This window comes from Anas acuta, chromosome 14 (genome assembly GCF_963932015.1).
Source record: "Anas acuta chromosome 14, bAnaAcu1.1, whole genome shotgun sequence".
NCBI classification, from domain to species: domain Eukaryota; kingdom Metazoa; phylum Chordata; class Aves; order Anseriformes; family Anatidae; genus Anas; species Anas acuta.
In genome coordinates, this window is record NC_088992.1 from 19,338,950 (window position 1) to 19,410,276 (window position 71,327).

The following is a 71,327-nucleotide window of genomic DNA, read 5'->3' on the forward strand; positions in this document are numbered from 1 at the left end:
TAGTAGAAGTTGGATATTTTAATCTATGTGCCAAATGGCAAGGAAAAAATATTTAATGACATTGTCCCTTTGAATCACCTGATAATGTTATCAAATTACACCACATACTGCAGAAAGATTATTATTTCAGTTCTCCTTTTGTTGCAAAGAAGTTCTGATTTTTTTCAAAGAAAAAAAGAAGTCCTGATGACAGTGTGAATATACCATTTCAATTTACGGGGTATTGTTTACTTCAGTCTTTCACCGAACATAAGAAACTTTCTCAAACTTACATTCTATCATATTTTTATAGGAGATGTGCAAAGGCTTTTATGCTTTGCTTAGTGCTTTAAATGTTTCAGAAACTTTGAAGCAGGGCTGTGAAATAATGTGACCACTGTGTCTAACCTCCTATGTTAGCACCAGCTACACATTTCTCATCTCACACCTGAATGTAACTTGTTGTCTGATTGACACATTTCTGTACAGTTGTTACCTTTGCTGTAAAAAGATTTTAGTGTAATCACTTATGTATTGCTTTCTGCCTTGTTTTTGTTTTTGTTTTCCAAATGCAGGAACTCAGAAACAGAGATATCTAAATACGCATTAACTTTTTGCATGTCTTTTGAGACTGTAATGTCTCCATGTGAAGGTCAGAGTGGCAATAGTTCGGCCTGTGGGAAGGAGTGCCATTCCTAAAAGGAAGAATAAGATAGGTAACAATTCATTATAATTTCATATAATGAATGTATGTCTGTAGCTGTGGGAACCTTGAAATGTATGTACACAAGGAGGGAGCAGATTTGTCCCTGGCTAGATCGCCCAATGTTTCTCCTGGAAAACCGTTCCGGAGTTATCAGGGTGAAAATGTGTTTGCCCCATTGAGAGCTGCCCACTGACGCTATGAATAATGGAATGAAAAGGAAGAGGGAAAACAGCTTCTTAGGCCTCCACAGGAATGGTAGTAACAGTATTAGCAGACGGCAAGTTTAGAAAAGTCTGGATGATGAGACACTAAAACCTTATGCTGCTGTGATTATATAGCAATAAAGGCAATCTGTCATGGATATTCCTCTGTATTCCTGAACCATTTCTCCAGGCTCTAGCTTTGGGAATTTAAGGGCATGGTGGGATTCTTTAAGTCCCCTCATTTCAAAGTCTGATAAGCACTGAGCTGAAGCAAATCCATGTACTTTCCTTTTTCCTTGTATTTGTCATCACGTTACACCTTGAGCAACTGCAGCATAACTGAGCATAATGCAAAATTCTGCAGCTGTGGCCTGCACTTCCCTGGCATTTCTGATCTCTATCTGTTGAAAAATGCCATTTGGAAATGAAGCAGGCCACTGGAATTTGCTAATTCCTTTTTAAAGGCAACTATTTCTGAAGTGGCTGACAAAAAAAAAAAAAAAGTTTCAGCAAAACAGTAATAGCTGTCAGATGCCAGCACTGGAGTTATCATTTCTTGTAATTGCTATGCTGGAGTGGAGTAGATGCGAAATCCCAAACATAATGGTGATGGAAATGTCTACATCACCTTGATCTTTTGGGATGTGTGTTGCAGTACTCAGGCTTCACTACCTAGATGGAAGAAAACAAGTTGTTTCAGTAAATATATGTTGAAAAAATCCGCACTTCACAGATTCTTTCAGTGACAGCTCCATGTAAAAACATATATCAAATTCTAGAAAATATTCTGTTCTGGAGAAGGGATTTTATTCATTTTATTCATTTAGAAAGTGCTGGGACAGATATATTAGATATATTGCCAGGAGAATGCAATATTTTTAATGGATTTCCTACCATACAGAAAGTACCTGGTATAAAACATCAAAGTGCCATTAAGTTGCAAGATTCTTGTAAGCACCTGGCTGAGGTAAGAAAGCTGTTGTTTTACAGAATGCGTCTTTTTACTTCTTTTCTGCTGGGTCACAGCCTAACATTGATGGCAATTTCAGGCTCCTTTATGTTCTTACTGATCCAAAATTCTAAGTATTATGTTTGATTCTCCTACTTTTTCATTGCCAGCACTGAAACTCATGTCAAGAAAGCCATTGACTTGCTGTTTTGCTCAAGAATCCAGCTACAGAATATACCCTCACCTAACGGTTCCTTAATTTTGTGTGGATCGCGTTATGAATTTGTGATTTGTGAAGCTGTAGAAAAAGTTTTCCAGGGGAAGTTGTGGAAGACATACTACTTTTTATGCGTAAAGCTACCTCAATTAATCTCCTTTTACTTTTAGTAATATGCCTGAAACTATTGCATTTTTAATTTGTAATTTGAAATGAGTTTTAACCCACTTTGATGTATCACAGGTACAGAAATAATTTGGTGCTCTGGCAGGTTATGCGTAGCTCATATGCCGCTGTTATATAAGTCTTTGTGTATATATATTATGTGGTTAAAAACGTGTAGTACTGTGTGTATCTGAGCCACCACTTTACCATCCACTGTTCCAATCTCATTATCACAGTGGCAGCTGCTTTCCTGTTCAGCAGCTAATCTTTTCACAGATGACTACAGTTACTGCAAATACAGTGAAGTCATCTAAAATCAAGGAAGGGCTGAACGTCCTTCCAGTATGTGATACACAGCGAGTTCTGTTAAAAACTCCTTTCCCTTGCTTGTTCTGAAATTTACCTTCCCTTGCATCTTTCCAGTAATTCGTAGTTTCATCATTCCCTATTAGGTATTTTCTATTCCTAATATCCATCATTCCCTATTAGGTGTTTTCATCATTCCCTATAGGTATTATTCCCTATATAATGCCTAACATAGTATTAAGTCTGGATTCATTGAGTATTTGAAGTAATTAAGCCAGTGTTTCCAAGTTTTGATAGATGGCAATTAACCTTTCTCCTCTTATCTGGATCCTAAGGCACTGCTGAGCAAGCTGAACTCTTCATTGGTTTTCTGAGCAGCTAGTGATAGTGCATAAATCTTGCTTGTTTCTTGCTGCTAAAACAGTGCGCTTCAATTGTGTTAGTGAAATTCATTAGTCTACTTTTTCCCCTTCTGTGACTAAACTGCATACATCTTTTTAAATATGGTTTGTTTTTCAAAAGAAATCACATACTGCATACAGTAAAAAGAGGAAGAGGAAGCTGACAGCGAAAAGGACCCACCTATAATAAAGGTGTAAACCATTACAAAGTACGTGTTTGAGATGGCTTCATTTAGCCTTGCACAAATGTGTACAGATCTTCTCAATCTGCTTCAAACATGGTTGCTATCAAATGAAGTTTAAACCAATTCTTTAGTGAATTAATCTAAATGTCCATTGTCCAAGCTTAAATAAAAAAAATATGTTAGCCGCACAGCCTAGGTGAAGTAAGTTCAGTTCATGAGTTTTGTTTAGGGGAACTTTGAAGTTGCACAAGGTCAGTGTATTTGCTCTGTCATGTTTGCTGCCTCACCTTTATATGGCATCTTCTGGTTTACAAGTTCCTGCTTTTGAATTGGGATTTTATGGTGTTTAAAATTGAACATAATAACTTACACACCTGTGCTGCTGGAGCCTGAGTGTTCTGGACACTGGATTGCAATTGCAGTTGTGAATGTGTGAACAAGTCAGAAAACGTGTTCAACAATAGAATTAATATTAGGAGGCTGAGTTCCTTTATCTTATGACCCAATAAAACACCCGTTGTTTTGGTGTTGTTTGGCATTTTTTTCATTTAAATCAGATTTCTAAGGAGACTCTAGGAAACTGTTATGGAAATGTAAATGAGATTAAACTGATGTTGCAGATCTTTATTATCTGAGCTGCTGAGATTCAACACCTGAGCCGGTCCCTTTGTAAGTAAGTGTGAACAGAAAAAGCAATATAAGTCTGAGACTTTAGAAGAAAAATGCCCAAATAGATTTGGTGGCAGTTTATGACTGAAGAAAATGATATGGACTTTGTGGTAGAAAAGCCATTGTTCACACTGTTAAATTGGCTTTATCTATATTAGTTTGCAGTTATAAAAAAAAATAAAAAAATAGAGGTGGGCGCTTTTTTTTTTTTCTTCCCAGAGATAGAAATAGATTTTTCCTTACTGAAGAGTTTATTGTGTCTTATTCTATGCATTCTCTGTAGAAAGTGAGGAGTTCAAAGACTGAACATGTAATGGACTGAACAGTAGTACCATTTGCTGCTTTAAACCTCTGCTAGTAAGACACAAAGTGAATTTTCCACTAGAATGGAATTGGTTTTCAGTCATTGTCATGTATTTGTCTTTCAGACTGACATCCCTGCTGCAAATGGCTTTGTCTGTGGACTCAGCTTTGTACCGTTGGCAGCGACTAGGAGCCAGAAGTCTCTCCCAGACTGTACCAGAATCAACCCCACTGCTATTTTCTGCCAGAGACAGATCAAAAGTCAGCTTTAACAAGTGGAGGGTTGTGTTTCCCAACAACGGGAGACAGCAGAGAGACTGGGACCAAGCTTCCAGGTTTTATTCTGGAAACAAGATACAGACTACAAAATACACCTGGTTTACTTTTTTGCCCAAAAATCTTTTTGAGCAATTTCACAGGTAAAAAAAAAATTTAAAAAAATCATTCAAGGATGCATGGCATATAAGAGTTGTCTCTGAAACAGTGATATTTGAGCATGACAGAGAAGGGCTGCTTTTGTAGGTGCCTTGTTTTTAAAATTTAGGTGATGATTCTTTGGAAACAAATGTCACCTGATTTATACTGAAATGAAGATTTAAAGCAAACAAATGCTAGGTGCCCTAACCTGTGCTGTGGACAGATTTACTGCTTAAATACAGTAAATCTGTAAACATTTTTTCTGTAAACATTTCAAGTTTCATTTCAAGATAAATGTTAGTGTCATATCCATCTCTAATTTTTAAAATCTTTATATTAGATTTATACCTTCATAATTTGATCTTTCCATTTTCCACATGTGGAATCCTTCATGGATTCCTGATGCAGGCAGTTCCACAATTTTGAATGTGTTTTCTATACCCATCCTTTTACATTGTTGTTGGTGGGCTTTTTGTGTGTTTTTGTTTGTTTGTTTTTTGCTGTTGTTTTGTATTGTTGTGTTTTTATGTGGGGGGGTGGTGGTGGAGTTTTTTAATGATCTCTTTTTAACTAGCTTTTGAATATGTGTTTATTTTCAAAATAAACATTTCAAAATGTTTAAATATTTAAATATTTTGAAACACATTTTTGAAACGTGTTTCAAAATATTTAAAATTAAAGTGTTTATAATACATAGAAATTTGGATATATGTATAATATTATGAAAATATATAACAGCCTTTTCTAAAGAAAAAATAAGCATCTAAGTTAAATAACTGATTAATCCATTCTGGTAAAGGATGGGGAGGTTAGAGATGTGAAATGATTAATGTTCCTTTGACAAAAAATGGGGGAATTGCATCAAGAAAAATACAACTTCTCATTTCTGACCACTTTAATTTCTTTGGTATCTTTTCAGGCTAGCTAATCTTTATTTCCTCTTCCTATTGGTTGTAAACTGGTTCCCACAAACAGAAGTCTTCCACAGGGCGATTACTATGCTACCTCTGATTGTAGTGCTGCTTGCCAGTGTGATTAAGGATGCTATTGAAAACTATGGAAAATACCAATTTGATAAACTGATAAACTCCTCTAAAACGAAGGTCTATGACAAGTAAGTATACTACACCAACTATTTTCCTTGTTTTTGATGTGGTGGAAACTGCTCATCTTGATTTTGCAGCAGTTCCCTTACTGACTCTTCGGAGCACAGTAATTTTGGAAAAGGTGATACAGAAGTGTTTCTTTCTGCTTTTGAAATTGCCTCATTTAACTCAATAAGAGTCATCCTGATATCACTGAAGTTTTGTTTCATATCACAGTACTGTGTGCGATACACAGGTTTTCATTCCAAGTTTCCAAACCAGTCTGCCAACACACACAACATCCTCTCCAGGTTGCTGAAGGATCTGGAGGAAATATGATACATATCCAAGCCTGGAAAGGATCTCTGGGGCTGTTTAACACATTGAAAAAATGTCTTTCAGAAGTTTCCTGCTAAAATCATTAATACAAAAATTAATAATCAACTGCATTCAAGGTGAAGCATAACCAGGAACTGAAAAAAAATTATAGCATTTCCAGTAAACACAGGCGATCAATACAACACGTTTTCACTCTGGAGATGGTACAACACCCACTTGCAATAAAGTATGATGTTTGCCCAGTACTGACTCAGAAGGAAGAAATATTTTCATGCGCAATTCTTATTGCAACATTTTGATTTCATCAGAGTTTCTTGTCCAAGTAATAACTTCACATGAGACTGCCTAGCTTGCCACTACATATGCAATAGTGCTTTGCTTTAAAAGAAGTTTAAATATTTGTGTGTCTTCCTTTTTTCACTTAAGCTCAAACCATAGGAGAAAAATTACTATGGCTAGTACACATTTATTAGCTCTCTTGGAAATTAAATCTCATCTAGGCTGACCACTTAATGTGGCAGTGGCATAGAGTCCAATGGGGAAAAAGAAATGAGAGGCTGGAAGGGGTTACTGGGTGAGAAAGGGACTCTTGGGAGTCCAGAGGTGGGTCTGTAGGAGAAGGATAAGGCTGTGGGGCAATCTAGGTAAACTGCCCTTACATCGCTTATGTATACTTATAATTCTCACAAGTAGGTTTGATTGGTCGAGGGGGGGGAATGTGTTTGTTTTAATAATCCCTATTATGGGTGTGAAAACAAATAGTAGATAGAAGAGGTGGAAGAGGGGAATACTGTCTGTATAGAGGCTTATAGTTGGCTTCTGTTGACTTCTGAAGGCAGAGCTCTGCTCATTACCTTTGAACTTCCTGGCAGCTCACAGGCTTACAAAGTGATTCAGAAACACTTGGAGTGAACCGTGAAAATTGTATGTACAATTAGGCTCATCCCTGTTCTGTGTTAAAACAGAGACACTTCATGTGAGCAGACACATGATGCCAGGGAAATGCTCTGAATGGAGCCTCCAGGCATATTGTAACAGGAATAACAAAACATTCAGGATGCTTTTGTCATGTATGACGTGCAGGCTTCCCGGCAGGCTCTAGGACCCAGTGTAGCTGGGTCAGGATGATACCTGTCCCTGGGCAGGTGGAGGTTGGAGCTGAGTGAGAGGCAGCCCTGGGCTCCAGACAGCTTGACTCTTCTCTCTGCCATTTTGGACTTTATCTGGGCTATTGAACTCTTCTAACTTTGTTGGTATTTAACTTGAGGCTGCTTTTTGAGAGGAAAACAAGATGTCAAGGAAAAGTTTTCCAGGCTGCTTCTCTAGGATAATATGGAAAAAACACTTTTTCAAGGAAACATGCTGCCGATGTGCTGCTTCAGACACAGAAATCCAAAATGAAGGGCTGGAGAAGAGAGGAAAATTAAAGAAAAGAAAGAAGAAAAATGAAAATAAACGCGTGATCATCTCTAATTTGTCCTTTGGAAGTACGAAGTGGAAGGAAAATCCAAACAAATACTATAACTCCAATAAAATCAAGACAACAAAGTATACCATCTTGACTTTCTTCCCTAAAAATATCTATGAGCAGTTTCACCGCTTTGCCAATATTTATTTTGTGGTCATTGCGCTGCTGAATTTTGTGCCGGTGGTGAATGCTTTCCAACCAGAAGTTTCTGTGATCCCGATTTGTGTTATAATGGCCATTACAGCCATTAAAGATGCCTGGGAGGACTTTCGGCGGTATAAACTAGACAAAGAAATCAATCATATGGGCTGTTACATTTACAGCAGGTGAGTTTTATACAGCTTTTATTGTGAAAAACGTTGGCTTAAGATCTTTTATCAATAGTGATTTTTAAATGCCTGCTATAAAATCACAGTGATTAAGAAAATGGAGAAAAGTCTTAGTAACTAGATAACACCTGATATTTCATACAGGGAAAGATATTTCTGTTTTCTTTAAACTGGGTGTCCAGACTGGGAAGGAAAACTTGAATTTCATGGTATTGGAGTGGCTATTGGCCTCTTAGACATAGTGTGCAATGAAAACAGGTGCTTAAATAACTACCAAGCCCTGGATTTCTAAGAAATTTTCAAGAGGGCTTAATTCTATCAATATAACACAGAACAAGATCTGCACAATCAGTATAGCACAAAGCAAGATCAATGTAGCACACAACAGTAGCAAAGAACAAGATCTGTCATGCCAGTGTGTCCTTATTTGCATCCTTATATGCCAAGAAACTTTTGAAAACTGTAGCCCTTGAGCTACTTTGGATTTTATACTTCAAATTGTAGGCTTGCTTTCAGGTGTGTTTCATTTACTAGGTTGTATGAAAATAAAAATTGCGTATAAACACAGTTTAAAAACAGGAGATAGTAATATATGACTCTGGTCATCTCTAAAATAATTATCTTTAAGCATCTGTGCCTCCATCTTCAAAATGTTTCATGACCTCTTTCTTTTAGGACATTAAGGAGTTTGAAAAATATGTTTTAATGTATCAACTGTTCTCTCTGCAAAGTAGAAAATTACTTCTTCCTGTTAAAATATCACAACAGTTTTTCAGAAGAGCAAAACTCCATTTCCCTGAACATTGCTTGTCATCCCTCACGTTAATCATCAGCATTTTATATAATGTACATTCTTACAAGCAGTATCTTGCAGAACTCTGGCTTTATGTCACCTACTTCTGTCATTACTGTTTGTTTCTCTTGCATGTGTTTGCTAGGGTTTTTTTTGGTTTTATGCAGAATCACAGAATCACAGAATTTTCTAGGTTGGAAGAGAACTCAAGTTCATCCAGTCCAACCTCTGACCTAACACTAACAAGTCCTCCACTAAACCATATCGCTAAGTTCAACATCTAAACTTCTTTTAAAGATCTCCAGGGATGGTGACTCCACCACTTCCCTGGACAGACCATTCCAATGCATCACAACCCTCTCAGTAAAGAAGTTCTTCCTGATATCCAACCTAATACCCTTCTGGTTAAACAGGGAAATAATGGATTTGTTTGTTCAGTGGCTAAACTTATCCCCACATATAGATAATGATTTCACAGAATTTGTCAGAAACAAAGTCTCCCCTCTTTTTGCAAACTAGTCTGGAAAAGCAGACATTCTCCAAGTTTCTAAATATTGTTCATCTACGATTTCTTTTCTGTTCCACCATGAAAACTACCAACAATTCTTGCTCTTTGGGTGCTAAAATTACCTCTTTTTCCTATATTTCAGTTTGCTATTATCTGCAATTTTTAATCTTTCCAGTGTTTCATTAATTCATGAGGCAATGGCTTATTTGTTAACATTTTCTTATTAAGACCAGTATGACAGAGAATAGTAGGTGGTACAGTAGGTACTAATGAATGGATCTGCATGGGATTCTTATTGATTGTGCAGATATTGTTCTGTGTTATATTGATAGAATTAGGCCCTCTTGACATAAAGCAGCCATGTTCATTTATATCTAAAAGATTTTTACCATAGGAATGTGAGAAGTGGGGAATATGATAAAAAATATATTCATATAAGAGAAAAATGCCTATTATGAAATTACAATGTACATATAGATCCAGATTCAAGTTGTAGCCATGCATACTTTCATATGCAGAAACTTGAAATGGCCCACCTTAAAACTGATCATCTGATTCCATAAAAAGGACTTTGATCTGTGAAGAAATATTGTTTAGTATCTTGCATTTTAACCAGTTTTACAGTCAAAACCAGTGCTGTAAGGGAAAGGAAAATAAGGAGGGCTTCAGACTGTACCATTTATGCTGTCTGGAAAAATTGTGGATAATTGCAGTTGCCATCACATCTGTAGTTACAGCTTATTATATCATGAATAATTTTAATCAGGCTTCTATAGTGCTTTGGGAAGCTGATATTTCTTGTTCTTCTTGCTAGCTGAAAAGTCATGGAAAAGTGTGACGTCTTCTAATTTTCTTTCATGTGAATCATCTGCTGTAGGTAATTTTTTAACACAGGTGAAAGTCTGTTTCAGAGCACTGTGAATCTTGTTAATCTTGTGGCAGCTAAGAATTCTTTTTAATAAAACAACTAATCTCCCATCCTAAGATGGAAAATTAATTAGATTTGAAGTCTTGCAGAGTATATTTCAGTAACAAGCTCTGGTTCCTATTTCAAAAGAAATACAAACGGAGAGCTCTCTTTTCTGAAGACTGCATGTTCTCCAAAAATTTCTTGAAGACTGGGGGAAATGCAGTAACTTGGCTTCCTTCAGCACAGAGAAAAGAAAATTGAATTCAAGTAGACTGCCCCGTAAACACATTACTTCTCATTTTCTTTTCACAGAGATCAGCTGGAATGGGTAATCTAGCCTGCTAGTTAAATGAAGGAAAAGACATTTCAAGTAGCATACTGAAAGAATGTTTAATTAAAAAAAGTGGAGACAGTAATATTAAAGTGTCTTAGGGAGATGCAGTTACTTAGATCTAGTGTTTGATTGTTGACTTTCTGAATCAAAGGTTTTTGGAAGCATAATAATTGTGTACAAACTGTTGTGCTGCCAAAATAAATCACACAATACCAAAAGAAGAGAACTAAAAATACAATTGTGGATGGTACAGACTTACATTTAATTGTTTCCTTTCTTCTGGTATCCTTTAAAATATAGTTGGTCTACTTTTAAATTTTCCTAGCAATGAGGTTTCCACTGTTATGAAATGTGATGTCAAAGCATCTTCTATGATATTCTGCTTTGTTATTCCTCTTTAATTGCTTTAAAATTCCTTGAGTGACCTGGCTTCATGCAACCCTAATTATTCTTCATCCATAACAATTATAGTCTTAATATATGTGTAATTTTTAACATGTTCACTTTGTTACACCCAGACACTTTTTAGGTAAGATATGTATATAAATCACTCTTTTCATTTTGTAAGTCAGTCCCTCCAAACCTACTTTGGTTACTTTTCTCTGAACTCTCTCCAGTTTGTTATTAACTAACAGTGGGGACCAGCACTTAATGTAGTATACAAGTCTGTAAGTGACTAAAAGCCAACAGTTACTAAAAGCTATTATTTGATTCTTTCAAAGTTCTATAATGTTCAAGAATCTACTTGATATATAATTAACCTATGGTCTGGGGGTGATATACCTCTAGGATTAAGCCGTAATAATTTCCAAATTATCCATAGCATCCAGACAGGATTGTAAACTGATTTCACGCTTATGGAAAATTAAACAAAGTCAGAAAGGCCAACAACTGGAAAGCTGAAAATAACTTGAGCTAGATTCACCAGTTTTAAAGAGAGTTAAAATAATGCAATTTATTTAAGTTTTATAACTCAGTATGGTAATTTATAAGGCAACTGTTAGATTAATTGTATAGGAAGCCTCTGACAGCACTGAAGACCTGCTTGTCTACCAGTTACAATACATACAGTATACTTAATATTTTCTTAAACTTGGGGTAACTGAGTAGTAAAGAGGAAGGCTGCCTTCAACCTCCTTCATATGCTCTGATCAACCTGACCTGAAAGGAGCAGAGATTGCACCTTTCCTGGATGCTACCCATGTCGGGAAAGAAGCTGAGGTTGGCCAGGGAAGCAACAACACAGAGGTCTGCAAGCGTTAAGTATGGTCTGGGAGATAGCGGAGAATGGTAGGGAATGTGCTTGCAAACAGCAATAGACCTGTTGTCAAGTCCCAGAAGTGAAATAAAAAATGGCAACTTTTCTCTGGACCCAGGAAACATCATATGCAGCTCATTCAACCCAGGGTGAACCCAAAAGTTTTTTGAGAAGAAAGCATGATGAAAAGAAAACACCATCCTGCCAAGGGTACAGTAAGCAAAAAGAGGTTTTTTGCCAACACTTTCATTTAAAGTCTTGTTCAGCAACACTGAGTTTTCACTTGTTAAAGAACCTTTTCTTTCTGCTTTATTATTTTTGTTTTCTAACAAAGCATAACTTTAAAGACTAGCAGCCTGCTGGAGGCTTTAGTCAGTTCATTTTATACACCAAAAAAAGAGAGTCTCAAGCCTGTGGTCTGCTTGAAGTCCTATCACCTTCCCTCAGGCAAAATTTCAATTGATTTTCTTGGGCACAGCAACATCAAGGCTTCTATACCTCAGTGGTGCCTCCTCTGAATGTTGGATGAATATAATCAACTGGAAGCTGAAGATTTGACTTCATATCCCATCTTCCACATGGGTGAAGATGCATTCCTAAGACAGCAACACAGCAAGAACTTGATCAATTTAAACTTTTTTTTTTTTTCATATAAAAGTAGAAATATAAATAAGTTACAATAACAGCAGGATGACTATCTGCTATATTACTGCAACTAACATTCCTTCAGCGAAGATCCAATGCCATTCATTTGCTTAATGCCAAAAATGAGCATATCATTCTGGGGGGAGGAGGACCATCACTGGCAGCAGGCGCTCATTCTGTGTTCTGTCATTCGTATAGCTTCTATGTGTACTCCAAGTAGTATGGGATTTTTGTATCTAGTTTAACAGTGGATACCTGAATTAACAGTGGGTGTTACTGAAGGTAAAAACAGTGCCTTTTGTTTGTGCAGGCTGAGGCATTTCTCAGCTTCCAGTGACCTGAGAAACTGGTCTCAACTAAGAGGATACTCCAGTTTGTTATATGCCACCATGCAACTGCTTGAAAACAGTGGTACCAAAATTGTAAGAAATACTTAAAACATGAGTTTGTCTTATGGTGAGCATGGTGATTGTGTAGTGAAGAGATGTGCAATGTAACAAGCTGACAAAATGCAAAATAAAAATGTCTAGTTTCCAAGACTAAGATGAAAGTTTCCTCAGAAACTAATGCTAGTGATTAGCAGTCTTTAAGTAACTGGTCAAAGAGCAGTGAGCTAGTGGTTCTTATCAGTCACTGCATATCGCTACAGTGAGGATCCATGGGCTCTATGGAAGAAAATCCATAAATATATAACTAATGTTACCACAGGTTTGTATATTGCTTTATCAGAGCTTTTTTTGAGGTCAAGGCATTTAAAGGTGCTTCACAGAAAAGATGCTCAATGGTTTAACCAAAAGCAGCTGAAGGTAATTACTAAAGACAAAGCAGAAATAAACAAGAATCTGTTGTTTTGGCTCAGATACCTGCAGAACCATGAGATTGTAGCATTAAGTCTTATCTTACCTATCTTAATTTTTAAAACACAATTAAATCCTGGAGAGAAGCTGGCTCCCACCATGTGATTTAAAGATGCTACATGGTTATGTAAGGAGATGTCTATTGGAAAAGCTGATTTAGGCTATGGTTTCCAGAAACTTGGTAAAATAAAAGGAGTCCTCAGAAACCAATGCCAGTGATTACTGGTTTTTAAGTAATAGATCTTGGTTTTACCTATTCAATCCAGCTAGTGCCTGCAGAATTGTAGTAACAGCATTTTGCTGTAGGAAATGTTCAAAAAGAAAAAAAATAGATTTTCCTAAATACATTAATCAATAGAGTACTAAAAGAATGTAGTAGTCTAAGCAAATGTGTTCTCAAAATACTTTTGACTTCTACTTTATTGTATTTCTTCATTCAGTGTATGTCATTATAAAATCGAGATAGAGATGGAAAAAAAAGTAAGTTAAAAGAAAGCCAGAGCATTGCGTATGAGCATGTAATACATTTCTACGTTTCTGGCACTTAGTTCAGTTTGCTTTACTTTAGCATTCCATATAACTTGGAATGATTACAGAAGTTGAATTTTGACTTCTTTTATCATTGAGATAATAACATCCATAGTAGGATGCTATCAACAGCTTTAACATAAAAAAGTTAGTATCTGTTGCTAGCATATAGGAATTCGTAACACCAAACTGGTGTAATTAAAAAATGTATTTATTAGACTTTAGAAAAAATTAATTCCCATTATCTCTAAAAGATGCTCATTGCTATCTTACTGCATTACCGGAATCCTGAGGGAGTGTTGCACAGCTATGGAGGGGAAAGGTTATTACAGATTGCTAGGTCTTGTTACAGGACTGACTGCTGCTAAATGATGATTCATTGATGCTGCTAGGCTGATGTCCACGTCACAAAATCAGCCTTTCTATCTACCATAAATGATAGTAACATGGCAGAAGACAGTGATGAATCTGCATGGACAAAACAATACTTCTGCTCAGATATAGTATTCCTCAGCTGGAGTTATTAATTCAAGCTGTGCTGTACTCTGGCCTAAGGGCAGGTTTCAGAATCAGTTTCCCTCCAGTCTAGTGCCTTGCTCAAGTCCCAGATCTGCTCCTTTGTTGTCCTTTTTTCAAAGTTTTATGGCAGTAGCTCCTAGCCTTGAAATCATGGCCATAAAGTGGTGCTAGAAAGCATGTTGTGGGGATTTCCATATAAAAGCTGTTGAAATCTTTGATAGTGTGTTCAATTTCTATTTGTAAAAATAATCTGTAAAGTATAAATTTCTGTGTGATCCTGTTTACTGTGTAACATTGAGAACATGAGAGCATTAGCATTTTTTGATAAAATGATACTTGAGAATATAACATTCTAGAGAATTTACATGCAATAAATAGAATTCTAGAGAATTTACATACAATTGCAAACATACAATTGGCTTTGTCTATATATGACAGTAATTTTTTTTCCAGAGTGGCTGATGTTATAATCTAGTGGCAATTTACAGGGTGAAAGGTAGAGCAAACAATGTCTTTGCTTCAAACTGCAAAAGAAACTCACATGCAACTTTTAGGAGTTCAAGGAAATAAAACTTAATGAACTAATTCAATGATATGATAGTTATGCATAATAAAGCTTTCTGAAGATCTTTCTCTCAGACAATCTAGGACTCATAGACATCCTGTGGGATGCACATCAAAAAATACCTTTATTTAATCTCCTCTGCAGAGCAGAACCATATTTCTTTATTTCCTCCTATTCACCATCCCGCTTGACCCAGTTTTTGTTTGAAGTTCATTTTTATTGAATTCAAGAAGGTGAAATGATATTGTTGACACAAAGTCAATAATTTATTCATGTTCCCCCACAGTATCTAACTACATCAGACTTTCTTATATGATCCTTTCTTCCCAGAAATGCTTTCATAAAGTCCACTCAGTTCAGTCCTACTGGACATATGTGATGAGTCCGACACCAAATTCTGGCAGACTGCAGTGACTATTCAAGGCTTTCTCTTTTTGTCTGCATTAGCCTGTGAGGGATATTGTCATGCTACCCATTATACCAGGAAGCAAGGGAACCATTTTTAAGTGTGTGCTTGATAAATTGTCTGGTAAAGGAAAGAAGGTAATGAGAAACCTTCATCCTAGATCATAAATCTGACGTCCCACAGCCCTGATGCCACGTGCAATAAGATTCAGGCTTTCAGCTCTCCACCTATAGAAAATCACCACATTTTGTTTGGTTTATTGCTTAAATGTGTTTGTCTTTTATATGATTCTCGTCAGACCATCTTAGATTTATGAAGCTCTTCTGTTTATTTAGCAACTGAAGCATGTGCTATGAACTTTAATCAAAGAACAGAGAAATGGGCAGAGTTCCCAGTTACAGGAATTGCTGCAAGGAAACTGCTTCATTTGAAAAATCTTTCTAGGCAACTGGGCCAATGCTGCTGTGGGGTGTGAGAGATTCCTTGTGAAGTACTTTTTGTTCTTTTATTCATTGGTAATTCTTGGCAAAGTTTTAGAATACCTTTATAATGTAGGAAATTTACTCTCACAGCTCCAGCTAAATAGTTCTTTCAGGAAATATAGCTCTCTATAAAGAAACTGTGCTTCTTTACTGAATTTGATGTTCATTAGGAGAGAGGCGTGCTGTTCACCTGAATACAAGAATGGAATACTAGCAATTCCTGAACTCTAATCCCCGTGCTAAATAAAACTTCTTCTCTAATCTGAAAGAAGTCACTTGGCTTTTCTGACTCATTGTCTCCTCTGTAATTAGTGAATGGACAGAACCTGAAGCTGTGTGCATAATGTTAGGTTCATAGGGGATTATTGAAAAAATATTACAAATATATGATTTCTGTGGATTATTTTTATTAACCTGTTTTTTTGGTGGTTTTTTTTTTTTTTTTTTTTTTTTTTTTTTAGGTTGATGTAGAAGATAGTGAGCTAGGCAAGACCTTTCTATAGCAAAAAGCAGTGAGCAGAAAAAATCAAAAGCGTGTTCCATAAATATCAGAATTGTGCAAGAGTTGACGTAGAGAGTAGGATTGCCCTGCAGAAATTCTAGCAAACAGTATATGTAAACTGTACATGACATCCATATGTCTAGGGTAGCAAGGCAACCCATCTGCTTGTACTAAACTGCTCCTGTAATCTCAGAGTGTTTTATGTTTTAAACAAGCAAATTAAGTTCTCCTGGAAAATCATTTGATATGGAAAGGATTCCTAGTTGCTTAGTGGGTTTACTATATTAACATTATTGTCCACTTTGTAGAGCAATAAATATTCAACATGTACCTGCTTAAATATCTTTGAAATAGAAACTGGTCTGGAATTTTTATTTTTATTTTTTTTGAAAGAGCAGCAACATTAAATTAGCTTACAGCAGACTTCTGTTTCTCAGCGTGATCTTTTTATGTCTGTTGTTGAGCAAAAGAAACAATGACATGCATATAAATAAAGGCAGAAGAATGAACAATGCACAAATGAAAAAATAATGTAAAAAAGAAAAAGTATTTGTTACAATATTGCTTAGCAATATTTAAGTGCCTCTCACATCTACCACTAAATCAATTTATACAATTAGTTTGTTTTGTTTTTTTTTGTATGTTTGTTTTTTCCACCACTGGGAAATGCACAGAATTTAACTGTACGCATAACCTTTGCAGGAAGTTGTTATTTCATGTTGCTTTACAGATAAGGATGTCAGCCAACTGCAAGGGATTGCCTGACAGCATTAGGACTGGCTCCCCTTTACAGAAGACCTGGAAAGTAGGTTAGCAGGAAGTATTGGCCTGACTCTGAAGCAATGCTTGGATGTGTGCCTTTGAATTGGAGCAAAACATTTTATCTTCTGTATCAATGCTCATGAAACAAACACTTAATTGAAAGACAGTATTCTTCAGGCAATAAATGAGGATGATTCAAAACTTCAGTAAAAATGAGACTGAGTCCTTACAAAAAGCCTCTTACTGTGCATCTTGGGTATTTGTGTTATAAGCATTTTTGGTCTTACAGAGGGAAGACCTAAGATGATTCAATTATTTGTATTAAAAATAATATACTCTCAAAAGTTTAGAGTAACTGAGCTGTTGTTGCCTCTGCAGTTTACTCATTAACTAATTTTAAAGCTTATCGTGCAGTTAGTTTGCTTAGTTGATGAAGACCAGTTGAAAGATTAATTATTGAAAAGGTAATGTCAAAAAATGCTATATCCCAAACCATTGAACACTGGTTTGTTGATGTTGTTTGTTTCTTGCCCTTACATTTGCCATTAAACTTGAATTCTAGTTCTTTCGTTCGTTGTTTTTTTTTTTTTTTTCTCTTAATATTAAGGAGCATTTGCATGCTGTTCTACCTTTTACAGATTATTCTATCAAGACTTGAAATTAGCTTTTGAGAATTACAAATTGAAGAGACCTGAAGCAAATATAGCTGTGATACTGGATTATTTCTTTCAGGGTCTATATGTTGATGTTGGAAAATATCTGAGACATAGTCACAGTCAAAACCAATGAATACTGTTGGTGAAATGTCTGAATTTCTTGTATTAAGATACTTTAAAATACCTCTTAGTCTGAGCACCTTTCAAGTTTTACTGTGGAGAATGTAGGCCTAACACTAGAACAAGAAATTTTGTTGTCGTTTTTTTTTGTTGTTGTTATTATTATTATTTCAGGTAGATATTTTATTTTGAATGAGAGATATGGTAAAGTAGTACTATGAAACTGTCTAAAACAGTAATTTCTATTGTGTATTTTGTATATTGTGTAATTTCTAATTATTGTGTAATTGTGTTTTGCTGTCTCTTTTAAAAAATTACAAGTGTGCCACCACTGGCCTATTTTCTTTTATTGAAGCCCTGTTAACCAAGGGGCCTGCCTTCCTAACATAAGCATTTACCCATGATGTTTCTTTAATCCAACAGGAAGGACCGTGCCTATGTTGAGAAGTGTTGGAAAGATGTACAAGTGGGGGATTTTGTGCAGCTGCAGTGTAATGAGACCATCCCAGCTGATATTCTCTTGCTGTACTCCTCTGATCAAAATGGGATCTGCCATTTGGAAACAGCGAACCTTGATGGGGAGACAAACCTTAAACAACGACGAGTCGTGATGGGGTTCTCTGGCCAGGTAAGTCTACTAAAAATGCAGCACATGCAGACAAGGGTTGGTCTGAGCCCATCTGCACCACAGCTGCAGCCACAAAGTGCAGCAGTTCCGATGGGGTGGTTTCTTCAATACACCTGCAAAAATTTTTTGCTGTTACTGCTAATGCCCTGGGCAGAAGGCAGCAGTTTGTCCCAAAAGCTCTCTGTTATTCTTGGACAGGGATAGCTGTATAAAAAGGAAAATTATCTCAGACAGTAGTTGCCTGCAGGAAACTGCATCAATGGATTTTTAAGAGACAATACACAGTACTCAGGTTTGCTACTGAAGCAAGTCTTTCCTATGCATAAGCCATCCACACCCTGCAAGTAGTCAGAGCACATCCCATAGAAAAGCTGCTACTATTGAGTGAATTATTTCTGCATAGAAATTGGAAGACAGCTTGCACACCCCTTCCAGACTGGCTGTGTGCTTCTTTATGGATTTTGCTTCTCTGTTGCAGCTGATGTATTATTGCTCTTTCACCAGGCAGGTACGCTTACAGCTAGGAATTGTTCTGGCTGTTCAACAGGCTGATTGTTCAGCTGGCTACTGCACCAATCTCACGTGGGCATTCTTTACATATGAGGTTTTCCATTTTTTTCTTTTAGAGGCTGTGCTGTTACACAAAATACAAACTTTTGCCTGTCATTTATAATATGAAGAAGTCTTTCAAATCAGAAAACACCCATGTGCTGTATTCAGACCAACTCTTCATGTTTGGTTTTTATATTGTTTTTTTGTTTGTTTGTTTTTATGTTTTGGAGTCATTATTTAGATAAACTGTGTGCCCAGAAGGGTTTATACATATGAAGTCTTGTTACATAGGCAACGTGGAATGCATTTCTGACCATGGTGATATCCAGTGCTCAGGAAGGTCAGAGCTCAAATAATCATTTCTATTACCCTGTTATTTTAAATTATTAATATAAACAGTATGTTGACTAAAAAAAAAAAAAAAAAAAAAAAAACAGTGTGCTAAATAGCATATGAACTGGTTTTAGTGTTCCTGTCTACTACTACTTCCTTGTTCTTTGAGCTTTGTTTAATCTTGTCATTTAAGTGCTCCATAAAACTTCTCATATTTAATTACATCTATAGAGTGTGACTCTTTAAGGAGTAATGAAACATGTATGAACTGAGGTTAGTTCTTTGGTTTAGGATATGCTTAGGAATACTGAATTCACATACCTTTGAAAGATTGAGAGGAAGGAAGCTGTTTTGTTGGTTTTTTTTTTCATTTCTTTTAAGGGATTTTCTAACTTGAATTTTCAATAGTAAAATTCTTGTCATCAGAAGAAAATGTGTTGAGAAGAATCATCTTTCTCTACCCCTTTCTAGCTAGAAACCTATTAGGTTGTTCAATGACTAATGAGCTCTCCATATTCTTTTTGCATCTTGCCATTCTTCTGTTGTAGAAATATTTATAGGATAATCAAATAAGTATTGATTTTTCTCTTGACTTTACTGAGTTGAATAAGATTCAGCAATGATCTTAAAAGAGATGGTAAAAATATTCAACTATGTGGGGCAGAAGGCATACAAAATGCCCTGATATTCATCAAGTTTTTATTTTTCCTCCAAAAATTATTTTTTAGATCAGATTCTCTATTTGTTTATACTTACATTTTATTTTGTATGTATATGTATAAAATCTATGTATTGCTCAGAAAAAGAAGAGCAGGAGAGAGAAAATAATTTAAGAATTAGAGCACATAAAAAAAAAATAAAGAGAGAGAGAGAGAGACTTGGGGGCTAGCACTGTGAGGAATTGCTCTTGCAGTCCGGCAAAGCTTTTATGAATTTCAATGAAGGATTCTTAAGATTTGATTTTCTGAAGGAGTCTAACTGTCTAATTTCTGGAATTCCCTCTTACTTTAGAAGAAGATAAGGAAGCCCAGCAGCAGACCTGATTTCCAGTTCTGAATTTCCTAATGGGAGGAGTTTAGATTCAAGTGGTTTTTAATTCTCTTAATTTTTTTATTACACAGCAATAATGATCCTCTTTCATGTTTCTTGCATCCCATTTTTATTACGTGTTCTTGATCTAAAATCAAAGTCTTCTGTATCTTTTCAGCTGAGAAAGAAATAGTTATGGCAATCATGTACCTTTCCTATTGTCAGCTTTCTGGACTGCTTCACGCAGCCAAATAGCAAGCCTGTTTCCTTGAATAAGGGGGAAATCAAGCAAAAGTGTGTGTCTTGCTTCAGCTCCCAGCTCTCCTGGTACATAGGACTCTTTCTCCCCTCTTCCTTCTTTTTTTTTTTTTTTTGTTTTTTTGTTTTGCTGTTAGTCTGTTTTAGTTTTATTTATTTGACTATATTCAAATTATTCAAGTATGCAAGCTCTTATTTATGATCATGTATTCCTTACCAGTAAAGCAACTTTTCTAATATATTTCAAAATCCGTAGTATTAACATTGAAATTATTTTCAGCTGATCTTGCTTTTGGTTGAAGACTGTTTTGTTTCATAAAGAATTTGAACTTTGTTACATTTACCTTAAATGAAGACAGGTGCATTCACTAACCAGCATCTGTGTTTTCTTGCCCAATACACAGTATTTTTAAATTTAATTTAATGATTTGTTAATCCAGCAAAGGAGATCTGCTATAGTGTGATAATGCCATTCTGAAATAACAATAACAATAATAATAATAATAATAATAATAACAATTCCATTATTTTTCAAAATTAAGTTTGCTTATGGTGAAATAGATTTTTGTTGACAAAAAAAAAGAATTTATTTGAGTGCTATTTGAGAATTTAAAAATTAAAAATATAGGCAGCTATTGCTCTTGGCTGCACCATCTGGCTGTGTATGAATCCAAGGGCAGGGTTTTACCCTTTTTATTTTTTTTAATTTTTTTTTAAATTTTTTTTTTGGTGAAGTGCATTTACCAAGCCCATCTGTATTAGAGTTTAGCATTTCAAGTACTTTTTGTATTTAATGCTCACTCCCAGTGTGTTTTCTTTTGCAGAATACTTTATTTGAACCAGAATTTTTCCAAAACACCATCATCTGTGAAATGCCTAACAATGATCTCAATAAATTCAAAGGGTACATGTAAGTATCTGTAACCCACAAGTTCATTTTGTGCCTCAGCTTTAATATTTTACTTGGGGGAGATATGGAAGGAAGCAACATATTTTGCAGAAATTGATTGACAACACTGTTATCTATTCCTGAACTCAGAAGTCAATATAAAATGTAGACTGAAATCCAGGTTTTAAGGCAAGGCAGGACAGAGGCTTGACATTGAATTTGCAGTTGTTTTATAAAAATTGTTCTCACAAGGCTTCATCTCTTTTCAGAATTCAGATATAAGTGCATTTATATGACCTGAGGGTTAGGCTAAGCTAGATGCTAAATCTGAATCCTTCTTTATGTTTAAAGATATCTGGCTGCATGGTTCTGATGTCTTCATATTTGTGGCCACAGGGAAAAGGTATCCAGGATCTAACAAACAAACCAGATTTTCTTCTGAATGGAACACAAAAGACATCACCAAGAAATCCTAATGAGCCAATGCATTAATCTAAAAAAAAAGTGCTTTTTTTTTGAATGTAAACATAATTGTGTGAGGAAAAAGCTGCATCCTCTGCTCCTCATGTTCTTTCTTTTGTCAAATAATTTGGGATAGGCATAATGGGGAAATCTACACTATCAAATTCAGCAGATGTTTCCTAGGCTACAAGGTCAGTTTGGTACTGCTCATGTCCTAAAGTTCTCTTACTTTCAATTACAGGGCAGCTGCTTCCCAAGGGCCTCTCCAGAATAATCCTTGATCCATGCTGATTCCCACACCAGGGAATTGTCTGAAATAAGTTGCTGCCCCAGACCAAATGCATGCTCCACATCATGCAACAAATTTAAAGAATTTAACTTGTATGAATGTATCAGCATGCCTGTCCACACTCTGACTTGTTTAGGTTTACTAGTAGCTAAACTAATACTTAAAGTCTGCCAGGACACTGTAGAGAGTGTTGCACCTGGCGTAGCTGCAAATGTCAAGATCTTCTGACATCAGTAAACCAGGAGATCCTCACACATTAGCCCTGACTGTTCCTAACCTGGTCTTGAGAATTTCTGCCCTGTCAGAATGATGTGTCTAATAGCAATGTCATTCCCCTCTGCTATGATATCTTAAAATGTAAAAACAGGTCAAGTTTGTATTGATTGCTAGCTGTAGTTGCTGGCTTTGAGGACCGCTGGGCATAATCTAAATTGAAGCAATCCTTCCAATTAGCCTGCTGTAATACAGCACAAGAGCACTGAGATTATATAAATGTAGGCAATATGTCACAAGAAAACACACAAAAACACACCCTTAGGACCAAGGACTAGCTTCAAATTCTTCAAATCTCTGTTGAAAGCCTGTAACAGAAAACTCTTTTGGAAATGTGTATTATCTCACCTGCTTGGTGCAATAGAGGACCTTTCTCTCCCTGATTCAGGGATAGATGAAAGAATTTTCCATGGAAAATGTATTTTTTTTCTTTGGTCTGTTTTAATAAATTATTGATCATCTACCTTCCTGCTATAAGCCTGAGAACTCTCTCTGCTAAAAATGGTAAGAACTTAATGATGTCCATCTGACATGTCCTGGCCACAGCAAATTCTGCTCAAGGGGATGCAGGAAGACTTCTGTTAAGTGATTTCACGAAAGCTAAATCTAGATTTCCAGAGAAAGATGTTTCTGGCATTATTTCTTAAAATGTGTTAACAAAGACAATTGAATTAATATTTATTAACTAATATATTAATAGGGTACACATATACACATATAGGGTACTTAAATCTCATTGCACCAAAGCCTGGGTTTCATATACACAAAATACTCTATAATCACTCCCCTTGTGTTCAAATGCCAGTGAAGCCAACCAAGCATCTGTAATTTGAAGGTGCTTTGGAAATCATACACCTCCACTCCAGTTTACAGCAGTGACCTTCTCCTGCTTTACCACTACAAGCCAGAACTGCCTTACAATCTTCCTCTGCAGACTCTTTAAGCAAACCTATTATTCTACCAGCTTGTAGGTATTTGGCACCTCAACCTTTTTACTCCTCTTATTTTATGTCTAGCAGTCACGTGCAGCTGCAAATAGACATAGGACTGTACATAGCCCTGAGAAAGCACCTTGCCCCCCATTTAAGTAACACTGCAGTTTACTAGTAAATGCAATGCTAAATATCCAATAGGAAGTAGGAAAAGATACATATTCTGAAATAAATCTTTTCTTCTGCTGGTACTTAAATAACAAAACCAGTTGGAGTGGCAGAACTGAAAAATCTGTTTTGGTAGAGATGTCAGGAGAAGCCTACCAGAATGCATAAACAAAAAACTGTGATAAGTAGCTTTCATTTTCAGAGGCAAGTAACAAGTTGCCTGCCTGATGGGGTGCTGGCCTTACAATTTCCATCAAGTTTTCATTGCTCTCTTCTACTAGCAGAAGGATCTGGTGTGTAATGGGACATCTTCAGCCAGGATGAAAAGTCTTACAAACAGCATGAGAGTGAGGAAGAAAGTCTCAGCCTAGATACTCTTGAAGTGAACTGAGATTCAAAGATGAGAAGCCCTGCAGTAGTTGATAAAGAGACAGAGGCTCTTGCAGGCTGCTGATACATTCATCTGAACTTTTACCAGCAGACAAAAGCTGCTCCACTTTCTGAAAGAATTTAAACTGAATTAGGTTGTACAATATATCTTGGCTTCATTTATGAGATACTGAATTCATCACATAAGGTGCTAGGTGAAAGCCAAATTTCTTCCTATTGATATTGTAATACATACAAAATGTCAATGGGCTTTTAGAGATACTTAAACTTCTCTATAACATCTTACTGGAGTCTTTATTGAAGCTGAGTGAAATACAAGCAATACAGGGCTTTCGCAGTTCCTTATTTTCGACTTGAATTAGACATGCATGCAGAAATTTTGTTTAATACTGTTTCAGAACAGAAAATGACATAGCTTTATTTTACTTTTTTTTTTTTTTTCCCTAGGGAAAAGCCAAATAACGAACGGATTGGTTTTAACATTGAAAGCCTTTTACTTCGTGGATGTACAATCAGAAACACTGAGGTTGCAGTAGGAATTGTTATATATGCAGGTAAAAAGTTGTAAAAAGTTCTTTCTATAGTATTCATAGAATCTCCTTGTAAATATCCTTAAGTAAATATGCGTAGTCTAGCATCACACCACAATTTAACATTTTAAGAAATGATAGTACAGAGGGAAGAATACATAATTTTTTGAAGTAAAGCTCTTACTCATCCATCTCCAAAGGCAACAAGTCCTGCACTGGGTCTCTGGCAAGTGACAGTATCCTTGCGTATATCAAGTATCTTGCTACATTTATGCCAAAATGTCTGGTCAAGTCAAATTTGATAAGGTGAGTTTAACTCTCAGCTCTGTAGCTCTGATTATAATGATAATTTCATTGGTTATAAAATCTATAGTGCTGTCCTTAGAGGTGTCTCATTGGCTCCTCAGGGCAGAAACTGATGCAGTTTAAGAACCACCCAGCAAAAAAAAAAAAGTAGGTTAGTTTTCATCATAAAGCCAACTGGTGCCAGTGCCAGCACATGGAAAGCAGTAGAAAAGCAGCTGGAGGTTACAGAAGAGGTGGCAGCCCCACAGGTTTGTGCTGACACAGACAGTGTGTGTCCTTGCAACTGTGTATTTCATGCAGTAATCTACATGAACCGTGCAAGATGGTGTCAGTGCTCAGATCAAGCGCAGCAGTGCCAGGTTCAGCAGTGGGTCAGCTCATTTTTTTCTCAGCTTCTTTTGCCTTTGGAATGTTACCACCACTTCTATTCAGTGAGCATGATTTATCATTGACTTTGATGGCTGTGCCCTCTTCTGCTTCAGAAGCAGCCTATCAACTACCAGTGTATCAATTCTTTATACCCTCTTTATTTGTTGATGAAATAAAAGTCAGGTTAAAAACAATGATTAACATCACTATTGGTTATTTTTACCTTTCTGGAAGTCATGTCACCTGTTGTATGTCTAACCAGCAGCCTGGGAGGCCTCAAGGCTGAGCTACCTAAGAGTAATAAGTCACCATTTTTGCAAGAGTCATTTACCTTACATTGACCTCCACAATTCATAACATTTTACCTAATAATCAGCCATTTTATGTCATTGCTATAGAAGTGGACTTTAAATGGCTATAGCTCCCAGATATTTCCAAAATAGCCTTCACCTTGTAGGTCTTTCAACACCTGTCTTTCTGAACATCACAAGTGAGGATGGTACCTACCAGACCAAGGAGGAGTGCCAGACAGAGGAGGATTCCAAACCTATCACTCATTTTTTGGAGCAACTATATAAATTCTCTATAGGAATCATACCCTGTAGAATGGGAGTAACTTCACAGATTCAAAGAATGGTCTGAGTTAGAAGGGACCTTTAAATATCATCTAGTCCAGCCCCCCTGCCATGGGCAGGGAAATCTTTCACTAGATCAAGATACTCAAAGTCCTATCTGACCCAACTTTGAATACTTCTGGGGCATAACTTCTCTGTATCACCACCCTCACAATAAAAAATGTTCTTCCTTGCATCCAATCAAAATCCAACCTCTTTCAGTTTAAAACTATTGCCCCTTGTCCTGTCACTTCAGGCCCAGGTAAAAAGTCTTCCTCTATCTTCTAATAAGCTCTCTTTATATATTGCATGTATAACATGCAATATACATGTTATACATGCAATATATAAAATATATATATATGCATATATATATTTAATATGTATTATATATATAGTAATACATGTATTTTATTTTTTTTACATATTTATATTGTTATATACTAAAACATCTCCCTGGAGTCTTCTCTTCTGCAAGCTTAACACCAGCTCTCACAACTTTTCTTGCTGGGAGAGGTGTTCAAACCCTCTGTTCATTTCCATGGCCATCTTCTTGACCCATATCAACAGGTCTTTTCTTCTGTAAGGATTTCTATTTTTCTTCTCTTTGGTCAAGTCATTTTTCAGTATGCTCCTTTCAACATCAGCACAGATTCCAATGTGGGTCTCTGTTAATGTTGCTTAAGCTGCCAGCAGCAAAAGCTGGGAGTTTTAAAGTGATTCTCAAGATGTGTTTTCATTGGTCTGAGTAAGTCTTCAACTCAATTTCCAGTTGTCATCTTATTGTTAATGTCAGTATAAAAGTTTATCCCTTTTCTTCTAAAATTAGACTCATTTGAGCCAGTACCTGCTTCATTTCTTGGTTTCTTTGACATTTATTATATTCTGGCTTTTAATCATGGTCTCTGACCTTTTCTGAGTATCCAAGATCAGTCACATTACAACATGGCATGTTCTCTATTTTTATAACCCTATTATTCCTCAAACTTACTATCTAATGGAAGTCTTTGTGAAGAGCCAAGCCATCACTTGATGTGATTGTTTAGCCTGTGTAGTTCTCATCTGACCCAAGTATGATTTTGCTTTTCATGGTTACCCAAATGGTTCTACACAAAGCAATAGTGCTAATGCACCAAAACCTAATTACAGACCAACAGCCAACATAGTTTTCTCATTGCAATAAGGACAGCAGCAAGAATTATATGCTTTTCAAGTACTAAAGTACCAGAATTAAAACAAGTTTTAGATGAGCCTATTGGCATCCAGAAATTGAGAGATCATGTACCAGTGGGGTGATAGGTGAGGTGCTGCCTTACACGGCATACAAAACCATGAGGACTCTAGGAGAAAAAAAAAAAAAAGTTTCTCGTATTTCGGATATTACATTTCTTGCAAAGTGATATATTTATTAGAGGCGTGCAGAACACTCCTTTTCCTGTTGGTCAGCTGAAGTGGAAGGGAATAACAGAAGTGAAATTTGGAAATAAAGCTCCTCACATTTTCTTGCTGAAACAAATCCATCAACATTTGTTTGAGGGCTTCTGCATGGACTAGCTGGCTTTGTCATATTTTTTGTTTGCTTTTTTCAACACAAAAAACTCTATTAAACCTGCTGTAAAAGAATAGTGAGGAACAAGGTTCGCACAGCTGCTGGAGGAACAGAAGTGCAGGCAGTAGTACTCCCCATTTCTGTGTAACTCGGTGGCTAGAGCATTTGTTCACTGAAGGGAAGACTTGGCTTTCATTCTCAGTTCTGCCTACATGGGACTGAACACACACCTCCTGCTTCACAAGTTGTATTCTGAATATCTGTGGAATAAGCAGGTTATACATGAGTTGGAAAGAGAGGAGCACTGATGGTATAAACTGGTCCCACTGACATAGCTCAGGGTTGTGTAAATAATTGAATGTTCATTGAAATAGGAAGCCAAGAGTCCCAGCTCTTGGGTGAATGTCCTGAACATAAGGCTGGAGGGTAATTTTCTGTCTTGTGGTCTCCCTCAGTTAATAACTTTTGATGTAAAGCTGGAATTAATCCAATAGGAGTGATTAAATCATACCTTACTCTCAGCTTTCAGTTAAAATTCTCTAGGAAAAGCCAAAAGTTATATGGCAAACAGTACCTCTCACATGCTAAACACACATATAAAACACACACACACAAAATAATAGTAAAATACAAGTCTGTATAGCCTGTATTTTCCAGGGAAAGGACTATAGGAATAAACATAAAATATACTATTTAACATAAAATATACTATTTAATATAGCAACAGATGGTATCCAAATATGCTAATTGTGGAGCCACGGTTTAGATAATATTAATAAAATACATGTAGAAAATGTAGAAATGTAGAAAAATTTTGCTTGTTAGCTTCTTAAAGAACTCCTCTTTTTCCATTACAAATATACCAACTGAATTTTAATTCAGTAAGTTTTATGATTTGGGTGTGCTTTTTTATTATTATTTCTTGTCCTACTGTTTTGTTAGCACTTAACATCCACACGATTTAAAACTAAGCAACGATAGTATCTTTCACTGCTGGATCTAATGTCAGATACTGTTTAAGTTAATGTAGGAAATGTGTCTAGTGGCTTCTAAATAGCTGATGAAAAATATTTTAAATGTTTTTCAATTATAGGTGTTGGGAATCAGTATATCACTTAATCATGTTGATTGTAAAATACCAAAATTCAATATTATTGCTGTTTTTCCTTCTATTCTCAGGGAGACTTGGCTGTTATGTAGGAGCACATCTGTGCTTTTGAGTCTCAGAAGATTTGAATATTGATACAAACCTTTTGTTCTTGTTGAATCTGCTGTCTTTTGGGAAGTAAAATATATGTTACAGCTGAAAGCTGTAATATAATGGAGGTCTTCTGTAAACCCCTTATCATAGAATCATAGAATATCCTGAGTTGGAAGGGACCCTTAAGGATCATCAAGTCCAACTCTTGACACCGCACAGGTCTACCCAAAAATTCAGACCCCTTGATTTAGTCTATCATATGTTCTGATGTACAGTCAAATGAGAAGATGGTCAATAAAATTACTGAATGAAACCAGAGTTAAATTAGCATTAGTTGTGAGCATCCTGCTCCCACATTGTGAAATGCTTTAAAATATATATACTACATAAATATATCTATTTGTGTTTTGAAGGTCACGAAACTAAGGCCATGCTAAATAACAATGGTCCTCGTTATAAGCGCAGCAAGATAGAGCGACGGATGAATATGGATATTTTCTTATGTGTGGGACTCCTGTTCACAATGTGCCTTGTTGGAGCCATAGGTATGAAGCACTGATAAAAGTCTTCCTTCTATTTGATTGTTTTTTTCTATATGATGATTAAAACTGATCTTATATGAGCGAGATCAGATCTAGAGCTGAAGGCCCAATGCTTTTGGAGTCTTTAGGCTCTTTTGTCTTCCAATATACAAGTTAAAATGTCAAATCTGAACAATTCAGATGGAAGGAATGTTGGCCATGGCTATAAATATTTCACATAAGACTTGTCTCCACTGTGGTAGAATTTGTGTAAAGAAAGGAAGTGAAAGTCGTTGGGTTAATGCATTATAGGAATCGGTGCTAACAAATTGAGATATGCTTCCTGAGTGGATGTTTGTTCTCCATGTGTAACTACAGAAGTAAAATGATGTAGCTTTACTTTCATTTTAGTAACATTCTCCTCTAATACATTCAGGGTGATATTAGCCAGAGGTATCCAGTTTTCAATCTGTGAGCTGCACACAGGTAATTCATTCAGTTTACAATCTCCACAGCTACCTTCCTTCCCAAAGGTCCCTTTAGCAGGCTGAGATGAATTAAGTGTTTAGTTAGGAACAGTCTGCATTTTTCTGGGGGCTTTACAGTGCCTTTTTTCATGTGAGCACACTTGAATATGGTAACTGGGTGGGCTGGGGTTATCTGACAGTAGTTTACTACATTGCAGATCTCAAAAACATTGTTTTCATTGCAGGTAAGCACCCTCTTGCCCTCCAACTCTGATTGAGTCTGTCCCAGGCAGGTCAGAATTAATAGGATTTCTTAACCCTGAGGAAAAGGGCCAGAATTTAAGCCCGCTGAGTTTTGAATGGGTCACTGCTTTAAAGACATAACAGAGGCTCCCATGAGCAATTTGTGTTCAAAGCCACCCTTTCTTATAATCAATTTAATGTCAGTGATAACTTACTTAGTGTTACTGCTTTCATTTAGTTTTGTAGAGACAAAGTCAAATCTGGTGCCCCTGTCAAGTTCTTGTGAACCTTCCCCAAAGGCCTGTGATGTGACCCACTCGCCAGTCATCGCTGTAACACTGTTAGAAATAAGGGCCATTCAAAAAGATGAACGATAGAACTGACTTAATCACTTTTTTAATTTTGCTGCTTCATGTTGCAGTGGGCTTTCTTGGCACAGAAATGGGATTTCAGTTTGACAACTAAGCTCTATGCGAGAGAGAGAGAGAGACTTTATTTTCATTGTTCCCTGGCTGCTGTCATGTCAATTTAGAAACTTGTCTTTTTCTTCTTTTCTTCTTTTCTTCTTTCTTCTTGTCTTCTTTCTTCTTATTACTCAAGGGGCCCTTGAGTAATAAAGTCCTTTAACTTAAAATTTAAGGGAGTCTCAGATGAAAAAGCCAGCATTTAAAGAAAACAGTTTATATGCTCAGGTTAAAAAAATGAAATGGTCCCATAGCTCTGTCATGAGTTCTTGCTTTGCAATATTGTCTGAACACAAGGCTCTTATACAAGAAGAAATGTTTCTCATGGATCAATCAGTATTTTTCTTGTGTAGAATGAAAAATGGGTGTAAGAAGTGACTTGTCAACTATAGTTGTCCTTCCTCCGTTGTGATTAAGGTCTCTAGCCATAAAATATTGCTGAAATAATCTTAATTCCTTTGGCAGCATTTTAGTAGGCAGATGCTGCAGAACAACCACTAGTTTAATTGGTGCTAACTGAAGTTTTATCAGAACTGGGTATGAAAAGTGGACTAATAGAGGTTTTTGGCAGGAAAAAGGCATTAGGAGCAATGATGCACTGTGGGTTGTTTGTCCTAGCTACGTGTCGTTTCTGAATATGTACATTTAGTAACATTCCTAAGCAAAGTTTATGTCAGTAGAGCAATATGAAAGCTGGTAAAGTAGCCCAGGTGGGATGTTGGTAAGTCCTAAACTGGAAACTTTGCTGTAGTAGTGCAATGAAATCTACTGATATTTAATATACAGGGGAAGAAGCAGTTTGGGGGTGTGACCTAACTGATGGGAAACAGAGGAAATGTAAAAATAAGCTGCTTAGCTTGAGTTATAGGAAGCACGTGCTAACAAAGAGAGGTGGAAGTTGAGAATGGTCGGGAAGGATGAAAAAGATTTCAGCTTCTCTCTATGAAAGTTATCATACTTTCTGTTAGAAAGTGGAATGGGAGTCTTCAACACTAGGGACTTTTAAAGAGAGGTGGAAGAGATGGAATCCTGCAGCAACAAGAGGTAGAGTGAGAAGAGATGTATACAGAGCTAAGAGTCTTGTGGGACAGGTGGATGAAAATAATCACCTTCCTGCTCAGTGTATTTCAACATAATACGTATTCCAACAGGTCATGGCATCTGGGCTGGAAGCTTCTCAGAACATCCACCTTATGATGTCCCAGATGAGAATGGCAATTTTCCGTCTCCAGTTCTTGCTGGTTTCTACCTGTTCTTGACTATGATAATCCTACTGCAGGTAAAAGATAAACACTTCTCTGTTACCTTCAAGGAAGAAGCTATTCATAACTGACTACAGTCAACAATGAAAAATTAGTATCAAGTAATAGCTGTGCAGTACCTTCTTAATCCTATTTGAAAATATTGTAAGGAGCATTTCAAAACATTGAAGTGCGACATATTTTTTTTCTTTCAAAGCACTTTTTTTTTTTTGGTGGTGTTGAAACGTCACAGGAATATAGATAAGAAGGACATGTATTATATCTTTAAATAGCTCCAGAATCTCTAGGATATGCACTAAAGAAGACGCTTACATCGAAATATCAGTTGTTGGTTTTTTTTTCTGCCTATGCCCATCATTCCTAAATAGGAATGCCACTTAATATCTCAGAAAGACAGTGAAAAAAAAAAATGTTTTTCCGGTGGGGAATAATAGCTAGGTATGGCTCTACGGGTTTAGGAAATAAGATAAATTAAAAGTAGGATACTCATATATGAGTCTGATTAAACCTAATCATGAAGAACAGTTTATGGGGTAGGGGATAAAATCATGCTTTTCTGATTTCTTGACTTATCTGCTGAGATTTAAGTGAACAAAATTTCTTTAATATGAATGAAATATGAAAATAACTTTCTGAGTTGCTTAGAGATTCGTTACAGGTTTATCCTTTATTACTTAAACAGAACATTTGTGCACCTTAAGAATTCAGGATTATTTCATGACAGGGAAGTTAGTGGATGGGAAGTGTTGCATGCAAAGTCATTACTTTGGAAACTTTTTTTACATTAAGAGTTAGCCTTTGCTAGTGCATCATCTCAGAGTTTCAGGAAGGAAGAACTGCATACCTTGACTTTGATGAACCTTGATGAAACTTGGACAAAAACACGTGCTTTGTAAGAGAGTCAAGAATCCAATTTCAGACTCATCAGCTCATCTTTGTATTTGGTTCAAATAATTTTGTCTTAAATTCGTGACTTATTGTCCCTAGCTATCCGTTGCTATTGTGTGCAGTTTTTCTTTTGTTTGTTTGTTTGTTTTTAACTGTTATTATTTGGTCCTACAATACATCTCTAGGAAGAACTTCTTTTTTTCTGAAAATGTTAGTATACTTGTGCCAGGAAACTTCTGACAGAAAGCAATAAGACTTGTCTAACACCTCACTGAGATTTTCATCTCTCTTTCAGGTTTTAATCCCCATTTCTCTTTATGTGTCCATTGAGTTGGTCAAGTTGGGCCAAGTCTTCTTAATTCACAATGACATTGACCTCTATGATGAAGAAGCAGATTTGCCCATTCAGTGCAGAGCCCTAAATATTACTGAAGATCTTGGACAAATTCAGTATATTTTCTCAGACAAAACTGGGACACTAACAGAAAACAAAATGGTATTCCGACGCTGTACAGTTGATGGACATGAGTTTTCACATCAGGAAAATGGTAGGAGATACTTTTTTAAACTTTCTTTTTTTTTTCTCTGAGCTAGTAAATCTTATTAATTTAAATAATAACATTTAAACCTACTGAGCCTTCTGACTGAATTTATGGTTTTGTCTCCATTTTGTGAGGGACTCCTGTTATGGAGATTCCTAAAGTGAAGTTTTAACTGATTTGGAGGGCAGATAGGAAAGGTTTTCTGGTTCCTTCTGAATACATCTCAGGCATTGCCTTGCATTGAATACCCTCTTGAATACCCTCTTGTGCAAAACGAGCATTTTCATTTCTAAATAAATGCCAGGCAATCTTCTATAGGCTCACAAACTGAAAATAGTTATTAATCAAACTCAGTGGGTCCAAAAGTAATTGCCATAGACTTCTGTGTGATATGAACGAAGGTGCATCTACATCTTCTAGAGTCAACCCTAGCTGCAGTCTGTATCTGAAGTCTTTTAGCATTCAGCGCCAAATCTGGACATTATTACTCAGACCCCTTCTTGGTTGCTACTTTCTCTGTCTACATAGCACAAAGGATTTAATTTAGCAGGCAAGAAGCTGCTGTAAAGATGTTTGTGCTTTGTGACAGAGAGCATTAACAAATTTGTGAATTACCTTCTTTCTTTCTCATATTCCAGACAACCACAAAGTGCAACCCTTAGCATTTAGGAGAAATCCTTAAAAACAACTGATCACTTTGAAATGCATTTTTGATTTCATATGATAGTAAGCATTGCAGAGAGGGAGTTGCCAGAAAATAAAGTGGATTGTGAAGGTTTTTCTGATGATGGCTTTTGAGTTGTTTTAGCTTTGGGTTAGTTTATTTCAGTTTTTTTGTAACTAACCAAGGAATTACTCCTAAGCCATGCAAAGAATAGTATAAAATATAATGTTAATTATCTTTTAAAAGATAATGTTAATTTTCTCTATTTACAGCCAAGCGCCTGGAAACCCATAAGGAGTTGGATTTAGATTATACAGATTTTGTAAAACTTCAACACTTCACACTTCCTTCCATGAACACTGAAAGACCAGACACTTATAATCAAAGGACCATGAGACCCTTAAGGAGGTGCCAGAGTGCTAGAGCTCATTTTCAGGGGCATACACGGAATAGGTCACTTGGTCGTCGTGACAGCAACCGATCACAAGTGGCATTCAGCAGCACCATTGTGAGTACAAACAGATCGAGCTGGCACATTTAACTACAAGATATGTAGTTGGCACAGAATGAGCTTTTTGTACTGTTTTGGTACCCTGGAATGGCAGGAAAGTGAGGTAGACTGCAATGGGGATGCTGGCTGGGGTTGTTCCGAGAGGAGTTGGGGCTGTGAGCAGAGATAGGAGCCTGGAGCCTGGCTTTGCAGAAAAGGGCAGTATAGGTCCTTCTGGAAGATGATGGTTGGGAAAAGGTTATGGGATTGAAGTCTGAGTCTGAACACAGTTCAGAATGCCATAAACTACTTTTGCTATCAGCACTGCAACATATTGTCTCCGATAAACAGTTTAACCACCCATGAGCTGTGCATGCTGAATGCAAAAGCTGTGCTCTCCAGACCAGTTCTGTGTGATTTGTGACTTAGCAAAAGCTAAGTGGTGCATTTCTTTGAGATAAAAATAAAAAACAAAAATCCCAACATTTTTCACATAGAAAATATACATGTAAATGAAGCAAGAAAGGTTTATCAGATTACATTCTCAAACCCTGTGAGATGTTGAACAGATACTGAACAGCCTTGTCCCAATTCATTAGCTCGGTGGCCTCTGCCTCACCTCAAGTACTAACATGGAAGTTCGAGTCATCCTCATTGCACTTCTAGAAAAGCCTTAAACTCATCTGAATTTTAGATCTGAAACTTCCCAAAATCTAACACAACCTAATCAAGGTCAGTCTGGTTTTTAATCCTTGAAAGTTTGTTAAGAGACATTTCAGAAAAAGCTTTTATGCACTCCAGGAGAAGGTCAAACACTTTCAAAATCAGAATTACAATTAAAATTAATTAAAAAGCCCTTCCAAATCTTCATTGTAACAAATTCTAATAAATAGAGGATTCTCAGAACTTTATTATCTGCAGTTGTTCTTCTTGGCAGAGTTTTTGACTTGCTGACTTTTTTTGGTTGATGTAAGCCTAGATTAATTTTAAGATTCTACTTGTCTCATTCAGTTTCTCTGTTTTGTAGTAGATATTGGTCAGTGTTCCTCCTGTTCTTGGAATATGGGGGATTGTCAGTTGTCCTCACATTTTCCAGCCCAGTCCTCATGGAATATTGAGAACTTCTGTATATCTGTTCTATGGGTCTTGACTTTTGAAGTGTGATATAGGACTTCCTTGCCAGATATGTTTCCAGATAGTTTTTCTGCCAAGCCTCTTCAGTTTCTTTCAGAAATAAAATGCCATGTTTTCCTTTGCTTGTTTGCTTGTTTCCCCTCTGTAAAAGCATAATCTGAGGAACTAGTATGAAACATCTGCTTTTTAGAAGGAGGTTAAGCTGCTGTCCTGAAAATAAACCACCTTAGCTGCTGTCACTCTATCCCAATAAATTGCTTAACCTCTGTGACAAATGTGAAGACCTGGTAAAAATGAAGACACTTAGGTATTTATTGCCCAGTATGTTGCCCCGTATATTGATATCTTTCAAATGATGCACAGTAGTATCTTTATTTACCAAACCAATTTCCTTTTTATGAAATAGGGATAGTAAAATTTTCTGTTTCTCTGTGTTTCCTGTCCTTTGGAATTTATATCACCTTGTCTGATGCATTTGTACATTGCTAAGAACAGCTGGAACATCTGTATAACAATGGGTATACAGATAGTATTGTATGCTTGAATGGATCTCAGTAGTCAAAGTTTCTCATTAAAAATCCATCTTTTGTATCTTCACTCACACATTTAATATTCCTTAATTTAAGGCTTGCAGAGCCCTTCTGGATGAATGTCTCTGTTTAAATAAAAGCACTGAAGTATTCAGTGGCAGTCAACACTTGTCAAATGTGATGCTAACTATGAAATTGTGAGACTCAGCTTCTTCTCATCATCAAAACACAAGAGAAAATAAGGCCCTGCTTTCTACAATAAACAACACAAAGTCCAAATGTCAGCATCTGGGATTACACAGTTTGTTGTTGTTGGCTTTTTTCTTAATAAATTCTGAGATTCCAAGGGTTGATGTACTAGCTAGATGAAAGCTACTCATGGAAACTGGTAGCCTCAGGTAATTAAAAAAAATAAAAATGAAGAACTTTGCACTGCTGAGAAGACAGTGATTTTTGGGTAAGGGTTAGTACAGCATCTGCTGTGAGCACCTCACCTGCATATCAGAACTGTTGCCAAGAAAAGCATTTTAAAGAAGGAGGGCTGTTACCTTAATAATATCCTACAAAATGTGGAATTTAATTGGAAAATAACTACGCCAAACAAACAATAATCACTCACTAATGTCAAATTTATATGTGAACAGTTTTTAAAAGAGCATTATCTGTGCAATGATCACAAAATTCTCTTGTCAATCAACCTCATGCAAATCAGTAGTAACCAGGTTGCATATGGTATTTTAAGTGCATTTGTACTGTGGTAATTGATTGTGCCTGCAAATCAGCATGTTTCAGACTTGGTTTCAGTATTCTGAGCAGTTCTGCAATTAGAAAGCTCCTCAGCTACAAAATGTATTTCAACCTGCCTGTTTGTGAGAGCATTCTCTGCTCAACTAGTTTTGGTGTTTTCCTGAAATTTAAAAAGCTTTTATTAATTAACATGTTCATCTTAGTGCATCTCTGAGCTTGAGATGAGGATGATGGGTAATTCATGGCATTTGATAAAGTTAATTAAACTGGAGACTGCAGATCCTACAAGAATAGCTAAATAGCACTGCTTTTCTGCTTTTATTTTCTGGAATAAAAATAGTGTAGCTTTTATGCAGAACCTAAATCCTAGGACTTACTTTCTGTTTTTATCCCCTCCAATATTTTTGTCTTAGTCCTTGTGATCCCTGAGAGTTTAGGGAGCCTCCTTGTATGTGATTTATGCAGTTCATAAGATAAAATGAATCCTGTGTCCAGCTACATCCCCCTAAAATTCAGTATTAAAGTCTGTTCAGTGGGAAAGAGCATGACAAGGTCCTGGACAACTGAAAAGCAAATTCCTAACTTTTGTTAGCAGTCATCTTGCTACCTTGAGATGCAAATACAAAAAGATAGAGGTCAACCAATTAACAGTTACACTCAGAAAATTAGACTGAGCTGGACAAATCCATCTGAACTCATATTCACGCTATAACCAAAGTCTGTAGTTGAGAATTGTTGACAATTATGTGTGGTATCACATATGTGGTATAATATCAGTATTATGCTGGTATCATAAAAAAGTGTAATGTATGTGTATGTTTTAGGTTTTTTGTGGAATGGAAAGGACGGAAGAACAGTGTAGTCTTTACTTCAGAAATCTCTGAAGAAGTCTGAGAAAGAAATACAGTGACTGATTTATTCCTTTCATAAACATTTATTAGAAATCTGGAGGGAGAAGGATATGTCTATATAGCAAATGCAACTGGGAAAAGAACAAACTCACCTGTTCTTTCACACCTCTTGTTAAAATGGAAACCAATTTTTATCCTGTCTGTCTGGCCCTCTAGAGGACAGCCTTCAGCCAAAGAGGATACCCGGTCACTTCAGAGCCTTGAAGGTGGCATTGGCCACCTTACTGGTTTCTTTTGGTACCTCAAATGAGACAATGCCAGTTGACTTTATTAATTTGATTTGTTGTGGCTGCTGCAACTTCTCAGAGGAAAAATTAAAACAATGTACTATAAACAACGGAGATATGGTTGACAGCAAGACTTCAGGGAAATTTAAAAGAGTAGGAAAAATATAAAATGATAATCAAATTTGGAACAAGACAGGGCATTAGCATTTATTCTGTCTACCTGTAGATGTTCTTATGAAGTAAGATCTTGACAGCACGTTTTCTTCTAGATTTAATAATTGTAATAAACAGTGCCCTGCTATTAGAAACATTTCATGAAGATTTCAATTCTCCTATTATCATCAGGTTTTAGAGCCATTAAGTAGAAGAAATGCTATCAAACTAATACAGAGATCTTAAATGAATTGCAGTAGCCATTTTATAACATCAACATTTTACTAACATAGCATTTAAAGTATGGTAAATTTAATTGATTATCATCAATGCTGTTTTGTTTCATTTTCTGTTTTATTCATTCAGTTTTATTCAGGCCAGTCAATGAACAGATTTGTTTGTGTGAATTCTTTTATCTGCTGGTATTCCATAAGGCTGAAACTAGAGAAATAGGTAAATTCAGGTCAGTCCTGCTTTCACTGAATGTGAAAAGAAAAAGAGATAAAAACATTGATTTCTGTATAAATTTTATATTTAAAACTTGTTTCTGAGGCCACAGTTGACCTGAAAATTTTCCATTTTTCCAGAGGAAATTTTTTAGTTCAGAAAGTTTCAGTTGAAATGGAATGCCTATGTGTGTTTTATTATTTTTGGCACAAGTTAGAGGCAGATATTGTGGATATATATGTGCAAACAAAACTGAGTGGGATGGTGATGAATAGGAGAGGTTGAGATCCATGTGTAATGATTTGTGGTTGGTGAGGTTCATTCTAATTGTGGCAATGCATGAGGAAATTATATGAATAGTTGGGCAAACAGAGAATTTCTAATCATTAATGTTTTGAATTGAATATAATTCCCAACATCACTGTTTTGAGAGTTATGTCTGTACATAATATTTTCTACATGGGAATTGTCCAGTTCAGCTATTTGGGATTGCTCTAAGTAGTGAGCACGGTAGTCAACAGGCACACAGGTACCTATCAGCTGCTGCAGCAAGACATTGTGAAACGATTTCTAAAGAATGAGCACTTTAATTCTTCAATGTCTGATTCCTTTTAAGAGGCTTGAGAAGATACCTGAAAATCAGTATATGTCAATTTGCTAGAGGAGGGACTGCATCTGCACTTAAAATTTTTGCCCACATGCAAAAGAAAAAAAGAATGAAAACACTGAGCCAGAGGAACCAGAACCTCCTCTTGCAGAGAGTGCATTATCTGGTTCTCTCTTTGAATCTCAGCTGAATTCTGTGCTGCAGAATGAGCAATAGATTTATTTTCAATTATTGAGATAATTTAAGGACCAGTTTTCATGTTAGCAAGCAGGAGTTACAACATAACATATTCAGCTTAGCACTGCACAGTCATGAAGTTGGTTAATTGATAGCTGTTGCATATTTAGGGAACTTAAGAAAACTGTGCCAAATTGAAGGAGGAGAGTGTAGTAGTTGAGATAAACTAGAAGCAGCTAATTCACTGGCAATTCCTTAAAGAAGGCATCCAAAAGTGCTGGCTTGCAGAAGATGTCTTTTAAATTGGGAAGCTCTAGTTGAATATGGCCCTGAATTAAATCCAAACCTAATTCTGCTAACATGAAATTTCCATTAAAAGTCATATTTCCATAGCCCTACATTAGATTAAATTGTAGATAAGTAACATTGTTAAGTAGTTTGGCTTGTGAATTTAGATTTGATTAGAGAGAGTGTGGTAGTAGATTACAGTACTGTTTCAGGAACAAATGCAGAATGTATGCATTCACCTGTTTATTGTAAAGCTGAAAAAGAGCAATTTGAGACAGCTTCTCTTTCAGGTACAAAGCAAAATGATTCTGAAAACACTTTTTTGTTGTAACCAAGCTATAAACACAAGCTGTCTTCTCTGTTGAAATAGCATTGCTGCTCCATCACTGAAATGGGTGATCCCAAATCCACTTCCACCTGGAATGACCTTTAATTCATTAGTCAGCAGTTTCAAAGTTTGGAGACACAGTATAGATTATTCTTGAGATAGATCTCAAAATAAATAAAACTCTGAAAACTCCTCCTATCTTAAGGTAAGTTTCTTCCTAATAATCTAGTTATGCAGCCTTTAGAAATATATCTGTTTTCCCCAGATTGAAAGTACAAAAGGCATTTCTCTTACATAATCCTAGGTGTGAACTCAATAAGGCGCAACAGAAGACTATTGAGTTGAGAGCTCTTCCTTGAGCACAGTTATAAATGGGAATAATTCTCCTTAATTTTTCTTACAGGAAAAGGATGTGACTCCAGACAGCAGGCTGCTGAGAAGAGTGAGAGAAGCTGCACTCCAGACTGAAAATCTCTCTCCTTTTATACATATGCAGACTGCCACATCTCTTACTGACTTTTTTCTTGCCCTTGCCATCTGCAATACAGTCGTGGTCTCCACAGCTACTGAGCCAAGACAGAGGGTAATCTAATTTTGTTTAAACTAAGTATTCAAGGAAATTGATCGTGCTTCCAATAACAACACAGAGCACTGTTCAGGGAAACCTGAAGTGGTGAGAAATGGTTTTGTACTGGAGCTCTCCTCTAGTTCTTTTATCTTTTATGTAATGTCTACTGTTCCACTGCCTGTGTATATCCCTACCTAACAAGGCTCTTTATGTTTGATGAATAGATAGGGCTACCGCAGTATCTGTGCTTTTCCTTTTAGATTTAATAATACATTTACTGTAAGAAATATGTTGAATATACGGGGTTTTCTCTGATCTCTCAGGCCATTTTCAGAATTATAAGGGCCTTGATTTCATCTGTGTTTCAGAAGCAGAGACACAAATCACCATCAAATTCAGATGCCAATTTTCCAATGACTCCTCTACTGAATTCCCTTAACACGGTTAAAGAGAAAAAAAATATTGCTGCATTTTTTATTATTGTCATTTAGAAAAGAAAAATTTGGAGGCTTTGGAAAGTATCTTGTAGCTCACATTCATTTATTTTTAACCATAACCCAAGGTTTTCTCATATTTCTAGGTTATAGTCCCACCACCAATAAAACCTTCAGGAATCACTTTGGAGAAGATTCATCAGATATTTCATCGGCTGAAGTTAGCAAGCCTCAGCCAGTCTTTTTCATCATCTCAGTCTAGTTCAGAGCTAGGAGCTAGCTTCAGTGCAAAGAACACCGGGGAGCACCTTGCTGCGTTGGATTGCTGTGACGAGGACAATGACTGCTGTGACAGCAATAGGGGCACTGGGCTCCAGGACAAGGCCAGCACAGATATTGGCAGTGCTTCCTTGGATGAGGTTTTTAAGTCTGTTACTCATGGTTCTTTGCCAACAGACTTCTGTTACGAGGCTGAGAGTCCAGATGAGGCAGCACTTGTCTATGCTGCCCAGGCATACAGTTTTACTTTAGTGTCCCGGACTCCTGAGCAGGTGACTGTACAGTTGCCACAAGGCACACTCTTGACTTTTGATATCCTCTACACTTTGGGATTTGACTCAGTAAGGAAAAGGATGTCTGTAGTGGTAAGACACCCTCTAACCAAGGAGGTCATTGTCTACACAAAAGGAGCTGACTCTGTTATAATGGACTTGCTGGAAGACTCTGGCAAAGGTAATAAGCCAATGAGCTATTCCTGTTGTGTCTCCTACAATGACGCACAAGAAGTTTGCAGTACTCTCTTCTTCATGAAATATAATATCTAGGCATCAGGAGTATAAAGATAAGGAACAAGCTCTCAGTAGTGTTATCCTTGCAGATCAGAACTGAGGTATTTGTTTAAACTGAGTAATGCTGAGAATATGGAATGGGCTAATTAAAATTCACTGACAGCACTAACCCACGTGGGTTGTGTACTCTGCAGTAATACTTTCATACGGGCCTGACCGTGGTATTTCAGCTTGTCAGCAAGAGTGCTGTAGCATTAAAAAACAACAGCAACAATAACAACAAGATAAAGTAATATCATCATAAAGGAAACAAGAACCTTTACCAATCTTCAGTTTATGCAACACACAGTGAACACTTTGAAAGGGATTGCTATTACAATGGAATCCAATTTTCACTCAGTTGCCCATTCTTTTTTAATCTTAGGTCATTAGGTCTGAAATGATCTGTGAATAAGATGTGGAATCTTTCCCTTGTATTTCATAGCTGACACTTATGCAGAGAGGAGAAGGAAAAGAATAAAAGACAGAACACAGAAACATCTGGACTACTATGCCCGAGATGGCCTCCGAACTCTGTGCATAGCTAAGAAGGTAGGAGGACACTACCCTAATGTTGTTTACAGCTTTGCTCTATATATATCAATATATTTATTGGAAACAATGCAATGGTTATAAAACTCTGTACTTCAGAGGACAAGACAGATACAGACCATCTTTCTGTCCCTCTATTTGATTGTTTTGTAGTCTTTTTCTCCTCTCTTTCTGCAGTTTTTCAGTTTGAACAAATGATGGGTTCTTCGTCAAGCTCAAAATATTGATTTCTGTTTATCCAATGACAGCTCTGGCTTACTCTCTTTATAGTGATTTCAGGAAAGACATAGAAAGCCAACTTTCTGTTTTGCTTTGCATTCAGCTTTCAAAATCCTACCTTCAGCCTGGGATAGTGCATTTTAGCCTGATACATTAGTGCAGAAGTGGTGAGACACCCTGCAGAGCAACTTTCAGAAACTGTGCTCCAGTACAGACTCCCAGCTAAAGGCTGTGGGACTGAGTTTCTCTAAGCCATGTTTTTAATTCTTAGCCTCCACAAACAAGAATGCACATCTTTTTTTTTCTCATTGCTACCAGCTCCTGCAGTCTTCTCATGGAAAAAAATCTGTTGTTTTAAAGGCATCACAGTACTTTATCAATCCAGATAGGAGTTAAGCCTCTGTGATCCAGAATGTTGGCATTCTTCTCCTCTTATTTAAATTTAAAAAGAGCTCTTTTAAAATTATTTTATGCAGGTCTTGAATGAGGATGACTTTCAAAAATGGGCCAATTTTCGTCGAGAGGCAGAAGCTGCAATTGACAACAGAGAGGATCTGTTAATGGAGACGGCACAGCATCTGGAGACCAAACTCACCTTGCTGGGTAGCTAAAATAAGAATTGTCATTGCATGAAGTATCACTTGCTCTCCTGTGATATTCTTGGCAATCAGATAAACAGCTTATATTAAATTATATCAAAAAGGCTTCCTCTGAGGTTTGAAAATCTCAGGGCAAGTGTACACAGTCCAATGATGGTGCTTAAACAATTTATAGTGCAATTTGAGCAGCAGTAACTTTGAAAAAGTGTATCAAAACTTTCATGTGCCATGAGCAAAGAACATGTGCATCAGCTGTTAACTGCAGCTCAGCTGACATGGTAGATAATGAAGTTCCCATTATTCAGTCACATATCTGTGTCCTTAGACAAACCCATAAAACAATATATTTTCACTTCAATTTTGAGCACAAATTCCAAGGGAATTTCTGTTATAGAACTGTATTATAAAAAGCAGTAACTACAATTGTTGTCCTCTTTCTTGCTAGTGAATTCCTGCTCCTGTTACACTGTCATGTTTGCTTTCTGTATTTTGTAAAAGGTTGATATTTCGTATTAAAACTTACCTCTTTGGTATTTGCACATCATCCATCACCATAGTATCTAACAATACTATTCTGTTAAATTACAGAGGGCTTCAGGGCTTTCTTTTCTATTTTGTTTTGAAATGTTTTGCTATTTAAGACTTTGTTTCTCAGATTCATCCTGTTCTCATCTTTCTGTGAATACAATCTGTGCCCATATTTTGTTATCCTGAATTTCTATGATTGCAAGCTATTAGCGTTATGGTTTCTCATAATCTATGCAATGATTTAAAAAATTAGAGTAATAACAGTAAATACCATAAGCACAAGCATATAAGAAATAACATAGATCTTGTTAGAATGTTATCTTTGCCAACTCTTAAGGCACTGTGTGCATTCACACTTCATTTCACAAAAACTGTTATTTTAGCTAAAATTAATATCTATCTCTAATGTACCACATTTACAGCATCTTCAAACTGACCTCTAGTGGAAGAGATAAAGAGTATTATAATATTTGGGTGGTGACTTACGTCCATCTGTTTTTAAGTTGGCACATTTTAAAAAAGAATGTTTCCTGTATGTTTTCTTCTCCTTTTGATGAGTTTTGCCAAGCATCTAACTTGGCAATACGATAGCATTCATTGAAATAGTCAAAGTTCATCTTTTCTGGTTGCTTTGATGGGACTTGATGCAGTACTTTAAAAATGCATATGGTATAATTCCTCTGCCAGTACATTGTCATTTTAGATTATTAGGAAGAAATGAAATGCATTGTTCTAGCATCAAGGAAAACAAAGAGTCAGAATTTGATTGACAACAGATTTCGGTCTTAATCCAAATGCAGATTTTGTGCCCGTGTGTTTATCTGCTGGACAATACCTTGTCAATACTTCATCAATACCTTGATAAGCTCATGACTGGAAGTCAAAGACCTTTTCTTAAAAAATAAATAAATAAATAAAATTGGCAAGATGATTTCCAAATATTTCCAAATGAAAGAAAACTAGTTCACGTTGTCTTTTCCTGTTTACCCAGGGGCAACAGGGATTGAAGATCGGCTGCAAGATGGAGTGCCTGACACTATTGCAGCTCTTCGAGAAGCTGGGATACAGATCTGGGTGTTGACAGGAGACAAACAGGAAACAGCAGTTAACATTGCATATTCCTGTAAGCTCCTGAACCAAAGGGACACTGTCTTCACCATAAACACAGAAAATAAGGTGAGTACAGGGGGATGCACAGAATTTTCCATCTTTCCCTTTCTTCACAGCTTTCAGCTTGACACTGATTTGCTTTAGGTTGTATTCACCACAAGACACAGCTAACCAAACTTCCACATAGCAACATTAGGCCATAAATTCTTTAGACCACATGTAACAGGATGAATTTGAACACAAGACAGTTATGTAGAATTTTATTCAATTAGAATACAAGTTTCCACATAAAAATAAACTTTTTTTTTTTTTAATGACCTTACTAATGAGCTTTAGCAAAAAGATAATATGCAATTTATATGCCTGATTCCTTAATAATATTGGTATTTGGCTTTTTCACTTGCAATGGAAATTTCAGTTGGTGTGATACGGTATTGTAAATCCAGGTGATATCTGTAGGAAGACATTTGGAAAGTATTATATGAGTCAGTCTGGAATAAAATGCAGGTGTAGATTTAATTAAATTCAGAACTTTCTAGTTGCATGTTCCCAAATAGGATTAGGCTCAATCAGAAATGTATTAGTGTGAACAATTTAACCTGGTGTCGTTTTGTGTAAGCAGCATTTCACCTTCTCAGAAACCTAAATATAGCTCCTGTGGGCTCGTTAAAAATGCAGTCACATTCTTGACACTCCATAGTGGCCTACATAGTGGTAGATGTGCACAGATATTCCCTGAATTTCTGTAGGCAACAAGAAGGTCAGGTAGTAAATAAAGCAAACATACTCCAAAATGAAAATAATCACTTGAGGGGCATCTTTGTCAGCTCCTATGACTCACAAAATTCAGTGAACAATCTGTGGTGTAGTCCATGGCTATTCTTGAAACCATCTGAACAGACGGGAGAAACAAACTTTCAAAGAAGGTAAATGCCATTAAGGATGGCGAAAGCAAAAAAGTTTTAAAAAAGCAACATTGGCTTTTGCAGATTGTGAAGCAACATGGTGCCAGAGAAACCATGCCTTGCTCTCAGGAAGTGGAATGTCCGCTGTAGCAAACTGCTTCACGTAGCATTGCTCCAGACATCCTGGTAGCACAGATGACTTTATGAGACAGTTTTAGGGCAGTGCAAGTTCGGGCATCACAGCTCAATGCATTTGAAAGAAGTCAACATACCTGACCATTTCTCATGTCCAAAACGTCAGCTGAGCTGTCCTCTTTTTTGTTTTGTTGTCAGTGCCATCTTACTGTACAGCCCCAAGTGGCCCTGAGGTCACAAGGGTGCTGCTCTGTTCTCTTTTTGCAGTGTACACCTGTGACCTGTACTCAGCAGTAATGGGGGAGCTGTCATGAGAAGGCCCTTTCTGTAGGTAGTTGGGAGGTTGAGGGGGGAAGGCTGGCCCTCTTTCTGGGACTAGGCAAGTCACTTGTCTCAGTTGCCTCCATTTTTCTCCCCATTACAAGCTTGTCTTTCTCTATAAAACTATTGTGAGGATTAATTAAGTAATGTTAAAATACTGACTGTTTTTCTTTCAATAGGCAGTGGTATAGAGCAGTCAGATGGCCTACTTTCTAGCTTCTTTTGTCTGCAGCTAGTAGCTCTCCAAACAGGAATAATATGCTATGCAAATGTCTCTGTCTTTTAATAGGGAAATAGGGAAACATGCACAGATGATATGGAATTCAGCAAGGAATACGTTCCTTGCTTCGATGTGTAATTTCATTTGATACGCATATCTGCTTTAATGGGAGGCAGAATGAGTATATTTAGGATGGAAATTAGAAGATGGTTCCTGTTAGAGAAGTGATGCTACAGGCAGGACTACCCTGACTCCAGGAAACACAGGCATACATGCTCACCTACAGCACCCTATGTGGCCGTCAGTCTGGACTTAGGTGCACACAGCATGTATATAGGTGCTTCTGTGAATGCATGTCATTTGGTGGGCATTAGCTTTATATTTCAATGCCGTTTAGCTCCCTCCCTTTCAAGGTGAAGCCAAGGACGCTGGTTGTGAAGAGTCCCCAAGTGGCTGCAGTGAGGGAAAACAAATAATACAAAGGGTTTATCCTTTCACAAAAGCCCATTAATTTTGACAAAGTTAACCCTTAAACTAAATATCCATTGAAGGATAAAGCCTTTGACAGAGGGTTAATAAAGGTTAATAGCTAACAAAGTGGATCCAGGTGGGAAATACCACAGTGTTTCTTTGCACCTATGGTTAAGTTTGCTTTCTGTTAGTTATTCATCTTCACTCGTGGCCACGTATTGAGCATGGTACAGTTCTTAATTCAAGTCACTGAAATATTTTAGTGTCTTTACCTGTTTTTCATTTTGCTGTCCAACTCAATTTTCAGCACTGTATTAAGAAATCGCAATCTTTTCTTCCATCCCCAATATTTTTATCCAACATCTTCCAGCGCTGAGGAGGAGATGAAGCTCAAAAACAGGAGGAAACAATTGTAAGGGCAGCAGTTAGGGAACTATGGTGGCTGGCTTCAGTGGGAAAGGACTCTTTCCACTCCTGAGCCGAGCAGCTTATTGAAATGCTGGAAATCATGAACCTTCCAGAAAGAGACAACACAAGTACATAGTCTGGAGAGATTTATTCAAAAATGCAAGCCTGGAATTTCCAATACAATTTTTGTTTTGTTCACAGAAAGATATTGCTGCTTCAATATTTTTTGGAGGTTTTCAGTGTGCAGGCTTGATGCAGCTTTCTATTAGGTGTCAGAGGTACATTTGATTCCAGAACCTCCCACTGAAGTGTAATTTAAATCTTCCAAACATCCTACACATGTACCTTATGCAACATAAAGTGAAAATAACATTTCAGAACTGAATCATCACTCAATAAGGCTGACAGAAAAGGTAGAAAAAGGAGTGATTAGCTCCTCAGGTATTCAGTGCCATGCTACAGAAAGAGGACTTTTAGTACGAACAGGCAGCAAAATAACTTTTAGATCATTCTGGGTTTTGTTTGATAGTGGTGTGCCGATTTAGGAGATCTGTATGGGAGAGGTAAAAGTGCCACTCTCAAATCTCTGTGTGATATTAAGGTTACTTTCATCCAAAATGAGGCAAATTTGCTAATAAGGAAAGGTTTAGTGTGTGCTTGAAGCACTGCGCTGGGCAATATGAAGCTTTAGTTATGTCCCTGTGACACACACATGACCTAGAAAAGGCCAAACTCTCAAAGTTACTAATTTTGGAAATCTGAACCTCTTGTTTCTCTACTGTAATTTATTTCCAAGGGAAACAAAGGCTGTAATATCTCACATCATTCATACCAGAGGTAGTTTTTTTTAATGTACTTTAGCAAAAAAAGTTTTGTTTCTTTTTTCCCTTCTGATCTTTTAGCACTGCAAATACAAGTATATCCTCCTGAAGTGAGGCTTTTTTTTTTTCCTTTGAAATAATTTCTTAATGCAGTTAACTAGCTGATAAAATGTGCGTTGTTTTCACTGAAGGATTTGATGTTGTCATTGAAATAATCTCCAGTCTGACGAATTAGTGCCTTTCTCAGTCAGTTTTCCCCAATGTTCATCTGATAGGCTTCAACCCACTTGCATGATTATACAAACACACGCTTTGTAAGGTGCTGTGCTGCAAAGGGAGATGGAGATAACTATTTCTAGAACCACTTCTGTTTTCTCACAGGAAACTTGTGAATCACTCTTGAATTTAACCTTGGAAGAAGTGAGAAAGAATTACGAGGTTGAAAAACCACAGAGGAAATTTTTTGACTTTATCCCAACATCTTCACCAGCCTCTGAGGAGCCCAGTCCTGAATTTGGACTGGTGATTGATGGCAGGACACTGAGTGTCATCTTCCAGGGGGGCCTGGAGGAGAAATTCCTGGAGCTGACGAGGCACTGCCGCTCAGTGCTGTGCTGCCGTTCCACCCCCCTCCAGAAGAGCATGGTGGTCAAGCTCATTCGGAGGCAGCTAAAAGTGATGACCCTGTCGATAGGTACCTCTCTTTTGAATTTTACAGGAGAAATAGGCAGCAGGCTCTTTCAATCTGAGTTTTAAAAATGTATGGAATATATACATTGTATGAGCTATTTATTGCACCTCCTCTTAGATACATACAGTGAAAAACTAGTATTGAATAGTCTTTCCTAACCAACAACCATATGAAAGTCCTCCTTCAGCTTTCAGTGAGCAAATCTGCCCCCCCCCCCCCATTTAAATAAGATGAAGATGCTCCACATTCAGTATCTCCCAGTAGTCCCTTTCAAGCACACAAGTACAAACACATGTACATGTTCCCTCTAGAATCCCCTCACTTAGGGAAGGAAAGCAGTCGATAGTAGTTACTGTTCTGTGTTTTCATAAGCCCTTTTCCTGTCAGATTTTCCCAACGGGTAGAACCAGAGTTATCCCCAGAGCAGCATTAAGCACCAGCTCCTTTGCTTTTTCCCTCCAAATACTGTGAAATGCTTTGAGTTTCCAGCTCACTGTTGTTAAGTGATCCCAGTAAAATCCTTGCAGAATTGATTTTTGTTACTTAAAACTAAAAAATACGTTTATCTGGACCAAACAAGGCATATCAGAAAAGGAAGAGTCTGATGCATTAAATTTCTTGCTTTGCCTCAGAGTTGAAAACATAAACTCACAGCCTTCTGCTTCATTTCTTTTGCTTTACCAGTTAACCTAGTTCAGAATCTCCGTGTTGCAGGCAACCATGATGGTTCTTTCCATGGAAATTTTGTTATTTATTCAACATATTGCTAAAAGTTGAAAGGAGCAGAATAACTCCTAAAATTGGATTGCTACATTGTCAATTGCAATAAAATTTATCATATAATTCGGAGAGTTCAGTGAAGTAGGGTACTGCAAAGCATGTTGTTGAGCATATGAGGCTGACCAAGCAGAAATGTACAAAATAGTGCAGATGCGGATAGTGTCAGGGTGTCTATGCCACCAGCCAACTGAATCCAATATCAGGCTTAGTGGTGGATCCAGGTCTTCTGAGAAGGAGGATGTTCCTACCAAAATCAGAGCCTAGAGGTCATGGTTGTTCGATGCTGACTATCAGTTACCCTAACTGAGATGCATGGTACAGCAGAATAGCCCATGCTTAACAGCACAGCTGCATGTTTTTTATTTTTTTAAGTACTAGTATAAGCATGTTAACCACCCTTTCTTGCGTCTTTATTGTTCATTTCTGTCTTATGCTTTCTAGGTGATGGTGCAAATGATGTAAGTATGATTCAAGCAGCTGATGTTGGGATTGGAATATCTGGCCAAGAAGGCATGCAGGTATCATTTCAGTTTAGTTCCACTCCTCTTTTGTCACATGATTTCTTTCTGCTTTGTAAGTTTCACAGCAGCTGTATAGCCTGAGTATCAACTTAAAGAGGCCGGTTGGCATCATCACTGTCATAAAAGAATATGCAGTCCATAATTAGGGGACCATCCAAAAGGGAGTGTTTGACCCATCAATTAGCATGCGTGGACAAATGAGTGTTTGCTCATAAGTATGGAAAAAGATGTCTGTCCACTGTAGAAAGATTCTTTTTTTTTTTCCCTACAATATGCAATAGTAGAAAATTGTTTCAATGTCCATGTTCAAATTCCATCATACTAAGTGGGGAAAAAGAAATTGTAAAGTAACTTGTGTTCTTTTTACTGAAGGCTGTGATGGCTAGTGACTTTGCAGTATCCCGATTTAAGCATCTCAAAAAACTACTTCTTGTCCACGGACATTGGTGTTACACTCGCCTGGCAAAGATGGTGATATACTTTTTCTACAAAAATGTGGTAAGATGATTAAAATTATGGAAGCTTTCATCCTAGCAAGAGCTATAAACAGGACAGTTGGTTTTTTTTCTGAGTTTTGTTCCTTATGCTCTCTTACTTTTTTATGAAACTGCAGTTCCTGTTTCTGCACTTTGCAAGTTTGCTACCTCCTTAGTAAGCACTGCATAAAGCATTGAGGAAAATATGGGATCTAAACATCTTTTGAAATAGCATTATCCTGGAGGGAAAAGGGACTGAAGGTTTAGTAACTTTTTATATGGTAGTTCTAGAAACTTTGTTAATAATACCCATGAGTCTCAAAATAAAATTTGCATTAGGAGCATCAGAATATTAGTGCTAGAATACAGAATACAACTCCACACAAAGAAATGGTTGTCAGTGAAGCCTGCTTTTCTGCATTTAATTTGATAGAAGCCACTTGCAATCAATGATGCAGTCATATCTGGCGTTTGTATTAAAAATGTAATGTATATGCAAATGAGCATATGCATTGAAGAATAACATAAAGTGGATAAAACTGATAGCACTAGTCTCTGCAAGACTGTGCAAACAAGTCAATTTGACGTGAAATATACTCAGAGCATGGAAGACTATTTACTTAGAATTCAAAGTATCCGTATTCTATATTTTTATATAATTTTGAATAAGGATTATATCTTATCCATGTTAACATTTGTAATAGAAATTGAAACTTTTCTTTTTCTTTTTACTAACCGGCATCCTTTCAGAGTTCAAAGAATATTTATTTGCAGTATGAAATAGCTCTCCAGACTGGGATGCTGCTGTTCTATTATCTCCCTGGTACCATTAGGGAGCAGGAGGCCTTTGATTCCACACTGACAGCAAACCTGTAAAAGGATTTTAAAAATCTGCTGCTCAGAGCTGTGAACAATTTGTTTACTTATTCTGTTATATTTTCTTAAAGTAACCTAACAGTTTTTATGCAGCTGTATCACAGTAGATCAGTGGGAAGCAGTCCCTTAAGATATACTGCTTTACGGAACAACATGCCGAGGTGTCTACTGAAAGTACCTTTAACCAAAATAATGAATTCTTGTGAAACTGTGTTAATAACCAATGTACTGCAGAAATTTATTAGATGAAACTAAGAGAATCACAAACTATCTATGCATTCCAAACTGAAGGGTCCACATCAGCTTTCATAATAGGGAACGATGTGGTGAAGGAGGGAAGAGGACATAAAGGAGAAGCCACAGGAAACGTGTGGCTCCACAGCCTGCACAACCCAAACAGAGATCACATCAGCATGAGGGATGTGCTTTTGCACATATGGGGAACAACAGTTCAGCCTGTAACACAACATGCAATATGTTTGTATTTGCTTCTCCCACAGAGCTATGTCAACCTGCTCTTCTGGTACCAGTTCTTCTGTGGGTTCTCAGGCAACACAATGATAGATTATTGGCAGATGATTTTTTTCAATCTTTTCTTCACCTCAATGCCACCTCTGGTCTTTGGAATCCTGGATAGAGATGTTTCTGCAGAAACACTTCTGGGTTTGCCTGAGTTGTACAAGAATGGGCAAAATTCAGAGGTATGTCTTAACTGCTGAAGTAACCACTTGGTAAGACCACACGGTATTTGGGTTTGTGAGGAGGAAGGAAAGAGAAGAGTTTCAGACTCACCTGAAACCAAATGACCTATTTATGGTTTCTAGTTTGCTGATGTCCACAAAAAGAAGGTTTAATTGTTTTTGTTCACATCATGTTTAGTCACGTTTTGAAAAATCTATTCAAAGCAGTGCAAAATTTCTCTGCAGGACTTTCCATCCCTTTTCTTGAACCTCACAGGTTCAAGGAGCTCTTGAACCTCACATATATGTTCTTTATCATTTTGAAGAAGTCATTTTTGCTGCTTTGGCATTATGTCTACAGTGAAACCACAGGAGCCCACCCTTCTGTCACTCCTGTAACGTTTCTCCTCCACCAGAGCTGTGGCATCACAGGTCTCTGGATAAGTTTTTTTGTTTATTTGTTTGTTTGTTTTTACTGAAAGAAAAAAAAAAAAGAACCTTAAAAGAAATAATTTTTCCCAACCCTGTTAGCCCTAGGAAGATCTGTGTTTGAAAAAGAATTTGAGGAATGAGGTCCTTTGGGTATGGACAGAGGCATTTGTGACATTGAGCTTTACAATCCCTAGCTAGTGGGCTAATCTTCCCAGAAATCTTACTGTCTTTACGTAACTCATGCCTGTTCTGAGTTAAGTGTTCTAAATCAGCTGTTCAAGGGGCTTTTGTTCATGAAGAGAGGCTAGTTAGCTATAATGAGTAGTCTGAGCAGAAGAAAAACAAACAACAAATATGTCTGCAGGACAGATCAGAGATGTGTGTGCCATCATGATGACTGTGATCTGTAAACTCCTACAGATATACAAGCTGTCAACGTTCATTATTACAATGTTTGATGCCTTCTATCAGAGCCTTATTTGCTTCTTTGTCCCCTATTTGGTAAGTAAGGTGGTCATTCATATTCTCATTCTCCAATCCGCTTTAAAAAAATAGAAAAAAAATCACTTCTGAGTAGTCAAGGTTCATCACAGTCTATCTGCCTGTTTTCTAGATGTACAAGGACTCCGACATAGATGTGTTTTCCTTTGGAAACCCCATCAATACCATTTCCCTCCTGACCATCCTCTTGCACCAGGCTCTAGAAATTAAAACATGGGTATGTGTTTTGCCTGTCCCATTCACATAACTTTTTTCTTTTCTGCACATAACATACCATATAGCCATAGAGTTTTCTTTCAGAATCATTTACCTTAATTGTGGGTAGTACATGCAGTGAGATTTCACAATATGTTAGAATTTATTATTAGCCTCAGGGTAATAGCTTCATGAGCACAGAAACAAAATTTGCTCCTACTGTGCCTTTGGACTGGGCAGTACACAACCTTTACATACTTCAGTATATGAGCAGAACATATTACCTCAAGAACTGTATTCACTGTCACTGTTGGTTTGTAAGTTAATTTCCAGGTATTTCTCCAGCTGCACTCTTCAGTAATATGGATCCATTGGATACCTCCTTTCTAGTTATTCTTTCTGTCCTGCATTCAGAGTCAGGGCCTCAGTTATTTTGTACTCTTGGTGCTTACAGACATTGTTCCACTGGATCACGATAATTGGGAGTGTGGTGATTTACTTCGTCTTCTCTCTGATCTACAATGCTGTCTGCGTGGTCTGCAACCCTCCCACCAACCCCTACTGGATCATGGAGAAACAGCTTTCAGAACCCACCTTCTACTTACTCTGTCTTATCACCCCAGTCATCGCACTCTTGCCAAGGTTTGTGCAAAGCACCATTTTCCTCAGTTTTCGTTTGGGGAATTTGTAGGTGTTTGAGGGAAATAACAATAACAATCAGAATCACAGAATATCCCGAGTTGGAAGGGACCCATAAGGATCATCAAGTCCAACTCCTGGCACCGCACAGGTCTACCCAGAAGTTTAGACCATGTGACTAAGTGCACAGTCCAATCACTTCTTAAATCCAGACAGGCTTGGTGCAGTGACTACATCCCTGGGGAGCCTGTTCCAATGTGCAACCACTCGCTCGGTGAAGAACCTCTTCCTGGTGTCCAGCCTAAACTTCCCCTGCCTCAGCTTAATTCCGTTTCCACGGGTCCTATCACTGGTGATTACAGAGAATAGGTCACCTGCAACTCCACTCCCCCTCAGGAGGAAGTTGTAGACTGCGATGAGGTCCCCCCTCAGCCTCCTCTTCCCTAGGCTGAACAGGCCCAGTGCTCTCAGCCACTCCTCAGTCTTCCCCTCTAGGCCCTTCACCATCTTTGTCGCCCTCCTCTGGACACTCTCCAACAGTTCAATGTCCTTCTTGTACTGTGGTGCCCAGAACTGCACACAGATATGTCAGGCACATACATGTATGTTGTGCAGAGATCAGGCTGGAAGTCTGGGTTCAATTTTCCTGTTCATGAATCATTAGTTTATTTGGTCATATAACACTAGTTAAGTCTCTATACATATATTGCCTTTGTTTTCCAATCAGAAAAAAACTTTCTTTGTGGGGTGTTTCAAAGTTTAAATCCTTTATGTAAATGTTCGCTATGAAAAACACAATGTAGTAGAGCAGATCAAAACCAGAAAGCTAGTCTTTGAAATACGCCTGTATGATTTAAAAGTTACAAAACATATCTTGTTTCTTCGGTACATTACAGTGTATTATTAAGCCAAATTTAAGAACACCTCTATATCAAATACTTTTCTACATCTGGAGTCTTGGTTTTACTCTTTGTGATCAATCAGGTATGTTTAAGTTAAAGTTGACTTAAACTTTAACTTAACTGAGACTAAATGATATTTGGGGGAGAGATAATTGTTCTGGTAGCTTCCTGAGAAAATTTGGTTTGAAAAACATGATCCTGTTCGCATATATGTATGTAGTAACCTTACTACTTCAGTGCTTAATACCTCATTCATTCTTTCAGCAGGTATGCTTTGTCTGACTTGCACCAATTTTAAAATTTAAATTTAAAACAATTTAAAATTTTAAAATTTTATTTCTGCTTCAACAATTAAAGAAATGATTCTGTTTGACTAACTTGCTAGTCTCATTCTCATCTTAATTGTCATGAAGTAGTACAGCATGCTGACATTGAAAGAATCAGGAAAATATTTTCATCATCTGATTTTGTAAATGCTTTTAAGTATTGTAATTTGAGCCTTAGCTTTGTCTAAAAAGTAATTTTTCAAGACCAACTAATATTTCTCTTCAAATTATTTTTATTGCCCCAGTTGAGATTTCTTTGTGATTTCACGTTAGATTATATAACTTCAGTTCAGAATAAACAACACATGGTTCAGTGAGGTCTCATGTCTTCTAGGCAGAACATTGTTTTTCCAGATTTTTTTCTTCCTTTCAGCCCACATTCCCAGTGTCATTTTTGACCCTGAGTTTTCTACTCAGGGCTGCATCAAATATGTGGTTAAGAATTCAGAATTCCATCTTGGGAATTCATCAAGGTGAAGATTGTTGGTACCACAACAAAATAGTGAGCTTACGGATTTGTATCTTGATATCTTCAAAGTTGACGAAATGCTGTTCTACCATGTAGGTAACTCAGATTATTTTCTGCTGAGTCCTTCATTCAAAGAATACCCAGCCTCCAGTTTCTGCTACTGTGTCTGGCTGACAGTTTCTGGCTGTGTCAGCATATGATAGCAATGGTGAAACCACCCTTTGTTAAATATAGTCCTGCACTTAAAACTGGGTTTCAGCTAGTTCATCTCACCACACTCCCTGTTCCTCATTTCCCTTAGAAAGCAGTTGGAGCCTTGAGATTCTGGTTTTTTTTTTCTACGAGGTTTTGTTAAAATCCTTGCTGTCCTTAGTTCTTCCTTTTACAACTGCCTCCTGCACTAGCTGACATTTCTGAGACACTGCAGGTGCCCATGTGGCTTGTTTACACCCTGCCTACATACATGCTTGTCCCGAAGCACTGTCTGGCAGCACTTTGCAGTGTGCATCTGCATCTGAACATTGCAAGGAATGCCCAGAGTCCCAACAGGTTGCTGTCTCCCATTGCAAGGCTGAGGGAAGGGTGGGAGCAAGCAAGAGCAGTTTATGAGATGGAAGATGGAAGTTAATGGGAAGTTCTCCTTCCTTTCTCTGTGGTTGGCCTTGAGTTCTCAGTAGTTGTGCTCTGCTGCCCAGCTGTAACTAGCAACAGCACAGCTCCCAGTCCTGGGTCCGACCAGCCTGAGCATGGGCACAGTAAATATACGTTTTTCCATTCCTGTTTACACAGGTAGACCTGAGAAGTCCATTCCTTTAAAAGCCCATTCTGTGTTCAGTATAGCTTGTTAGTGTTTTTAATGTTGTCATGCTTATTTATGCATATATTTAGCAGCAAGATGTGAAGATGACACCTTTATTAATGCAATTTCAGAGAGAAATTAAAACAAATTTCATGTTTGTTTTAAATATTTATAAAGGCTATGTAGGTAAAGGTCAAACCCTATTAGAAATGGTGCCTGAAAAAGGCTTTGCTTTTCAGATAAGACAGACATGACGTGGAGCGAAGGTTTGTAGTCACTCACTGCACACTATATATATTTATATAAGTTCTCTGTCCTGCATTGGCAAGTTGGACATATTTTTTAATGCTTCTTGAGCAAAGACGATGTTTTTAATTTTTTTGTGTATGTGTTTTCTATCAAATTAAGGTCCCTTCTTTAGTCTGTTCCAGCAGTATAATCTCAATCTCCACAAATACAGAACCTCTCAGTGAGCTTCTATGTATCTTTCCTGCACTGATCAGCAATCAAATAGTTCTATTAACATTCATTTAGCATTTATTTACTTGTAGTTGACTCAATGAGGTCAAGGTAAGTGTGTTGTTACATGGTGCATTAACATCCAAGAGCCAACTTCCACCTACAAGTCATAAGGTATCTATCAGATGCCTTTAGAGTACTGGAAAATTAGCAACACGATTTGTGTCATATGATGCAGATGATAGGAGGAACCCACTGCTAAGACAATCCATTCTCTTCCTCTTTCATTAGGTTCTTTATTTTCGCTCTGCAAGGAACCTTTGGAACATCTCTGATACTGAAAGCTCAGCAGCTAGATAACCTTCCGAAAGAGCAACAGGATCTTGAAATCCAGAAACTGAGGTCAAGAAAACAAACAACTTCTGATGCACCTATAGCATCACCAGCATCTAACGATGATCTCGACCAAAACATCAGCCACTTATGTTTGTCACCATTTTTACATCCAGCAGCAGAAACTGTATCTCCCAGAGACACAAAAAGTCAGGGACTTTCCACCTCTGAAGTGAATCCTCTCAAGAAATGGACACCTGAAGAAGGCTACTATTTCTTTAATAGGTGGACAGAGGAAGAATACACTGCTACAGAATCTTCAGCAGGACCTTTCTCTGGTCATTGCCCCCTAGTACCCAGTAGGGTAACATCTCCTGGACAGGACAGTGGCAAACCAACTAAAGATAAAGGTAAAAAAAATAACCATGGAAGCCATCGACGCTCTGTGAGTGCAGTGACACTCTGAAAAAGCATTCAGAAGTGGTTCATTTTCTGGATATGGTATCTCTGCTGTGCAGCCCATGTGGAGAAAGATAGCATAGGGAAAACAAAAAATCCATTTATACTTAATCATGGTGCTCACTACAAAAGGAGAGAGGCATGTGGATTTACAAACCTGCTGGAGTAGTGCAATAGGATGTCTAATATACAACTTCTATCGTTGGGGTTTGTAATTCAATGACTTTTTGATCTTCCTGGTTTTGTGTCATTAGAGATAAGATACCTAAGCTTCATACAGTTGCCGAGAGATCCACAATTACTTTCTTTCATCTGGGAGTATTTTTCTTTCACAGTAATAGTGAATAATTGCACTAGTGATGTTTCAATGTTGTTATGGTATTGAGGTAATAGAAAGAGAATCCATTCAACATTAAGCCAAGTCTTAGAGCAACACATCCTACTCTAACCTTTAATATCAAAGTCTTAATATGATACTGCTAATTTAAAAATTACAGTCCTGCCAAGAAAAAAAATAAAAGTCTTCTGGTGCTACAGGTAGTTCCAGAATCACAGCATCTGAAAGAGACTACAGAATGTTCCATTTTTTAATACGTAGGCTTTATTCACATAACAATATCAAACAACATCATGTCTATAATTTGCTTTCCCTGCACACTAAACTCTGTGTTTTTATGCAGGCAGTGTTCTGACCTGATACTTTTAAGAAAACAAGAAAGCAGTTTATGAAATAGAATGCAAATACAGGACTACAAGAACTGGCAGGATAACTTAAGGATAAGTGGAGTCTAATTCTTCACCTTCAAAAGCAGACAAATATAACAAGTCTGATTTGAGTATTTATGTTCCAGATTTCAAAAATTCTCCTTGATTTTTCATCTGGAAATCAGCTTCTTCATTTCATTTCCTACATTAACTAGAACGTGTTGCTGCATTCAATCAAGTATAAATATGCTCTTCCCCACAATGAGTTACAATCAGTAGTTGATGGAGATCCCAATGACAGTTATTTTAACAAGCAGTTAATGAAGGTTCACTAATCACATTGCAGTAAGTACATGATGTAGAATGACCAAAATATGCATAACATGTTCATCCTTTTCATTATCACAGGACAACAAGGTTCCAAAAAAAAAAAAAAAACAATTAAAAAAAATTAAACGTCACCCTTACCACTACCTATTGCAATGCAATTATTAAAGGTGGCTTTAGTATTTCTTATAGAAATGTTGACTGCTATGATCATATCCCAGGTTTTTCTCCACAATGTGGGGTAAAATCTTAGCCATGTTTTAAACTCAAGCCATCTGTACTTTTGTGAGTCTACCACTGGTTCTGATTTAAGTATGTGTTTAGCTTTTTATATGTATGTTATTTTAGCTATTTGCCACCTATCACAATGTATGAAGTTTGTTTAATATCCTATTTAGCAAATACTAATTTACCTTCTGTATGCTTCAGTACCGTGACTAGAGTCCTCAAGATGTTACTTTAAAGCAACTCAGGCAAGACTGTGTAGCGTATCCACCACTGGGATTTCTGGTAGCCAGAGCTATACATAGAACTGTAATTGATAAAGTATTAATTGTCAGCTGTAAAGCAATTTAGAAAAAGATTTTTGCATTATGTACAAATGAAGGGAATTAGGCATAGCTGAGATTATTGTTAATGGGGTGTGAGATTGCTCAAATGTTTGCTCACTAGCTGGTAATGAACGTTGGGTGACATGACTTAAGATCAAGTCTTTATGATTCGCAGCCATGTTTTTACATAAAATGCTCCATTTCATCTGAAATTAAAGAAGGTGCCTGTTTCTTATTATATATTTTATTACAAAATGTGAAGGTTTTTTATCATAATAAAATGTAACATGGTTTGACTTGGTGTGTTGTTGGGAGTGAGACTTACACTAAAACAGAAGCAGAGAAGTAGTCTTCCTCTTGTCACCCAGAAGTGGCAAGACAATGTTTCAATCAGGACTCCTCTATCTACTAGGCCATGCTGTAGGGGTGCTTATCAAAAAGCAAGAGGACTGAACATATATGGAAAGGGGCCATGGACAGACAGATTATGTTTAATCACATCTGGAAGACCTGTAGAGGTTCCTGAAATCAAAGCTGAGAATTAATTTCATGTTTTCTTAACACTGCTTCTGCAAAATTATTCTACTATGCATTTTGCCTAAACAGCTGATCTTACATTCAGAAATAGTGTATAACTGAGGGTGTTTCCTCTTTAGAAATGAGGGGAAGGAAGGAAGGATTGCTTGTGGTCTCCATCAGAACAGTCCCTGAAAGCCCCAAGCAATGGAGTCTGTGCTGTTTCAAGTGATAAACAAAGTGGAAGACAGTCCACCTCTAAGTAGCTTCTAGGCTACAAGCAAAAATATTTACTTCAGGCAAAAGATGGAAAGGAGCAAAATTTGAATAGATGCCTCAAGTAGTTTTACAGACGGATGAACAGCTTCTGTTGTGTGGTTGATGATAACAAAATGGTCCGATAGATTCATTCACCTGCAGAGTTTGCAACACAGAGGAAACACATCCCTGAACCCCAAGGAAGGAGAAATCTGAAACAACCAGAAGCAAAGGCAGCATTAGGGAAGACCTGGCCTCTGCATCCCATCTGGTTCTGCAGCTTTGTAAAGCTCTCACCTAATACATCTGCTGGGTGACAATGCTACCAGTCCTTCTCTGAAGCAGGTACTGCCGTAGTTCAAGACCTGTATTCACTGCTAAATAGTGTGATCTCTCCTACGCTTTTGGGTAAGCAGTGATGGTGAACTGTCACATGTTAGGAAGAGAGTGAACAGGCACATCCCTTTGATCACGAGGTAAATTAGCTGAGATTATCATTCCCTTTGGGGAGTGGCATGTAGATATAAAACACTATATACTTTTTTTCAATTAATGCAAGCCTACTATGACAAACCAAGTCCTCCAATGTATTTGTTTGCAAGAGAGGAAGTGTGTTTACTAAATGGGTTATTTAGACATAACTGGTTTAAATATCTATTTCAAGATAGCTTTTTATTTCAGATGCATTTAGTATTACTGTCAAGATACATGTTTCATTCGTATTAATGTGAATGCTTCACAATAGAACAGGTGTCTTGCATTTTAATACATGTTCTGGTGATATTCAATGTTCCATATGCTTGGACTATAAAAGATTAAAATCAATGTATTTTGTGAAATCAGTGCATACTTTTTTATTTTGGTCTATCACATTATCATAATAATGATGCTGAACAGTGCTTTGAGCTATACAGAGCTATACCTATATGACAAACTGAAGGTGACATCTCTTATAGAGGTGAACAGGAGTAACATGCAATCCCAGGCTGCTTGCCTGGGATTCAGTGTAGAGTCATCCATCATGTTCTCAACAGAGATGAGTTGTTTGTTTTAATACAAGGAGTAAGAAATGAACACCTATCTCTACACTTTGTTCATTTCTGTTTTAGCACAGCAAGGTGGATATTTGGTCCTTGACAGTTACAACCGGTATCCATTTGACATCAACAATATCTTCAGTCTAAAATCAAGAATTAATCAGGTGAAGTAGGGGGATGGATCTACTTTGTTCTCTTATATGTCTCAAAAAATAATAATAATAATAATAATAAAGCCTTTAACACTCTGTAACACTGAGGCAGATGTGCATAATGCTACAGCACAAAAAAAAAAATCTTTTCCCAAGGATGAATTATGTATATTTTGCCACTTTGTTGGCTGATGCTACACTGTTTAAATTCATTTGATTGCAGTTTGAGGTGGTTTGCAAGTACTAAGCTATTTGCTTTAGGCATAAGGTGACTGCAGGCAGGACATGGCATGATTAGGTACTTGTGAGTAGCACTGATGAATGAGGATGAGCACAGAAACAAGAGACGCTTGAAGATAATGATCACAGAGGGTGGGATTTAGAGAGCTGACCAAATAACACTGAAGATCTGTAAAGTACTTTTGACATTGCCAGTGATTGGAACTTGCTGCAATTATCAGAACATGAGACAACTGTGAACAGAACTTGCTGCCTGGCTCTTATAATGTAACACCTGATAATTCTCAGCTACATAAACAAGACTGAGACTGAATACAGATTCTGAATAGTTATTTTTCCAAAAACACTGGAGGGGCAGCTGTCTGCTGTCTGAAGGCATTGAAGATGATGGTTATCCACCTTCCCAAGTGCAGCTACTGAAATAAACTCCCACCTGCAGGCATACTTTGTAGGTTTCTTTCCAGATTAGTGCCCAAAAATCTTGTGTGGTTATTCTGTACTTAAACAGGTGAACAGAGCTCTGTAAATGGTCATCACTGTAACTAAAAGATCAAGTTTGGGCTCCCCTGAAGCTGAGTTTTGCAGTTGACTTCACGGAAACCAAGTTATTTGCTGCTTTTTTGTTGTTGCCATCGGTTCAACTCCACAAAGCTAAGTCTGAGATCTCTACGGGATTTGGGAGCAGCAATTTAACACCCCATTGCTGCCAGCCCTGGGTGCTATTTCACTGCTGCAGTTTATTGCTTTCATCATGATGGCAGCACAGCAAACACAAACAATCTCTTCAACTGCTTCAGATAACCCTGACAAGAAACTTAAATCAGAGACCTCAGTTATGCTTTCAGCTGTTCAGTTCTTGTTCTCTTTGCATGCAGTCCCTGCAGGGGAGTTACAAGAGTTTGAAGCTAACCAGAAAGCAAAGCTGGATTCTGATGTTGAACGTATTGGTTTAATGGCTGCTATACATATGGTCTGTACCAGATATTTTAGTCTTCGAGGGCATCATTCTTTATGTGTGATGGTGGACATCTGTGACATACCAGTGGTTTGAGGGGGGCATCCAAGATTTCTTTTAGATTCCAGGATTAATTAAGTAATCACTCTTAAATGTAAATTGAGTAAAAACAGGGAAGAAAGGGGGAAAAATGTATACTTGGAAAGCAAAGATAAAAGGATTGTTCTATTCTTCTCTACTGCAGTTGGCTCAGTAGTTGCAATTGATTGACTGTTTAAGACCTTACAATTGATTCTTAAAGGCCTCAGTGTCTCTAAGACCTTAATAACACCGGTGCATGGATTATCACTTGCTCCTATTTCCTGTGAGCCAGCCAGCCCTCTGGTAAGTTTTCCCCAGAATGTTTTCACCACGCTCGAGCTGAATGTAATCTCCCTGGCAGTTAGTACCAGGGGCATCACTGCTGATGGCTGGGTTGTTGGTCTGCTGGCCAGCTGATGGTGAGTCTGAGTCCACACCAAGAATACATGGCTGCTTCTTTTGTGCCTTTCCATATGCCCTGTTGTCAGTCCTGTCAAACAAATTAAACATAGCTTTGGTGCTGGTGATAAGCTCATGCTCAGCTCACATTCCCATTAGTTGCTAGCATATATCACCATCCTTGAGTTTGTACAACACTTGCATTCATGCAATCCCTTTATCTCTGTGTGCTGAGTCTGCATTGTCATTCATATTTCAAAAAAATTTACCGGGTGAAGGGTGAAACCACCAGGCCACAGTCTGTCATGGTAGGACATGTGTCAACCTACACAGTGTAGTAATTCATCGTGATGTAGCCGTGAATTCTGCCCTGTGAAAGCACCCTAGAGGCAGCTCCTTCTTGATGGGCTGTATCTACTTGAGTTCTACCCTTGCCTATGCAGTACCTGTCAGCGTCCACAGAAACTCAAATGGAAACAAGTTCTTATTCCAGAACACTGAAATAAAATAAAATAAAATAAAATAAAATAAAATAAAATAAAATAAAATAAAATAAAATAAAATAAAATAAAATAAAATAAAATAAAATAAAATAAAATAAATATAAAATAAAATAATAAAATAAATAGTAGCTGATGCATTGGAAGATGAATACAGACACGGCTGGTGCCTTCCTTTTGTATGCTGATATTGCTCCATATTGTATTATCATTCTGTTTAACCTCAAACAGACCAGCTTGGAAACTCCTGTATATTTATTAGTTTTATTCAAAGAAGCACAAATGCAAATCAGTACGCTGCAAACAGGTCAATAGAGCTCACTTAAAATCAGCTGGATTCAACTGCAGTTTTATTAGAGCCCATCTTGTTTTGTTAATACTTTAATTGTAAGGACTTTTACCAGGAAAAATAAACATCTATATGTGCTTCATCTGAACGGTTCCTCTTTCACAATGTTTAGGCAGCCTATGCCCAGCAATGTCATGGTCTAAATGAACATCTGAAGAGGAGAGCACATTTGACAGAGCAGGAGATGGACTCGATGATCTTGAGGTCTCTTCCAACCTAGAAATTCTGTGATTCTGTGACTCCTAAGTACCAAATTAGGAATGCATCCTAGTGACAAAGGAGGAACATGAACATGTCTAGGGCTTTCAGGAGACTTCCAAAGTCCTTAAATGACTTTTAGGCATTTTTCAGAGGTTTCTCATGTCTTGAGTGTCTGTCTAGCATACCTTATGAGTAAAATGTGTGAAGTATGCATCTGTGTATGTTTGGGATGTGTGGAGGACTGTGAAGAATCACCCCAAATTTGTAGTAGGCTAAAATGTTTCTGCTTTTAATCTTGTCTTGAGAAGAGATAATGTAAAGGTTGAAATATGACCTCTCAAAAATTTTGAGCATATATATTACGGGAATTTTTTACAGTTTTACAGTAAGCAGGGAATATAGCCCAAAAAACATCACAGAGCCACAACTGTGCCTGCAGATCTTAACTCTTGGATTAAATAAGGAAAAAAAAAAAAAAAAAGTACAGTTCAAAGCACACACCACATAAATGTTTAGAATCCTAATACTGATTTGGAAGGCAACTTGTGCACCAGGTGCACATTTGACTTTTAAAACAGACTGGTTTGCAGCTTCTTGAGATTATTCCACATAACTGGTTAGTTGTGATATTTCATAGTTTCACAGAAATGTTGGACAGGAGAGCACCTCAAGAGAGAACCTGATCTCTTTGCACTAAGGAGGTGTAGACAATCTACATCACGTATTTGTCTAACCAAGCCTTCATTTAAATAATGTTTTTTTTTAAAAGTGCAAGAAATTAGATTAAAACTACAGTGGGGCTTCCTTGAAGAGAACCTGCTCACTGGACTTTTGAAGATTCATCTACCATCAGTCATCAAAGTAAAGCTTTTAGTTATTTCTACTGTATAGAAATGTATCACAGAGTAATGGATAGGGATCCAGAGCAACCTCACATTATGATAAATGACAAGACTTCCATGGTGTTCAAAGCAATATCACAATCCATTTCATACCTCATCTGTTATTGTAAGCATAAAATGTGCAAATGTTCTCCACTGTTGTAAATGTCAGCATGCTGGGGGCAAATGCTTTGATTTTCTATCAGCAAATAATGTTAAATTATATAGTGTTTAATCATGCTTAGTGAGAGTGATGAACTTTAAAGAACAAATTTCTTTCAAATCACTCCATCTTCAATTCTCCTGGAAATGGACATCATCATTTATAAAATGTTAAAGATAATTTCCCCAGCCTTGAGGTTTCATGGTGGCTCAAGGCTGATGGCAGTGCACTAAAATACAAAACCACTTAGACATCAAAATTATTTTGACTGAGGCCACCAGGTATTTGGGCATATAATTTTAAGGTTAACTTTGAAAAGCAGAACTCTCAGACAAAATAATTCTGTCATCTTTAGGTGAAGTTATTTGCATTTACAGAAGAGTTTACGTTACCTAGTATGACACAAGCTCAAAGCCATAAGTGCTAAATAAAGCTGTTATATTCACCAGGCCAGATTGTAAGTGGTTGTTAGGTAGGAGTGCTCCAACGGAGTAACCGGGTGTCTGTGGCTTTCTATCAGTGGAGAAGCTCACCTACACTCGCCACCTGATATTTTTGAAAAGAAAGGTGCAGCTAAAGGCATGGGTGCAATACATGGAGGAGACTTTTACAGGGGGTAAGGGAATGTAAATCTTCAAATCCCAAAGATGTAGTGAAAAGCAGTGCTGCTAGTATCTTAGCAACAGAAGAAACTAGAAGATGAGCTGTACAGGGAAATCAGCTATAGGCCATCTTTAAGAGACATCTCAGGTTTACACTTATTACGTGTTTCTGAGATCTTTAACACAGCATCTGAAAATACAGGATTTTTTCCTCATGTGGCCCTTCATTTTTGGTTTCTGCTGATGTGGGTCATGTTTTTACATTTGGATTGGTAATCACTAATTTATTAGAACAATATTATTAGCACATACTAGGCTCACACTGCAGGTTGGAAGAGACAACAGAGAGGTTGATCCTCTGGGATCTTTGCTCCTCTGGGATCAATCGCAAAGCTCCTACTGCCTTCAGTGGCGAAGAGATAGGTCTTAATATGTACTAAGAACTGGGAACATCTGAGATTTTTCACAATTTTTCTAATTAATTTCACTACTATTAATTTCAACTACTATGTTGAAAGTATGTCTTTAGCTATGTTTTGCTTGTCACGTATAATAATGTTTTATTCTCATACTGGAAAGCTGTAGTCACCCAAGAAAAGCAGGAAAAGTGCAGGTTAGTTGTATTTGATAAAAAGCAGATAGTCAAAAGCTTACTGGCAAACCACTGTTTCGCAATTTATTTTTTTCATCTCTGCTGTTCAGTGAATAAAAATCCTTTTAAAGGTTGAGAAGGGATAGGAAATTATTCAGAATCCCCTAAATGCTCAGATATAAGAAACATTTTGTCTGCTTAATAGTATTTACCCAACTCTAATCAATTACCTGTCAGCATCAAAAGGATTCTTTCAGCTCACAAAAGGCAAAACATAAAATTTATTATGAAAATACTGTTATAAGCTTGCAACTCATTCTTTGTTAAGCTGGTGATAATTCGACTCTGCTAAATAATCAGATATTTGGGAAGAAGAAACCAAACAATTCCCCTGCATTTCTGAAAAAAAGAAATTGTACTTAAGTGGTTTTAAATAAGTTACAGTAAGACTTAAGTTTTATATATGGAAACTGCCTGCCTGCCACCAACAGTAAGGTCTTAATAGAGGTTTTCTTATTTACTGAGCATCCCTCCCCAGACCTTCTGAGGCCTTTTGTTTTGTTACCTGACTTGGAGCTGACTCAAGGGCATATTTTAATCACTGTCCTGAGGTTAAGAAGGCACTTTCTGGCTGCCCAGGCTTTCCTGAGCCAGTCCCTAGGGATACTCTTCCCTTAAAGCAGAGTTCCCTGGGTCAGAATGATGCAGGAGCCAATAGCAAAATGGATAATGTGCTACTAAAACAGGAAGAAAATAGACTATGTGGTAATGTGCATTTTTCCAGACCTAGCTGTGAAACAGAGGGTATAACAGCCCCTCCCCTCTGCTTTAAAAGGTGACAGACAACCTGTTCCTTGGCCTTGTGAGACTGCTTGAAGCACGCAACCAAAGCCTTCCTTATTCTTACTGCCCAAGGAGGGTACCAATAACCCTGTCGTGCTGTCGGTATGAAACAGCATTCTTAAACAAAACCAGAACACACAAATAAACAGCCTGAGAGAGGCTGCCCCCCAACTGATTCTGCCCCTGGGAAGCTCTTAATCCAGTAAATAAGTGTATTGCTTTGGGGTTTGTCAGCTGCAGGTGCTGCTTGGGGATGCTGACAAACATCTTGAAGGATGTGTGGGGCAGCCTCTGTGGCTGCACACCCAGCCTGTAAGTGGAAGCCATAATCCTTTGCCCTACCTCACACAAGTGACATGAGAGTAAGAATGCTTTACATTGTGATGCTGGCAAAAGCTGGGGAGTCAGGAGGGAGTAGGGCATTTTGGTGCCAGATGTAGGGAGGACACAAGTGAGCTTTTTCAGTAGAAGTCCCTGCTATGGTATGGTGGCTCCTTGTGAGAACTAATGGTCATTTGAAAGGGAAATCTGAGCATATTCACAAATTGTAGGTTTTAAACTACCAATTTCAGTAGTTAACACCTCAAAAAAATAAACTGGAATTAGCTTCCCATAGAAGTACAAATATTTATCATCAGTGCTTCATGTCCTGCCAGTCTAGCAGCAGACATCCATGACATTCAGACTCTTTTAAGTATTGTCAGTCAATATTAATGAGACACTAAATGCTCAGATTGCACCTGTCCATTAGAGTAAATTGACTAATTTATTGTCTTAACAGTCTTTTGAAGAGTGATAAGCATAGCTTTGAACAACTTCTTGGAGAAGATTTCTTGATTATAGCCTTTGAGTATGTTCTGGGGAGGCGGGTGACAGCTGTCCTTTCTGGTTTGGAAACAATCAAATTAGACTGGCTGCGAAGAGATGATGCTGCTCAGAGAAAAAGTTTATGCTATATGATAGCAGATGATGCCTTGATCGCTTTTTCGAACTGTAAGGCAAAGATTGACAGGAGAAATTAGCAGGAGGGAGAAGTGCTGTGTTAATACCTGGAGACCCATTAATAGCAGAGAGTGAACTACTTGGTATTACCTGAGATGTTCTTAATATAGAAACCGGTCTTCATTTTAAATAATTCTCCTGAGCTTCCACTCAAGGCAATAGGCAAGCAAACAATGGGTGTAATTCAAATGAGCGTGCTGATTTGGCACAGTTGGAGACATCCCTCTCTCCTACAGGGAAACACTGAAGAGTCCTATTTTTCAGGCATTAAGGAGCAAGTGTTTGGGGTGAGAATCTCAGCCCTGGCATGCAGGGTAGAAAAGGTTGTTTTCTGATGGGTTTGGCTGTGAAAGGAGATGCTCATTAATCGAGGGTTTAGTTTGTAAAGTAATGAGAGCTATTCCCCATTCTTTTTAGTTCTATCTAGGTGCCATTTTTTTATTTTATTTTTTTTTCAGAGCAAGTGACTTTCTGCAGGCTTCTGCAGCTCTTAACATGCACAAACAGAGATTTTTACCTGCTCACTTGGGGAAAATAAATAAATAAATAAATCCACAAAGGGAATTCTTGTCAGGCAGCCAGCCAGGCAAAAGCAGTGTTTCATCTTGTTCACAAGCTAATGGCAAATATCTATGTATTCTGCTTGGATGGGAAAAAAAAAAAAAAAAAAAAAAGGCCACATAATGAGGGGTTAATATCCCCAAATAAAAGTAAGCCTAGCTCTTCTGAGCCCACAGAAAAGTCAGTCTAGACTCAGCAACAACCCCAATGAGTATTGAGAGCGAGCACTGCTACTTCCTAAGCCAGGACCTGTCATAGGGGAAGATGAGGTAGGAACTTCACAGATGAGCTTGCAGTGACTGTGAGCAAGGGATCCCTGTGTGAATGGAATGTAGGTGTGCCTCAGAGGGAAAGACAGTACCAACTTTTGCACCTTGCCCTGAATTTTTACAGATGTCTCTTTCTGGGTCACTGTTCCTCACACAGATGCAGTCCAAATTTATATAAGCTTTGTGAAATGAGGTCTCTCCTCATTAATTTTTCAGTTGCAATCCCCATCCATTTCCTTTTCTTTGCTTTCTGATTCTTCTGCTTAGATGTTTTCCTTCTGCTCCTTATTTCTGAAGGAGGTATCTAGACATGAAAGGCAAGAACAGAACAGAGCTGAGCTAATTAACAGCTGCTTTAAGCTATTGTTTACCCTGCACAGGAACACATCTCAAATCAATGCCAATTTGAATCACAAAAATATTGCTAGAGCCAAGCCAAAACGTTGAATGCCCATCAACAGTCCCTTTTCAAACTCACAATTTCACTGCAGACAAGCCCCACTGAGAGACATTTCCCAGCTCGGTAGGTTTCTACCTGCAGTGAAATTGTTAGAAACAATTCTCACCAATCCCACGTAAATGGAAACACTTCGAGTCACTGTGGCATCATTTCAAAACAGGGAGGAAAGAAACTGGAAATTGTTTTTTTGTTTGCTTGCTTGCTTGTTTTAGGAAAAAAAATGAAAAGAAGGAAAATTATATGAAACAATAAGAGGGTGTTGGCTGTTTTCATCCTCTTCCCTACCATAAAGCTGTACCATTTATTATTATGGTCCCAGCTCCTTGCCAGGAGCTGGGAGAAATTATGCTTGGTCTGATCAAGGAATGATGATGTCAGAGTTGACTCCCCAGGCCTGTGTTCACAAGCACATACGTGCACACATATGCCTCTGCTTTGCGTGCAGGACCTTGGGTTGACTGTACTTGTTGCTTTAACTAGTCTTCTGCAACACTGAGGGCAGACTTTGAGCTGCTCAGGACATTGTTTGGAAGAGTCCCTTGGGAGGTGGTTCTGAGGGGCAGAGGAGTCCAAGAAGACTGGGCACTCCTCAAGAAGGAAATCTTAATAGCTCAGGAGTGGTCTGTCCCCATGTGCCCAAAGACGAGCCAGTGTGGAAGACCGGCCTGGCGGAACACAGAGTTGTAGCTATGGCTTAGGAAAGAAAAAAGGGTTCATGATCTTTGGAAAATAGGGCAGGCCACTCAGAAGGATTATAAGGATGTTGTAAGGATGTGTAGGGACAGAATTAGAAAGGCCAAAGCTCATCTGGAGCTCAAACTGGCTACTGGCATTGAAGATAAAAAAAAAAAAAAATGTTTTTATAAATATATTAACACAAAAAGGAGGACTAAGGAGAATCCCCATCCTTTACTGGATGTGGGGGAAACTTAGTTACAAGGGACAAGGAAAAGACTGAGGTGCTTAATGCCTTCTTTGCCTCAGTCTTTAGTGGCAAGAGCAGTTGTTCTCTAGATACCCAGTTCCCTGAGCTGGTGGAAGGGAATGGGGGGGCAGAATGTGGTCCTCACAATCCACGAGGAAATGGTTGGTGACCTGCTACAGCACTTAGATGTATGCAACTCAATGAGGCTGAATGGTATACACCCAAGGGTACTGAGAGAACCGGCAGAGGAGCTGGCCAAGCTGCTTTCCATCATTTATCAGCACTCCTGGCTATCAGGGGAGGTCCCAGTCGACTGGCAGCTAGCAAACATGACGTCCATCTAGAAGACGGGCCAGAGGGTAGACCCAGGGAACTATAGGCCTGTCAGTTTGACCACAGTACCAGGGAAGCTCATGGAGCAGATTATCCTGAGTGTCATCATGCTTACAAAGCACTTACAGGGCAACCAGGCAATCAACCCCAGTCTGGGTTTATGAAAGGCAGGTCCTGCTTGATGAACCTGATCTCCTATGACAAAGTGACATGCTTGGTGGATGAGGGAAAGGCTGTGGATGTGGTCTACCTTGACTTCAGCAAGGCTTTTGACACTGTTTCCCACAGCATTCTCCTCAAGATACTGGCTGCTTGTGGCTTGGACTGGCGTACGCTTCGTTGGGTTAGAAATGCCGGGCCCAAAGAGTTGTGGTGAATGGAGTTAAATCCAGCTGGAGGCCGGGCACTAGTGGCGTCCCCCAGGGCTCAGTACTGGGGCCGGTCCTCTTTAATATCTTCATCGATGATCTGGATGATCTGGAATCGAGTGCACCCACAGTAAGTTTGCAGACAACACCAAGTTAGGTGCGTGTGTCGATCTGCTCGAGGGTAGGAAGGCTCTGCAGGAGGATCTGGATAGGCTGCACCGATGGGCTGAGGTCAACTGCATGAAGTTTAACAAGGCCAAGTGCTGGGTCCTGCACCTGGGGTGCAATAACCCCAAGCAGAGCTACAGGCTGGGACATGAGTGGTTGGAAAGCTGCCTGGCAGAGAAGGACCTGGGAGTATTGGTTGATAGTCGGCTGAATATGAGCCAGCAGTGTGCTCAGGTGGCCAAGAAGGCCAACAGCATCCTGGCTTGTATAAGAAACAGTGTGGCTAGCAGGGCTAGGGAAGTGAATGTCCCCCTGTACTCGGCTCTGGTGAGGCCACACCTCGAGTACTGTGTTCAGTTTTGGGCCCCTCACTACAAGAAGGACATCGAGGTGCTCGAGCAAGTCCAGAGAAGGGCAACGAAGATGGTGAGGGGTCTGGAGAACAAATGTTATGAGGAACGGCTGAGGGAGCTGGGCTTGTTCAGCCTGGAGAAGAGAAGACTCAGGAGCAACATTATTGCTCTCTATAGGTACATTAAAGGAGGCTGTAGCGAGGTGGCAGTTGGTCTATTCTCCCACATGCCTGGTGACAGGATGAGAGGGAATGGGCTAAAGTTGCACCAGGGGAGGTTTAGGTTGGATATTAGGATTTACTGAAAGGGTTGTTAGGCGCTGGAATAGGCTGCCCAGGGAAGTGGTTGAGTCACCATCCCTGGAGGTCTTTAAAAGATGTTTAGATGTACAGCTTAGGGATATGGTTTAGCGGAGGACTGGTTAATGTTAGGTCAGAGGTTGGACTAAGTGA

The 71,327-nt window shown here is 37.8% G+C and overlaps 1 protein-coding gene across 2 annotated transcripts; it reads left to right on the forward strand.

Annotated features, from left to right (window-relative positions):
• Positions 1-4,191: 4,191 nt before the first annotated feature.
• ATP10B (ATPase phospholipid transporting 10B (putative)) lies at positions 4,192-58,968 on the forward strand. 2 transcript variants are annotated; one of them, XM_068698141.1, is made up of 22 exons: positions 4,192-4,502; positions 5,420-5,614; positions 17,990-18,194; positions 21,191-21,276; positions 24,217-24,323; positions 28,752-28,883; positions 31,185-31,312; positions 32,479-32,731; positions 33,662-33,897; positions 39,832-40,011; positions 40,577-41,162; positions 41,703-41,809; positions 42,505-42,631; positions 44,147-44,331; positions 47,928-48,240; positions 49,459-49,535; positions 49,911-50,036; positions 51,391-51,591; positions 52,423-52,503; positions 52,616-52,720; positions 53,153-53,340; positions 56,584-58,968. In XM_068698141.1, exons 1-22 carry the CDS (start codon positions 4,192-4,194, stop codon positions 57,089-57,091), a joined length of 4,437 nt encoding a protein of 1,478 aa, XP_068554242.1. In that variant the 3' UTR covers positions 57,092-58,968. The 2 variants fall into 2 exon arrangements, with proteins under 2 accessions (XP_068554242.1, XP_068554243.1); XM_068698142.1 differs by lacking the exons at positions 4,192-4,502; positions 5,420-5,614 and adding an exon at positions 6,787-7,718.
• Positions 58,969-71,327: the final 12,359 nt, after the last annotated feature.

Coding starts and splice junctions, on each gene's coding strand:
- ATP10B (XM_068698141.1), top strand. CDS start 4,192: ATGTATTTGTCTTTCAGACTGACATCCCTGCTGCAAATGGCTTTGTCT. Junction 18,195..21,190: donor TGATGGGGTTCTCTGGCCAG/GTAAGTCTACTA, acceptor TTTCTTTTGCAG/AATACTTTATTTGAACCAGA. Junction 52,721..53,152: donor CTCTAGAAATTAAAACATGG/GTATGTGTTTTG, acceptor TGGTGCTTACAG/ACATTGTTCCACTGGATCAC.